At 44.5% G+C, this 54381-nt stretch overlaps 1 protein-coding gene across 2 annotated transcripts; it reads right to left on the bottom strand.

The window, feature by feature from the left end:
• Window positions 1-18960: 18960 nt before the first annotated feature.
• Window positions 18961-44448, bottom strand: UAP1 (UDP-N-acetylglucosamine pyrophosphorylase 1). 2 transcript variants are annotated; one of them, XM_056845689.1, is made up of 10 exons: window positions 44157-44448; window positions 38154-38358; window positions 36022-36197; window positions 32742-32914; window positions 31210-31403; window positions 28447-28590; window positions 27298-27486; window positions 23845-23892; window positions 19780-19846; window positions 18961-19103 (listed from the first exon to the last, which is right to left on the bottom strand). In XM_056845689.1, exons 1-10 carry the CDS (start codon window positions 44446-44448, stop codon window positions 19011-19013), a joined length of 1581 nt encoding a protein of 526 aa, XP_056701667.1. In that variant the 3' UTR covers window positions 18961-19010. The 2 variants fall into 2 exon arrangements, with proteins under 2 accessions (XP_056701667.1, XP_056701669.1); XM_056845691.1 differs by lacking the exon at window positions 23845-23892.
• Between the last annotated feature and the right edge of the window lie 9933 nt (window positions 44449-54381).

Consider the following 54381-nt stretch of genomic DNA (forward strand, 5'->3'; position numbering starts at 1 on the left):
AGGGCCATCAAACTCATGACAGTAAAATGGAGCATCTATATTCAGAGGTAGTGGACCTCTCAATTTCATGTACTGGGGAGAGGAACGCGGGGGATGGCTGGTGATGCCTTCATGCTCTGCCCTTGGGAGAAGAAAGTTGGGAATGTCCAAAGAAAGCGCACATACTCCAAGGCCGCAAGAAGCAGCATCCAGAAAATGCGGGGAGAGAGCAAAGTGACTTCTAAAGGTCGGGAAAGATGCGCATAATGAAAACAAAGCCCTGAAGTAGTCAGGGGGCGCTCCCAATGGAAACAACCCATGCATAAAAGGCTCAAGAAAAGGCACAGGTGGTCTGTACGGCTCATGCTACATGCACAAATGAGAAGTGTACACTTTCTCAATTGTGGCACCAAAACTCATGTATCAGTACCAAACCCTCTATCAGTATCTTCCACCACCCGGTGAAGACTTTTTTGTTTTGCTCGGCATACACCAATAATGGCCATTGGTCCTCCTCTGGTATTGCTATGCGTTTTTATTGAATCATTGTATCGCTTTAAATGTCGTTTTTAATTGTTCAACAGTTTTAATGTACACTGCCTTGGGGACCCTGATCAGGGAGAAAGGAAGCATAAAAGTGAAAATAATTGTAGAATATACCATTCCAAAGAAAAACATCCACCTCAAATTAGAAGTAACATGTGAAGAAATGCAGAATGCCTTTTCTCTGCTGCAGTAGGAGGGAGACCCTGATTTTGCTGATTTGTGTATGTTAATAATCACTTAATATTTTCCATAGCCTTGGCAAGGATGCTGAGACTCAGAAGTACAGGGGAGAAAATGTTCAGAATCAGTTATTTTTACAACAGGATGCTTGTGCATGTAAACATAATCTTGGAAGGATAGCTCATATTGTTTTATACTGTTTTTCTTGCTCCATTTCACAGAGCTCTGAGGAAGGATTACTAATATTCCTACTGTACAGGTAGGAAACTCAGACTGAGAGTTCACTTTAGCGTTTTTGTCTTTTTTTTTAACTTGGGTACCCATCGTGTGGTTTAGTGGTTAGAGTGTCATACTAGGATCTGGGAGACCCAGGTTCAAATCCCCAGTCACTCTCTCTCAGGCTAACCTACCTCACAGGATTGTTGTTAGGAGGATAAAATGGAGATGGGGATAACAATGTTGTAAGCCACTTTGCGTCTCCGGTGGGGAGAAAATAGGGTATAAACATCGAAATAAATAAATTACACAGTGGCATTTTGTACCAAGGTATGCCTGACTGCAAAAACCAGAGTTTCAATTAATCCTGAGAATGAATTGCATGAGGGTCTTAACCCCATATGAGACCATGGAAGGCTCTGAACCCAAATTTCCCAAGTCCAAGGCATATTAGGAGACAGTCCTGTCCTAGTCCATATTAGGACACAACTAAAGATCAGATGGTGAGCAACAAATTCCCTTTGTTTGAATGCTTTCCAATGGTCCTACAGAAAATCAGTGGATTCCTAGTGTAAATTGGAAGGAAATGCATCCCTAATAGTCATTCTCTGATATCCCTTTTTAGCATCACTTCACTACTAGGGTCGCTGCCTGCATAACAGCCAGCATACGTGATGAACTGTAGAAATTCTCTCGATGTATTCCTGGAATTCTGCTGTCCATGTACTTTTTAAAAAAGATACCCTTTGCCAGATCAATACAAAGTACCGTCCACTATTTGTAAGAGTGGGAGCAACAGGTTTCTGGGGAATCCACGAGCAGGGCATGAAGGCAATAGCTCTAGGGGTAGTACATAAACACCTAGCTTCTTTAAATGAAACTAAGGTCATTTTTGCATGGGTTGTTCCTTGGAGTTATGCATGAATTTTCTGTCCATTAAGGTTGACCTCGCTGCCAGCCCTCACAAATCCTGGGACTTCCTGTTCCTCTGTTAACCCGATTCTTCCCTCTCCCCTGAGCTCAGCCCGGGTAAAATCCCCGTGCATAAGGCAAAGCACGGGACATACAAGCTTGGTTTCTCTCACAGCCAATTACAAAGCAGTGTGTAAAGAGGTGGGGATGCAAATGCTTCCTGCTTCCTTGGAGCCCTTTCTGAGCAGAAGAAAGGCCTTTTAAAACCAAGGCTTGGATTTCTTCCCGCGCCCTTTCAGATTGCTCTGTTTTTTGTTCTTAAATGCTTTTTTATGCAGCAATTGGGTTGGGAGGGGGTTTATCTCACAGTAAGCTCTACAATGTAAGCCAATTACAAAGCAGCATTTAAAGGGGCAGGGACTTGATTTGAGCTTGGAGACTGCTGGTCTTTCCAACAGGAAAGTGTGGGTCCAACAAGCAACGAACCTCAGGTAAAACTCCCATGCATAAATGACCTAAGTCCTCAGGGCCAGATGAATTGCATTCAAGGGTACCAGGAACTCACGGATATAATTTCTGACCCCTGGCCATTATGCCTGAGAATTATTGGAAAACAGGTGAGGTGCCAGAAGAACTGGAGGCAGGCAAATGTTGTCCCCATCTTCAAGAAGGGGGAAAAGGAGGATCTGGGTAACTACCGATCCATCAGCCACTCCAAATGCAGAGGTATGTGCCAGTGGCAATGTAGCATCCTCATGGAAGTTTCCTCTGCACTTTCCTCAATTATCCCTTCATGGCCATCATTCCCTCCGCCTCACCACCAGAGAGTGTTGTTTTTTGCCAGTTTTTTTTTAAAAAAGAAATCAGAAGTTGCTATATTGCTACAGCATTGTAGCACTATAGCAATATAGCAATGACTCCCCCCCCTTATGCAAGCAAAAACCCCTCTGGAAGCAGAGAGAAGGAATAACAGCCCTGAGTGGAGTAAAACAGCAGCAATGTAGGTTCAAGCATATACACCTTCCCATGTGTGTACCTGCTTCCATGAAAGATTTCAGAAAGATTATAGCAAAGCAGAATTGGGGAAGATCAGTGACAGCAGGAGAAACTCTGGTAAGTGGACCACTGGTGGACAAGTGGTATGGATGCTCCTAAACCCTGCTCCAGTTTAAGAGCCAAGGTAGAGCAAAACACCTGTGTGGATGCAACTTGAGCCAGTGACCATCACTGAATCTGAAGGCAGCAAAGTTAATGACACACAGTGTGAAGAAGGACCTTCTCTGGTCTCTCAAGTATCTACTGCCAATCAATTCCATTAGCTGACTCCAATTTCTAGAGGAAGAAAAAAACATATCTCCATCGTCTTGCTCCTCAGTTTACATCAGTGGTTCCCAAAGTGGGCAGTACCACCCCCTGGGGGGTGGGATTACCTGGGGGGGCACTAAGAGGCAAGGGGGCACTAGAGGTGGGCCCCTTCAACTGTGGTGTTCACTAATTTACAATAGATCAAGCGATGGCACCATGCTGGCAAATTTTGTAGAAACCATCAGAATTTTTTCCCAGGCTTTGAAGAGCGGGTCCCACTGGATCAAGTTCATCAGTTTTGTTGAATACATTTCAACTAAAAAGTTTTAATTTGATTTTGAATAGATATGCAATTAGTTGTTCCTGTTTTGGAATTGTATTGTTATTATCTTCTTCAGTGAGTCATGCAAACCCCTATTTTGAATAATGCTTTTGATAGGATAGGGTAGGGGGCGCTGGGGTTGAGTTTGTGGAACAAGGGGGGCGGTGGCCCTAAAGGTTTGGGAACCACTGGCTTACATAGTATCTCCAGTTAAAAAAAAGGACCAGGCAGCAGGTGATGAGCAAGACCTCTATCTGAGACCCTGGAGAGCGGCTGCCAGTCTGAGCAGACGATACTGGGCTTGATGGACCAGTGGTCTGATTCAGTATAAGGCAGCTTCACAAGCAAACACAGTTGCCATGAAATATACATGCAGTCGCAGCAAGGCCTGATTCCATAATTCATATACCTGTTTGATTCATATACCTGTTTGAACAGGCAAATGCCTGTTGATCACGTCCAGACCTTTCATTTAGGGAGTGTACTTCATCCTGGATATACATCTCAAAAAGCTTCCTCCACACTTCATACATAGCTACGTGCGCACCGATATATTCTCAGAAACTTACAGGAAAAGTCAACACCAGACTTTGCAACTAGCAGAACTAACATCTGGAGCAGCTCTCTCAACCAGGCCTTTGCAAACTATTATTCTAAAGGACTGCCCTGGGAAAGGGTTTCGGCAGTACTGTGGCAGGACCTCAGGGACCGGGGCCGTTTTGGGGTCAGGTGTCTAGGATCTACAGTCACCAAAATATAAACTATAGGCGCCACCAACAAGAGAAACGGCCATTAAACACAGGATCATCACGAGGCACATGCACGTACCCAGCAAAGGGGGCGGGGGGTAGAGATTTCATAACGTCCCAATAAGAATATCTGCACCCAAATGGCAATCTTTAATTCTTGAATCGACAGCTTTTAAGACCAATCCACCCTAGTGACCAACCCTTTCCGTTGCAGTTTTCCTCTCGTTCCTAAACCACTTTGGACGTACCTCCCAGTTCACAAATCCATCAGCAGAATCTGTAATCCACCACTCTGGCCTGCCATGCAAACATATATTTTTTTTCAAACTACACTTAGCTTTGTACACAGTAGTTTTTACTCCTTACTTTGTACTGTTAAGATTCTCCTCTTAACGCTACTCGAAACTGCTCTAGTCTTTGCAAGGGGCAAAAAAAGCAAACTATTTCCTTCCCATCCTTTTAATTAGACAAAATGAGAAATGAAAGACTTTCTGGTATCTGAGGTTTTTTTTCTTTTTAAAAAGCAGAATAAAGTTCATACCTGGGTGCCAAGACGAAGTTTTAGGGGAGGAAAGGAGAACGTTTTCAGCAGTTTAATCCGCGGCGCGAAAGGAAAAAAAGGACTGATGCTGCTTTCTTTCGCCCTAGATGGAGAAGCCGGGCTGGGAAGAAACTTCTGCAAGCTGATGCAAGATGTCTTTGCGAGCGATTTTGCATTCTGAGGATTCCTGGGTTCCAGCCAGAAATCCCACAATCCAACATATTTCACATTTGGTTTCAATTAGGGAACGAGAAGGGGGAAGCAAGTCACCAGTTGGGGCTGGCTTCTCTTGGAAGGCTCCTTTTCTTCCCCCAAGGGAACTTGTTCCAAACTATAATTTATGACAAAACCCATTCATTGCAAGAGGGAAGGGAAAATATCTATAGCGAACAGTCTCCCAAGTTTTATGTAGTCCTCTTTTATACATTAAAAGGATGCCCTGGCTTTTTATTTTTCATTGGAATAAGATGGCAGGGTTTTACTTTGATGTTACTGTCCTGAAGGGAGTTGATAAAACGGCAAGACGGAACTAAAGGAACAGTTGCCAAACTATGTGTTGTTCTTGATATAAATCCTGGCTGCATCCAGCTGGGTGATTTACATTGCAATCCTAAGAATTCCCTCCGAGGAGTCAGCCCCATTGAGTAGACCTGCTTAGAATTATACTGTTCGAGTAGCATCCTAAACAGATTTAAGCTGTTCTAAACCGACTGTCTTAAACCATGTAACTGCTTAGGTCAGTACTGTTGTTCCCCTTTTGTTTGAGCAAAAAAATAAAAATCCTACTCCTCTTTTTTAAAGTTAGAGCTGCCAACTACACATCGTTTGGTTCATCTGGGTAATCGTCAAAACTATTTCCAGGAATACGGTCTGAAGCTTATGTCTCTTTTGATTCTTGGAGTCCGCTGTGTTGTAAGCAGAGATGGCCTGAATGTTTTAAAATGTGCAACGTTGCCCAAACTTCCAAATTGTGTGTGTGACATTTTGCCTTAGATTTCAACAGTTGAGTACTATAGGTATTGTTGGCAAGTCTTGACTGGATGTTGGTAGATATCAAATCTCATATATCAACTGCCATACACAAAATAACATTGCATTGCCATCTATCAAGTGTCTGAACACTTGCCTGTTGAGTGTCAGTCAAATGCCTTTACTCCAACTACCACACGGTCCACGGTCCGCTGAAATGAACTACTGTTTAACACTCATATCAAAAAAGTAGCAATGGATAATAAATAAAGAAGACTTCGGTTGAGTGTTACATGCATATTCTTTTAGAACAGGGCGGGGGCATAAATTTTAACCTGGTGGTTAGAAATAAAGCAATTCCTACCTGAGGAATTTCTGTTCTTCTGATAGACAGCTGGTTATTCTATGTGTAGATATAGTCACATCTTCTGGGACTGGAAGGCAGAGCTAATATCGTGTGAGGTGGATTCCTCCTAGGGTTGCCAACCTCCAGGTAGTAGCTGGAGATCTGCAATTACAACTGATCTCCAGCTGATAGAGATCGGTTCACCTGGAGAAAATGGCCGCTTTGGCAATTGGACTCTATGGCGTTGAAGTCCCTCCCCAAACCCCACCCTCCTCAGGCTTTGCCCCAAAAACCTCCTGCCGGTGGCAAAGAGGGACCTGGCAACCCTATGGAGATCAGTTGGGATTTTTGAACTCCAGGCCCCATCTGGAGGTTGGCAGCCATAGAGGATACCATGGAGGATTTCAGTCTGCAAAGTGCAAGTTTCTTACCTTTTCACCTCTTACTGGAGCCCAAAACGAGCCCAAATGCTGCTCCTGAGGGACAGGGGGAGTTGGAGATCTACAGCAGGAGCGGGGAATTGGCGAAAATCACCCCTTTCCATCTAGAAATCTTCTGCTGGATTGAACCCACCAGCTTTGACACCGTTCAGAAAAGCTACTTTTAATGGATACAAAACCTACCATCTCATGTTGCCTAGCAAAGCAAATAAAAAGAAGTCCAAAGTATTCTCTTAAGGACACGCAGGGCCTCTTCTTCCCCTGTGGTTGCTATGTGCTCGATCCTTTCTCTTTGTCTTGGGCTTGAAAGAAACTAGGAGTTCTCCCAAATCAAGCTCCAGGCCTTCTTCCTCCTCCTGCTGCTGGCCAGGCTCATTCAGGGTTGTGCTTCTGCAGCTGTAATTCAGGGTAAACTTTGTTAGCTGCTCATGCTCCATTACTTTTGCTCTCTTGGCGCCCACTAATTGGAGCCATTTCTCTGGTCTTTAATTTTTTAAATATTTTATGCTGTTCTCTGCTGTTTTTTAAGGCTTCTCTTGTATTTTGCTGATGTGATTTCCTTTGATGAATGCATTAATTTATTATTTTTATTTATTCACATTATTTATAGTCTGCCATTCTCACTAAGACTCAAGGCGGATTACACAGCACAGGCTAAATACCATCAACCGTGTGGGACAACCAGAAAAAAAGCAATACGGTTTGGATTTCAGAAACCCGAAAATGGAGCTGAAACAACAAACAAGCATTAACAGGACACATTAAGAGATGCAAAAATTACATGGCAAGATCATACTTATACCAACAGACAGGATGCGCTATACATAGGGTTGCCAGCCTCCACGTGGTGGCTGAAATCTGCTATTACAACTGATCTCCAGCCGATAGAGATCAGTTCACCTGGAGAAAATGGCCACTTTGGCAATTGGACTCTATGGCATTGAAGTCCCTCCTCTCCCCAAACCCCACCCTCCTCAGGCTCCACCCCCAAAATCTCCAGGTATTTCCCAACCCGGAGCTGGCAACCCTAACTATAAACAACGGTACAGTCCACAGTCCCTCTCCCTTTACCAAAGCATCCTTCTGAAACATGTTGTTACATTATAGCCCTAATTACCTGTATAAAAAAGCCCTCCTGAATAATTCAGTTTTGCTTAGTTTGCAGAAAGCCAAGTTAAGATTTTTTTTTTTAAGTGATCGGAGAAACTAGACATCTGTCTAATATGGAACATCAAGTGACCCCTCCCCAGACAAGGACTCTTGAAAAGGTAGTGGAGATATTACACTTTTACTCAGGGGTCTGTGTGAAGTAAGAGACCTTAAAGGAAAAATAACACGAATTACATTGTGTGTGTAAAGTGCCATCAAGTCGCAGCAACCCCAGCAAGGGGTTTTCAGGACAAGTGAGAAGCAAAGGTGGTTTGCCATTGCCTTCCTCTGCAGAGTTTTCCTTGGAGATTTCGCTTCCAAGTACTCACATTGAAGAATTGCCAACCTCCAGGAAGTAGCTGGAGATCTGCTGTTACAACTGATCTCCAGCTGTTACAGATCAGTTCACTTATTCTGCCCTCTCTATCATGAGTTAAGATCTAAGACTATCCAAGAAATTTTAAGAAATAATATAGGGCTGCCTGATAAAATTTGTATCCAGCGACTACTGGAAGATAGTAACCCACAAACTTCGAGATGTGGGGCCAAATTTTGTGTTGCTATATATAAGGCCCAAAAGGATGCAATTTACAAATAGGTAAAATTTGATAAATATTTTAGAAGCTAGTTTATTTGCCTCTTTTAGATATGGGATTTTATTGATATGTTTTATTTTGTGGACTCTTTGTCTGACGGATACTGTTTTTGTTACAAATTTATGTTACTTCTGATTAGATGCGTTCTATTTTTTGGTCAAATGACCGTAAAATAAAAACTGACTGAGAGATCAGTTCACCTGGAGAAAATGGCCGCTTTGGCCATTGGACTCTATGGGATTGAAGTCCCTCCCCTCCACCCCCAAAACCTCCCGCCAGTGGCAAAGAGAGACGTGGCAACCCTATCACCTTGCTTAGCTTCCAAGATCAGGCTTTACCATGCTGCTTTCCCACCCCACAAATTACTGTATTTTCTGGCGTATAAGACTACTTTTTAACCCAGGAAAATCTTCTCAAAAGTGGGGGATCGTCTTATACGCCGGATGCTGAATTCCGAGCCGGACTGGAGAATCTGCCTGGGGAGCCGCCTCCGCTCTGTCCATGTCCACCAGAGGAGGGAGGGGAGGCGAGCCCGGCGAGGGCGCTCACTGCCCGGCTCAGAGTCGGAGCCAGGCGCGCCGGGGTGCACGGAGGGAAGTGCTCGGCTGCGCTCCAGCGGCAGCGCAAGGCAGGCATGCGGCCGGCTGGCCAGGGCTGGGGCGGCCACTCTCTTCTCCCGGCACAGGGTGTTTTGGCTGCCGCCTAGCACACCCAACATGCCCCCTTTTCTCCCCGGCCTCCGCTTCAGCTTCTGTCTTTATGGGTTTCCCTCCCCTCCAAACCCTCCTTTAGCCCCGCCCGCTGTGGGCCGTTGGCTCAGTCCTCCCCTCGCCTTTAGCCTCGCCCTTCTTGAGGGCCCTTACTCTCGCCCCCGTCCCCCTCTTCTTCCCTGCTCCCTTCTCCCCTCGCCGACTCCCCCCGAGAGCCACGTCCCGCCGCTCCGGGTCGGCACACACTCTTCCTTGCCGGGAGGTCGGCCCCCGGCCTCCTCCTGTTCCTCCCGCCAGCCCCGCCTCCCGGCGCGCTGCCAGCTCGTCCGGCCGCCCCCGCCCCCTCTTTCTCCCGCCCCGGTAAGTGGTGATGTTTCCCCGGGGGTTGAGCCGCCCCTGGAGGACGGGGTGGCCGCGGGGTTGGGGCGCAGTCCCGAGGGTCGGCCCTAGGCCGCGGACTCGGGACAATCCCAAACTCTATATTTTAACTGTAAAAATGGGGGGTCGTCTTATACGCCCAGTCGTCTTGTACTCCGGAAAATACGGTACATTGGCATACTTTTTTTTAAAGGAGTCCAGTGACACCTTCAAAACAAACACAATTTATTCCAGCATACGTTTTTGTGAGTCTATGCTCATGTCATATTGTCTGTGGCTGATATTGCTCTTCATATGCAGAAACCAACACCTACTGTTCTACGTTTCTTCAATAAATAGGGTTGCCAACCTCCAGGTGCTGGCTGGAGATCTCCTGCTATCACAACTGATCTCCAGCCCATAGAGATCAGTTCACCTGGAGACAATGGCCACTTTGGCAATTGGACTCTATGGCAATGAAGTCCCTCCCCAAACCCTGTCCTCTTCAGGCTTTGCCCCCAAAATCTCCCGCCAATGGTGAAGAGGGACTTGACAACCCTATCAATAAACTCTTCCCAGTTCATCCTGCGGTAGGGTTGCTGACCTCCAGGTAGTGCTTGGCGTTCTCCTGGAATCACAACTGATCTCCAGACCACAGGATCAGTGTCCTAGAGGAAACGGCAGCTTCAGAGGCCCGACTCTGTAGCATCACATCCCTGCTGAAGTCCCTTCTCTCCTCAGACTCCACCCTCTCTAGGCTCTGCCCCACATCTCCAGAAATTTCCCAACCCAGAGATGGCAACCCTGCTCTGTGGAGGCATCTACTGAATGTTAGCGTTCTTTTAGTGGATCAGAACACTTCAGTATATCAGGATCTGTTATAAGTCACTGTTGAACTTCATGGCTCTGGCATCCATACCCATGAGAGGGAGAAGATGTTTCAGATTAGCCAGGCAGCCTTCAAAATTAGGTATGATCAAAACAACAACAGTTAAGCAAACCTAGAACGATGTCTTTGAATTCCTGTGTCTTCTGATCCCGATCTGTTCTCTGTGGTTTGTATCTTTGATTCATCTGGCAAAATTCCTCCCAGGATAATCTTTCATCTAAGTGTGTCATACATGTTGTTTGGAACTAGTATTTTGCTTTGTTTAGCTTTACAGCCTTCACTTTTGCAATTTCCTGTACTCGCTAGTCTGTTTTGCTCTTTGATGCGACTGCCCCAAATTAGGGATGTCATCAATGAAAGCATTTACCCCAGTTGTATATTCAAGCATTGGAATGGTAGTGCGGTGGGAAACCTCAGATCATAGAATAGAATCATAGAGTTGGAAGATACCACCAGGGTCATCAAGTCCAACCCCCTGCACAATGCAGGAAATTCTCAACTACCTCCCCCCACAGCCCCAGTGACCCAGAAGATGGACAAGGTGCCCTCCCTGTCATCATCTGCTTAAGGTCATAGAATCAGCATTGCTGACAGATGGCCATCTAGCCTCTGCTTAAAAACCTCCAGGGAAGGAGAGCTAACCACCTCCCGAGGAAGCTTGTTCTGCTGAGGAACGGCTCTGTTAGAAAATTCTTCCTAATGTAGACAGAAACTCTTTTGATTTAATTTCAACCTGTTTAATTTCAACCACATGGAGGTTGGCAACAGTGGATGGCAGTCCACTGTTCAGCCATCAGTTAACAACTTCCACCCAAGCTCAGCTTTCTGTGCCCCTGCCTTCAGAGGTGAGGCAGATGGCAACTAGAAACAAGGCATTGTCTGGGGTGATATCTCTACTTTCGAATTCTGTCTTTTAGATGCCAGAACAAAACATTACTTGCCATTTTTTTTCAAAACGCCAGAAAATTTAAAATGTGGTTCAAGATTCATTAATTGGACAGAGAGTATCCATTCAAAACAAAATGCAAAGATTTTAATAAATGGAGTATTAACTATTTGATTTCAAATTGAAAAAGGGACATGTCAAGGATGTCCATTATCACCACTTTTATTTAATCTTGTGCTAGAAGTGCTAGCAACCAAGATCAGACAAGACCCTAGAATTAAAGGATTGAAAGTGTGTGGAGAAGAAGTCAAAATGAAAAGTTATGCTGATGATGTGGTGTTGACAATCTCAAACCTCCAATGGTTTATGCAACACATAATAGAGCAAACTGAAGAATTTTGATCTTTCTCGGGATATAAAATCAACAGAAAAAAGATGAAAATAATTTTAATTTTTGTTAGCAAAGCAAGAAGAGGAGGATATCAGAAAGACTACAGGATGTACTGTGACTTCAGATCCAATTAAATATTTGGGAATAAACCTACAAAGTCGCATGGGAGAAGATACAAAAGGACTTGCAAAAATGGTCCAAACTAACAGTGCATTCCTTACCTTTCGGCGTCCAGGGAAAGTGTAGCTGAGGTGCTGCTGCAGCGCCTCCGAAGCCATTTCACGGCTGCTGAAAGGGGGGGGGAGCCTTTTAGAGACTTTTTTTGTAAAAATAAGGCTTTTCACCCCATAGAGAACAGCTAAAAAGCAGGCACAGCAATGCTGTTCTCCCCACCGGTGTACTGGGCTGAACGGGGACAGAAAGCTGCCTACTGGTAGGTCCGCCCCCCAGTACGCTCCCTGGAACGCCGGCTGGGACACCAGCAGAAGCCCCAGCTGTTGTCCCGGGGCAGCGCTGCCATGGCAGCGCCAGCAGACCAGCATCCGGGCCTCCCTGCCAGCGTTGGGGCCATTCACGACAGCATAAGTAGCTGGTGCAGCCCCTTCCTGGCCTCCTGAGGACTTTTGTCCACAGAAATCAGGAATGCACTGTAAGAATTTAATGGCTAGGAAGAATTACTACAATTAAAAATAAATGTATTACCAAAGTTGAATTTTCTATTTCAGATGTTACCAATTTATGTACAGGGGGGGAAATCCCCCTGAAAGAATGGCAGAAACAGAGAAACAAGTTCATATGGAGTGGCAAAAAACACACACCCAAGAATTAGATTCAGATAGCCCAGGGGTCTGCAAACTGCAGCTCTCAAGGCGCATGCGGCTCTTTGGCCCGTTGAGTGCGGCTCTCCAAACTTGGTTCGGAGCCCCTGCTCTCGCGCCCGCTCGCGCCGGCAGCCAGGCTGCGGAGCAGGCGCACGAGAGGGAGCAAGCGCGAGAGAGCAGGTGAGCGGGTGTGCTGTCTCTCCCCCCCCCCCGCCGTGGAGAATGGCCAGGTGCCCCTTTCCCTTGCCCTCAATGGTTGGGAGGCTAAAGCCTCCCCTCCCCTCTAGCCGCGCGATTGCTGGGCGGGCGGCTTGGCGGTTCCTGCCCCCACCGCCCACCTATCAGCTGTTGGGCGGGGCAGGCTTCCTTTGGTAGACCTGGCCTCCAGCTGAGTCCCATTGAGAGGCCATGTCTACCCACTGGCTTTCTTGGCGGTAGACCTGGACTCCGAGGAGGGGAAAAAGTCCCCCTTCAGAGGCCAGGTCTACCAATTGGCTTCTATGGGCCTCCGGAGGCCAGGTCTACTGCCAAGAAAGCCAATGGGTAGACCTGGCCTCCCAATGGGATTCAGCTGGAGGCCAGGTCCACCAATAGGCTTTTATGGCGGTAGACCAGGCCTCCAGACGAGGGCTCCAGACGGGGAGGGGGAAATGGCAGGGACTTACAATTTAATTTTTATCAATAAATAAGATCACTATTAAGTATGATATCAAGTTTTATTCAGTGTACCTATAGTTTAATTAAGACTTAAAACTTTAATTAAAGTTTATTAAGTTAATAAACAGTGTACCTACCTATATAGTTTAAGTTTAAGAAATTTGGCTCTCAAAAGAAATCTCAATCGTACTGTTGATATTTGGCTCTTTTGACTAATGAGTTTGCCAACCCCTGAGGTAACCCATTCATTCCTGAAGGGGGGGTGGATGTGCGGTGGCTAGGGGCCGTGCCGCTGTGGAGAAAATAAAGCCAATTAAAATGTAAAATGGGGGAAATGCCCCCATAGAAAACAGCAAGGCTATGTCACCAAAAAAGGTGGCGAAGCAACGCTGCAACTCGAGGGGGTGTTTCCGGAGTGAAAGGGGTTAGAAAGCTGCCTAAAGGCAGCGCTGCTCCTGGCACACACACACACACGCCATGCCGGTGCGGGTTCCCACTTCCAGGATTTTGCTCCCAGCATGGCTGTGCCAGCGGCCGAGCCCAGCACAGTGGTGGGGCTTACCGGCTCTGGTGTGAACGCCTCCCCCCATGCCAGCATTAAGTGCCCCTTGTCCTGTGATAAATGGGCACTTATGTCGGCACGGCATCACACTGGCTCCTATGCTGATTCCTCCCTCCCTTTCAGGATTGCGCTCAAAGTCTTACAAGATGAGAAGAAAAGAGGGGGACTAGCAGTACCGAATACCAAAGTATATTACCAAGCAACTAGCCTCATTTGGATTGTGGACTGGATCAAAAATCCAGAGCAAAGTGCAATAAAATTAGAAAAGGCTGATTTGGAAGAAGGTTTACACAATTATTTATGGATTAAAAAAATCTGTGGGGGGAAAGCAATACAAAATGGGAGCCACATAATTAGAGGTGGTCTATTTAGAATTTGGGGGATCTACCCATAAAAGACTCAGCTCTTCGATATCACCTTTAATGTCTCCCATAGATGCATATTGTGATAAATATTTGAGGAAAAACAGTGACTATATAACATATCAACATATGATCAATTCTCAAGGAGAAATTAAATCATGGCTAAAGATGAAGGATAAAAATATACAATGGTTATTGAATTTTCAACTAGTCTCAAGATTTTAAAAAATACATTCACCCGACAGGAGGGGGAAGAAGAGAACTGACTGAATTTGAAAGGGTGCTAGCGCTACAAAAAGAAGAATGTATAAGCTGTCACTTCAATTTGACACAGAAACAGAACAAGTTAAGACATGTATGGTTAGATGGATGCAGAGGTTTGAAGAAGAAATATCTTTCCAACAATGGGAGATTTTATGGACAAAAGACGCGCCAGCATCGGTGAGCCGCAGAGCTGCGCCAGTCTCCACCACCAGTGCAGCCACACAGGCAAGGAATTCCTGGAAAGGGAAAGCCCGAGCTGGTATGAGGGGCATTCCTGGGGGCAGAGCTGCCTATAGGCAACTTCCTATCCCCTTCCACCCTGGTAACGTCCCCTCTCGCAGCAGGCGTAGCTGTGCCACCTTTTTTGGTGGCATAGCCCCATTGATTTAATGGGGGATTTTCCTCTTTTTTAATTTTAATAATTTACATTACTTTTCGGCAGCTGGGAAGCCTTTGAGGAGGCGGTGCAACTGTGCTGCTCCCAGCCGCTGTGGATCTACCCCCCACTTCAGGAATTGGCTGAAAAACTAAAGAACTTTTCAAATATATGATTACAGCAGCCAGAGCAGCATTTGCAATAAAATAGAAACCAGAAGAGTGCCCAGATGGAGAGGATTGGAAGAGCAAATAAGCTAAATATGCAGGAATGGCGAAACTGACAAGTTATGTGTATAAAAGATGAATCAAAGAGTTCCAAGACAAATGGAAAGCAAGTTATTTATACTGTCTTAAAAAGAGAGAGGTGGGAATAGAAAAGGAGTATATTGATATGACGCAAAATTTTGAAAAATCTCATTGATATACTTACTATCTTAAATATAGAACATGGTGGGGAAAACCCAATTTTTTTATATTGGGAATAATTATTAGAAATATAAAACAACTAACTTTTAGCAGAAATATAACAATTAACATAATGTCTTCTTAGCTATATGATGTTATAATTCATTTTAATACACTGGTAAATATAAATATTGTGGTTAAAGAAATTTTACAATTTAGGATAAAAATATTAGGATAATCATTAATGCTCTATATTATCTTATTACTTGTATATTTAACATTATATATCTTTCTTTTTCTTTGGTATAATTGTGTTAACTGTCTTATTTTAAAGGACATCATAGTTTGATTCCTTCTTTTGTAGTAATCTCAGCTTTTCATAGATTTTGTTTATGATCTGTTTCTATTCTTATAAAATAAAAAAATAAAAAAGTTCATAGTGCAAGGAAAACCAAGTAACATCCTGTCCAAGTTCCAAAATAGGGCAAGAAGCTAGTGGTGTGATAAAAGATCTATTTCATTCAATACATATTAATACTCTTACACTTGAGAAAAGTACCAAACCCACCCCCCAAACGAAACATTTCTTTTTACACCAGCTTTTAATTAAGGTGTTTTATTTGTTTCCTAATCGGCTTCTGGCCTGAGCATGTTTTATGGATATCTTCATGTTGTCTTTTTTTTTTTTTTTTTTTTAATTGGTATTTGTGAATTGGGGATGCTTCTCCTTGTCAGCCGCACCAATCAGGACTCTGGAGAGGTGTCATAATAATGTCCTAAATTAAATAAATACTTCCTTACTGGCTTCTATCAAAGTGTTAAATGTATTAGACCTCTTTTTTCTTCCTCTCTCAGCAGCGAACATTTCCTTCAGAAGGCAAACCCTGCACCAGAATGGAGACCGAAGATTATTTGCTGACCTCTGGATCCTGCCACATTCTCCTCGAACTGTTTCCTCGCTGTATGTCAGAGCTAGTGTTAATTTCCCCCAAACTGGAATTATTCCTTCATTAAAGTTTTGATTTGTGACTCTAAAACGTTACCTTATCCCTTTCAACGCTGCATTTCGGTTACTGTGATTACATTTGCCAGTGCTCCCTTAGGTATGCATGTGTGGTTACTGGTTATCCAGTCTTTTGTGTCTGTAGGTGCCTCCCCGATGAAGATCAAAAGCAGCTCTTCTTCGCCCGCAAAGTCTCTTTCTGGACTCGGCTTATGGAAAATGTCTGCTAACAGAAGGGATTTCCATCAGTGAGGCAGGATTTGCTTACCCGCCCCCCGTGTTCCAACCCCAAATGCCTCCTGAAATGCTATTCTTGGAGGACAGGAACAAGCATCTCCCTCCAGCGGGAGTAGAGATGGCAAAAATTGTGCACACACCCTTCATCAGCAGAAATGTTCTTGTCGCTCCAACTCAATATGCATATTTTCCTATCTTCTCAGTATGTTTTGGCATAACACAGTTTCGTCTGGGCACCTCTCATATACACACTAGTTGCCATATCTGCAGCAATGATTCTGTAACCAATTACATCTTTTTATTGAAAATATGTATATACCCGCCTTTCTGCTGAGCATCTTGAGACCCAAGGCGGGTAACGCCTACATTAAAACAATCTGTTGTTGTTGTTTGAAATCATTAAAATACCAGATATAAAATACATTAAAACCAAATTAAAGACCAATCTAATACTATTCATGCCCCTCGAGCAGGATATTCCCGCTTGTCCAGGCTACGCAAAAAATTATCTGAAATAACTCTGTATTGCAGCCTCACTGGAATGCAGGGTTTCCAGGTCCTATGGAAGAATTTAAAGAAACATGGGCGAAGGCCATCACATATTGGGATAAACTGGCAAAAATGGATTTTACTATTTTAGTTAATGAGTTATAGAAAGAAGTTTAATTTTTTTTTGTATTCTATGATCAATAGTATAATTTTTAAACTGTTCAGACACTTCTCCAGAAGTCCGGTGATGGGTCACTTTTTTGGTGGGTGGTGGGTCAAAAGGATATTTTGAATTTTGAAATTTTTCAATTTTGAATGTATTGAGTAGATTATATAATTGATATTCTTTTGTATTTTCTTTTTATTATTGTATTTGTTTGTTTTGTTTTATATGTTTATGTTATCAAAATAAAAAAAATATTTAAAAAAATGCCATAGAGTCCAACTGCCAAAGCAGCCATTTTCTCCAGGTGATCTGATCTCCATCGGCTGGAGAGCAGTTGTAATAGTGGGTGATCTCCAGCTAGTACCTGGAGGTTGAAATGAGTAACAGCAGAAAATTGCCCAGGGTTTTTTTTAAATAACCAATAAGATAGGTACATTACCAACCAATACATATAAGCAGTCCTATAACATCATATATATGTCTAAATCAATCCAGCTAATAGAGTCCACATTGGAGTATTATTATCAGCCACTCAACTTCCTTTTTGCAAAGTATTGTGTTTTCCAAGCCTCAGGTAAGTTGAAAAAGGAAATTCTTCATATGGTGCATACGTGTAGTATCCTGACAGATGCACAATTCTTCATGGACAGACCACAGGTCTCACAAACCAGCTAAGTCAGTGCTGCAAAGCTACAGGGTCCGGGTATCGCCCTGTTTCAAGGTATCGCCCGCGTCTTATTCAGGAATCAACCATGGCAGCTACTATATCTGCTCCCGCATTGATAGGAACGCTCCATGAGTCTATCCAATCTCCTTTTAAAGCTGTCTATGCCTCAGGCCATCACCACATCCTCTGGCAGCAAATTCCACATTTTAGTCACTCGCTGTGTAAAGAAGTATTTCCTTTTGTCCATCCTGAATCCACTGCCCATCAGCTTCATTGACTGTGTTTGTTCAAAAGCAACAGGGACACAAAGAAGGAGGGCAAAGAGCTCTCTTTGGGCCAGCAAAGGCAGAACAAGGAGGGGTTAACCACACAGAACAGCTTCATGATGTTTACATTCCCAATTCAGTGCATATCCTTTTCTGATTAAAGTTTTGTAAAAATAAAAATCCCGTTCAAAAGGAGAGGACAAGAAAAGAAAGATCATAAAGAAAAATTGTTTTAGTTAAGAAACCTTGCTTCCACATAGATCCTAATATAAGTTTCTCTTCCAGGCAGGAGGATTTGTGCTTTGGTAGCATAACCTACAGGCATCTACCTTACTTTCTAGAATAAAGAGTTTGAATCTATTTTCTTTATTTGGGTAGTGGGCTCCCCTCATTGGGGTTTAAATTTCCCCCATCAAAGTGAATTCTCTACTACGTTTCCATCTTATTGGAATACTGACGGCTTGAGCTTGCAAGAACTCTTTGTTTTAGGAGAGCCCCACCCTTCACTTGCTCCTCCCCCTTCCAGCATTCTTGCCCATGGAATGACTCTCATCATGCCTCTGAGTTCATTAAAGTCTGTCTTCCTAACCTCTAACTCACATGTCTGGCTATGAACTCCCTCGGCTCCTGACAACAAAAGGCATCCTAGAAGGAATTCATAGATAATAGATGGATAAGATGTAAAAGTGTAATTATTCATTAACAATTCATAGAGGTCAACACAATTTATTCTGTTGTTTAAAAGAGTTGTTGATTATATAAATATATTATACACACACACACACACACACACACATAAACAAAAAATGTATATAATATATGGGGGTGTAATTTTATACTTTTGTCCCCCTTCAAAAAAAAATGTAGATCCGGCCCTGACAATATAAAAAAACTTACAGCAGTGTTGAGGACAGCATCCCAAGGCATTGTGGTTTACATTCTGCAACAGGCTGCATGCACCCACCTCCACCTGTAGAAATCACTGCTGGCAGTGGATTGGAATGGGAGTGGGCGCAGATAAGAACACCACGTTTGAACTTGTTTTAAATTAATATATATTTATTTATAGAGACCCCCAAGAAAAGAGGGATTTCCCCCTTCCCCTCTTATTGCAATCAAGTCCTGCAGTTTGAGAGAATTCAGCGTGGAAAAAAAAGGGGGGGAATCTCACAGGGTGAGAGGGAAAACTCTGTTTGAATGTTTACAGTCCAACAAGCCAGATCATAACTTTCTGGATCTTCAAGGAAATATCACACTCCGTTCTTCACCAACTCATGGACCCCACTCCAGTCGACAACCAAAGGCGCATGGAACTCTTTGTCCTTCACAAATTCCTCCAGGCCCTAGTGAAACGCAGAAGCAGCAAGAAGTTAAGAACAGCCCTGCTGGGTCAGACCAGTGGCCTATCTAGTCTGTCATCCTGTTTCACACAGTGGCTAACCAGCTGCCCTAGAGGGCCAAGCAAGTCATAAGAACATAAGAAAAGCCCTGCTGGGTCAGACCGAGGCCCATCCAGTCCAGCAGTCAGTTCACGCAGTGGACAACCAGCTGCCTCTTAGGAAGCCCACAAACAAGAGCATTTATCCTGCCTGTGTTCCACAGCACCTAATATAAGTCATGCTCCTCTGATACTAGAGAATAGATATGCATCATGACTAGTATTAATTTTGACTAGTAGCCATTGATAGCCCTCTCCTCCATGAACATGTTCACTCCCCTCTTAAAGCCTTCCAAGTTGGCAGGTTCTTTATGGGGCCCAGACCTTACTGAATTTAAGGGGAGGAGGAGGAAAACTTATTTTCTGGAGAAGTACTCTGAATCCCGAAGACCCTCTCACAATGGATATTCAAAATGCTGTTTCTATCTGCGTCCTCTCTGCCGGCTCCATTTCCACAGGGCTTGTGTAAAAGAGATTCCCGTGTCTTGTGCCCAACATTTATTTTAACCTGTCCCAAGCATGGCAATAAGAGAAACACCAATTTGAACAGGAACAAAAATAATGCACCCATAACAACTTACTTCACCCCCATAGGAGACGAGAGGAGAAATCTCACACTGAATTGGCAAGTCATTGGCATCCTTCAGACTGAAGAAGAAGGGGGGGGAGAAGAGAGGAGAAAGACAAACACAACAGTTTAGGCAAAAGACATATTTATGTTGGTCTGAAATGTCACCCCTTTGGCACTGGTGACATGAAAGCTGCTTGTGGCTTTGCTGATTTAGCATTCATGCCAAGGAAGCCGCCCAGCGCTAGAGAAAAGGCTTAGAAAGTGTCCACGTAAAAGTGCCCCAGCATCTGGATTCATAGGCGCAGAATACAATTTCATCCACTTGTTAAACACACAAAAAAGAGGAAGACACCAGAAGAAATGGTTAAAAGGCAAAGGTTTTAAGCACAGCCCCCCCTTCCACATGCACACATCGGTCTCTCTCACGCAAGCAGCACCAGTCATTAACCAGAGCAGATGAGTGGCTAAAAGCCACCCAAAATGCCTCTTCAAGTATTCAGCTCACTACATCAGGACCATTTCAAAACATTTATGAATTTCCAGGATTGCTAAACTCTGGGGGGGAAATCAGCAGGTCAGCCAAAAGTAAAGCAAAGCTGAGAATCAAGAATGCATTTCGATATATGTTGAGACTGTTCTGATTCCAGCTTGGTGGTTACTGTGATAGAGAATGAACAAGAAAATATCACAGCCACCCTTTCTCCTCTCTTACTTTTTCAATTATGATCTTTTGCACCTCCAAAAAAAAGCTATCATGCTAATTTATTTGAATGTGATTGAACAAATCGGTTATCTGCTAAAAGGTGGATTAACCAGTTGATAGGCCAATGGATTTTTTTCATAGAAAAGCATTTAAATGCAGATAAAATTCAGACAACCAGTCTTGTTGAGGACATTCACAAATGTGGCTTTTTCCTCCACTGAAGGGCTTTCTCAGTATGAAGTTACAGGAAAAGTGTCTGAAGTAATGCATGCTCATACTGGTTCCTTCACAAGAGACTCACAGCCACTTTGTTCAAGTCAAGAGCTAATTCCTTTAACTTAATAGCCTGTTATCCCAACTGCAAAATGAGTATGACATGGTCTGACTTGGTAGAAGCCAAAACAGTCCAGCTTGCTCATACTGGCAGTCTTCAAGATTAAGAGAGATCTTTAAAAAATCAACTGGAGATCCTCAGGAATGTATCTGGGGCCTTGTGCATGCTAAATGTATATTCTACCACAGGTCTTCCCACTACAAGGATGCTTAACACCTTGGACAGAAGAACCACGAGGAAGATTTAGATAGTGGACATTCAAGCACACGCAACAAGACAGATGTCTTGACCAGCACAACAAGCCAAGAGCACCATCACTGTGAAATGTACTGCCCTAGCTTGCTTCTTACAGGATTTCCAGAAAGAACGCCAAGCATTTGGTCAACATTATACAGGATCAATACAGGAGGCTGTGCACTAAGTGATAACTTATGGTGTGCGTAAAACCACTTGGTAAGCCTTCTATACAGCCTGCCAAGGGGCAGTCTCTCTTCCTGCATAACCTGCACTTGACTGGAGGTATGAGGAAGCAGAAGTCATAGTAAAACTCACACCACTGCTTTATAGGATGCTACAATTGGCTTGCCAGGTGTGGTTTGTGCAGTTCCATGGCAAGTCATCATTGGGTAAATGAAAGGCTTCATGCACCCCAATGCTCTCTCCAAATGGGCTCGAAGCTCAGACGCCACTCAATGTTGCTTGGAACCAAACCATAGTTGAAGCTCTGCACGGTACTCAGAAGCTGAGACATATGGTCATCAGAACCGGTCCAGCATTCCCATCTTAAATGAAGCAAATAAAAATCCACTTTGCTTCTTGAGACTAGATCTAAGTTTTTCAGATTCATCACATCAATCACTTGCTTACGCATATATCTGCATATGTGCATGTATATCTTGTGAGAATGAGTAATGTGTGTGTTAGGCTCCCTGATAGGCTACTAGACAGATGCAATGAAACTTCAAGCCTTCTTCCAGAACGGTAGATGTACAGATTGGGCAGGAAACTTTGACTATATTACTCATTCTAGTAGGATCCATCTGGTAACAGCTAAAAAAGAGCATTGCACAATACTGAAGCCCTGTAACCTGCTGCTTCCAGAACTGTGTAAGTCAGACGTCAGTTGGCAAGACAGATGTATTAGTCACAAAGTCTTCTGCAACTCTAATACTACAATGGTCTGTATCAAGTAACCCCAAGGACCTCTCTTAAATGAAAGAATGTGTTAGAGAAGTCTGCATAGAAGCCCCAGCTTCTCTGGCTGTGTTTAGACTGCAGAATTACTCGATAACAACTTGCAAACATTGGGCTCGCCTTGTTTAGTACACTTTCCAATACTTCCTATATCTATTATGTGCTCTCTTTCTATTAGCCTGCTTGCCTTTGTTCATGCCAGGCGATGGAGGGTCTCCTCTCTGGAAGGTCTTTTGCTTATTTTGAATTTTTCAGGTATCACCTTCCTCACCTTTGAACAAGTGTGACCCTTGCACTAGTGTGCAACTCACACAGTAACACCAGGCAAAAGAATACGTCTTGACAGCAAATTTGCACAAAAACCCAGCACTGTCATTGGGCATTCACACCAGTCTTTCAACTGAGGCAGGAGGAAGAGACAGGAAGGAAGCTGTGAAGGACTGCCCCCTCCCCAGGACCTCCAAATCTTCTAAATCCCTGGAAGCAAAGATCCATTCCATTTATTGTTACAGCCAGCATACAGAAAGAGTCCCACCTCCATTAGTGAAACTCACAGGCAGGCCACCAGCAAGGACAAAAGCCCTGTAGAATGGGGGCAATAGTAAGGCGGGGAATTAGGTGGGATGGAGTGGATCCAACCCAGCCAGTTTTTTTTTTTTTTTAAGAGGACAGAATACCCGTTAAGCCATTCACCAAAAAAACAAAAGTAGATCCCTGTGTTGCAGATCTAGGGCTTGATCCAATGGAAAATTCTGCGGTCAGAAGGGATTTCCATCAACAGCAAAAAGAAGGGGGGCCGCACCAAAACAAAACGGAGTCTAATAGCAACAATTGGTGCAAGGGAATAAAATTTAATAAAGTACCCCTACACATTTCACACCAGCTTCCTCTGGGGGGATCTATTCTCTGCTCATGCATCCCATGCAAGCAATCAAACCATTACAATTAATAATGGTTATTACCACTATTAATTGTTTATTATTATTATTAATGGTTATTATTATTATTGGTTAATTATTATTATTGGTTAATTACTGTTACTAATAATGGTAATTACTGTTACTAATAATGGTTTTATTGTTTGCATGGGACACATGAGCAGAGAATAGATCCCCCCTGACGAAACCTGTGCGAAACAGGTAGGAGTATTTTATTAAATGTTATTCCCTTGCACAAATTGTTGCTTTTTGTCTCCATTTCCATTACCAGGATGCATCTTAAGGATGCATGAAGACGGTATCTGCCACACTGCTTTCAACTGGTAATGAAATATACTCATCTTCACTGCATTTCTCATGTCCAAGGACCTTTTCCTCCCCTCCAAACAAGGTTCTTCCCCTTCCCCACTTGGGGATGTAGCTGTACCCTTACAATGGATATCTTGCTCACATTGAATAATGAATCAGGGTGTATGTGTGTTTGTGTGTCTCAGATCTATCTATCTCAGATACACAGTAAAAGCACCAAAGTATAGAGTGTTGCAGGGACCTTCACAACTTCCTGAAAGAGGAGCTTGAGCTTTTTGGCCCAGTAGAGAACAAAATCCAAAAGAATTCAGACCTAACAATATACTTTTCTATCTTTTTGTACAGCTCCTGGAAGTTGAGTTAAGGCCTGCAGAGAGTCAGATTTCACCAAAGGAATGTGGTCCTGCTACACTCTCATCTCAAAACGTGGGCAGCAGCAGCTACAGGACCCTTCAGTCAGAGACACACCCAAGGTTACCGTTCAAGGGGCAAATACCAAAAGGCCAATCTATCACGGCTGCAGAAAGATGTTAGTCTGATCGCAAAGCACAGCCCCGTTACCATGCATCCCCAGACAGTCCAGGAGGGCATATTTACTTGTGATTGACATCAGCTTGGATCACATCTGACCTTCCGTTTGTGCAGCTGTCACACGGGAAGAAAAAGGATTAATGGGATTAGAGGACACGTCAATTTAACTAGCATGCTTCCCCCAACCCAGTGCTCAATAGGGGGCTTGGGAATGAGATCAAATATACCTGGAGGGGAGCCGGCAAGTGCTGTTGGCTGAATCAGCTGTGTTTCAACCCCAGACTTTACTCATCAAATAGACAGTCTTCCACACACACACACACACACACACAAACAAACACATACCCCAGAAGTTTGCTTGACCTTTGCACTCAATTCCACTGCCAGACATATGGTCCACCTTTCTGAAAAACCATGTGATTCTTAGCTATGATAATCCGTCTCAGACCATTCCTTGTTCATGTGAATGCGGTTTTACCTCCCCAGACCTCCCCAGCCCCCAAACAATCAAGGTAATACCCCCACTTGATCATTTTATTCCCATGATCAATTATTTTGGATCACTTAAGGTAAGTACAGACAGGTGAAGATGACTGACAGGTCTCTTTCCCAGCATCTGCTACCTGAGACTACTCAGGTATCATGACGAGCTGCAACTAAACTTCAGCTGGGCACAAACGCAGCTTGTTGGTGTGCTCATGCATGCCCCTCTCTCCTCCCTCTGTGTGCAGAGCTTGTTACCAGAGTTTTTGATTTGATCAAGATCCAGTTCACCACAACAGCTGAATGTAGGCAGTCTGATGAATCAGCGTCAACAAGTCATACAACCCAAGATGCAAAACCTCGGTTTAGAACATAAGAACGGCCCATCAAGTCCAGCAGTCTGTTCACACAGTGGCCAACCAGATGCCTTTAGGAAGCCACAAACAAGATGAGTGCAGCAGCACCATCCTGCCTGTGTTCCACCGCACCCAAAATAATAGGCATGCTCCTCTGATACTAGAGAGAACAGGTATGCAGCATGACCAGTATCCATTCTAACTAATAACCATGAATACCCCTCTCCTCCATGAATATGTCCACTCCCCTCTTAAAGCCCTCCAAGCTGGCAGCTATCACACATCCTGGGGCAGGGAGTTCCACAATTTAACTATGCGTTGTGTGAAAAAATATTTCCTTTTATCTGTTTTGAATCTCTCGCTCTCCAGCTTTAGCAGATGACCCCGTGTTCTAGTATTATGGGAGAGGGAGAAAAACTTCTCCCTGTCCACTCTCTCCAAACCATGCATAATTTTATAGACCTCTATCATGTCTCCCCTCAGCCGCCTTCTTTCTAAGCTAAACAGCCCTAAGCGTCCTAACCGCTCCCCATAGGTCAGTTGCTCTAGTCCCTTAATCATTTTGGTTGCTCTTTTCTGCACCTTCTCAAGCTCTGTAATATCCTTTTTTAGGCGTGGTGACCAGAACTGTACACAGTATTCCAAGTGTGGTCTCACCATAGATTTGTACAAGGGCAGTATGATATCAGCAGTTTTATTCTCTATTCCTCGTCTAATTATGGCCAGCATGGAATTTGCCTTTTTTACAGCAGCCACACACTGGGTTGACATCTTCATTGAGCTATCCACTACCACTCCAAGATCCCTTCCTTGGTCTGTCGCTGCCAGCACAGATCCCATCATTGTATATGTGAAGTAGGGATTTTTTTGCCCCAATATGCAACACTTTACACTTGCTCACATTGAATCTCATTTGCCATTTTAATGCCCATTCTTCCAGTACGCAGAGATCCTTCTGGAGCTCATCACAGTCCGATTTTAACCACCCTAAATAATTTGGTGTCATCTGCAAACTTTAATCACAGTTTCGATTCCCAGTTCAGCTTGGAGTAAGCACAAACTCCAGTTCACCGAGATTTGTACTTCATGGTCAATTGGACTTTGATCACAATGGGTAGCTCTGCATCAAGCTATATGCTTTAAGGAGAAGGGAGGAATGTGCATCTGAGTACAAAAACCAGCTGCATTCGTGCCCAATCAGAGTTTAAGTGCAGTTTGCTGCCACCCCTGAATGCAGCCTGGAATTCTCTCCAGTGGAGACTGAGCTGGGGGCTGTCTGCAAGCTTAGCCGTTTAACTCAGTAGTGGAGCTGACAGCATCTGATCTTGGAGAATCTCCTGGGTACAGCAAGGAGGAATTTCAGCAACTGCAACGTCTCCCAACACTGCCTCACTGTAACTGAAGCAGCTACGTCGGGCAACCTTCTCCCGCCACTCTGCTATTCAGGGAAGAGAAGCATCCTTCAGTGCCAGAGTGCCAACTGGTTGGTAGAATATGCTGACAAGCCGGAGGGCAGCGATTCAGTGCAGTGCACTCTGCCACCTATCCTGCTTTCTTTGCCAAGTCCCTTTAAAGTTTTCAGGAGCTAAGAATATTGTAACAAGGATGTTATCCCAAGTCAAATTAGCCCAATGTATGTTATGGAAACCAGAAAGTACAAGCTTCAGAGGCAGCTACAGAAGACAGATACCGTCCTGGGTTGGTTTCCCCACTCCTACACATGAAGCCAGCTGGGTGACCTTGAGCTAGTCACAGTTCTCTTCGAGCTATCTCAGCCTCACCTACCTCATAGGGTGTCTGTTGTGGGGAAGGGAAGGTGGTTGTAAGCTGGTTTGATTCTTCCTTAAGTGGCAGAGAAAGTCGGCATGCAAAAACCAACCTCCTCTTCTTCTTCCCCACCTCTAGATTGCCCAATTTGCCTTCAGAATCTCCAAGGGCAAAAGAGACCCTTTCAGACTCACTCACTTCACACTTTGGGGCTCATAGATTGGCTTTGCTTCCAATTACGGAGCAGTGATCCTTGCTGTTCTCCTGCCTGTAACACAACACCAAGTCTACTTACCAGCCTTGGTATTTCAACCCAGAGGAGAATCTGTTTGCTGCTGGTACCATCCTCAGAGCAGGGTGGCTGGTATGTGCAAGGAAGATGAGGTCTATGGGGTTGATTTTCCTGTGCTTTTGATAACCTGAGGCCCAAGTCTGAACCAGGGAGCACAGGAGCTTTGCTCTCAAACGAGTGGGTTCCATTTCTCCACCACCCTTAGGCCCAGGGACCTTCAAGATGCTCAGCACAGCTACAATTGTGAATCCCACACACAGTACAATGACCTCAGCCATGCAAATGAAGTCAGGGGTGGAGGGAGATCACTTGCCATGGAAGCCTGGAGCACAGTATGCTTAGGAACTCCATCATGTGAAACACAGACAAAGAGTAACTGAATCCCACCTTACTGGGAGTCACACCGAGTCAAAGTCCATATTATCTTCTCTCCGGGGGTCTCAGATAGAGGTCTTTCAGATCCATCTGTAACCTGAGCCCTTTAAGCGGAAATGCCGGGATCTGCAACTGGAGCGTTGTGCATACAAAGGAAGTGCCCTATGGCTGAGCCACATCCCCTCCCCTTGCTCAGATCACAAAGAATTAGAGGCGAGGGAAGGAGGAAGGTCAAGAACATCTTACCAGGGAATGGCAGGGAGGCGGGTTCCATTTTCATCCACAAAGTGGCCGCCGGCGTTGAGGACCCAGCGATGGTGCAGTGACATCAGGGCGTGGCGCGCGGTGGTGGGGTTGTCCTTGCCGTTTTGGCTGTCTGCGTTCTTCAATGGGGAGAACTCGTCTTCCCGCAGCACCTCGTATACCACAAACTTCCTGAACGGGACAGAAAGTAGGTCTGGCGTGTGTCGACTTACAGCTGGACATCAGCAGTACGCTCAGATGCCACATGGAGTGGCAAGGGCTCAGACAAGGCAAGGAAAGGCCTGCAATGAAAATCCCATCTAAAGCATCCTTGGAGTTCGAAGCCTTCCAACAGAGGCTGCAAATTTCCCCTCTCTGTGGCAACAGCCCATAGATGGAGCAACATAATGAGGTTGGAAACAGCACAGTCCCTTGGACAGATTTCCAAGGTACCGTAACTTGCTCCCACTGCCGACTCCCAAGACAGTCTCGAGGTAAATCAATGAATGATCCTTGTAAATCGCATGCATGTCACCCAGCCCCACCATCCCCACGGGAAGATGGCTGGGAACGTCTCTTTGCCAGCTGAATGAGATCTGGGCTAAGCTTCCATTCCTCCTCCTTTGCAGCTGTTTGGCTCATGCCTCTGGTCACTGCCTAGCTCACAGACTCCTAGCCCACAGGCAGCTGCTTGTGGTTTCAATGAGCTGGGCCAGCGGAACCAAGACTAGCCTAGGATATCATGCATTGCACTGTTTGGTTTTCTCCCCCATTTATTTAAATTGTATTTTGTAAGCTGCTTTAGGTCCCTGCTGGAGAGTAGAGTGGAGTAGAAGAGCAGAGTAAAAAAACTTAAAAGCAGATAAATACTTCTATTGTCAGAGGCTTGTGCAAAATGCTTCTTTCTGTTCTGAGTAGTAAGATCTTCCTGCCCCTCTCCTCACCGTCTGTACCTGAAGTTTCCAGGCAGGTCAGTTTCCCAGCCTGCCTCAGAGTAGGCCCACTCCACCACGCCATATAGCTCTATGAGCATTTCTGACCACCGGACCACACTGGTGGAATGGTACAAAATGCAAACGGCAATGTGCCGGGCACAAAATCCTTGACCACTGACAGATGAGCGTGCAGCTGGAAAGGCTGGAAAGAACCTACTTGGCAAACTGAAAGATGTCAAATACGAACTTCTCCATCTTAATCCCATTTGGTTTGTCTGGATTCAAAGGCTTCCCAGTGGCCACATTCATGTATGGGATCTTCTTCTGGGCTACATGGTGTTGCAACTGCGGCTCATAAATCCTGGAACAACAAGTGGATAAAATAATCTGACTCAAATATGCTCAAAGCGGGCAGATCAGCTGCTTAGAGCGCAACACAAATGTCTGAGCCGATAGTCTGTCACAAGAACCCAAAAGTATCTAGGGTAATTTACACAACCCTGCAGGTTCTGTTCAAAACATGCATTGTTTGATCAGTAGTTGGATCACACATGGAAGGTCGGGTCTATAAAGGGTCAAATGTAGTTTCCACGTACCAGATACTGGGCGCTAGAACCAACCTAAGGAAACCCACTTCGTGTAATGTTTGCTAATCAACTGGCCAGCTGCTGCTGCAAACAGAATACTGGACTAGGCTTTTCTTTGACAGACAATCAAAACTTATCACTGCACCAAGGAAGAAGGAGGGAAGGTGGACAAATGTAAAACGAGGGTGGGAGAAGCTGCATCTAGGGGAATTCTGAAATGTTCTGCAGGCAGAACACAGACAGCTTAGGTTAAAACACCCTTCACTTTGGCCTCTGCTTTTACTAAATAATGGGAATTATTTGCGGAAGCTCTTCGCAAATCATGTGAAGGCAGAAAACTGTGGGATGAATGTTCATATGTAGATTTACTGTTCTGGTTACTGCTAAACCATCCCAAGCTTGGCATTTAATAGACTGGTAGTGGGACCAGCAATCAAACAACAACTTTAAAAGGTCACACGTCATCTTAAAAATCTAAAATATCTACTGCAGCATAAGCTTTTAGGATGGATTATATGACTGGACTTCCAAGAGATATTTACCACATAAACTTTGAAGCTATGTGCAAAAGGCGTATTAGACAGTAGTTACATGGGTCCTACTCAAAGCCCTTCCTGAATACTGGGGAAACGCTTTGTTTCCAACTTGGCCAATATTCAGAGCCTGCCAGTCAGAAAATGGTTGAAGTAACTCTAGAGCAGTGATGGCGAACCTTTTAGAGACCGAGTGCCCAAACTGCAACCCAAAACCCACTTATTTATCGCAAAGTGCCAACACGGCAATTTAACCTGAATACTGAGGTTTTAGTTTAGAAAAAACAATACATACATTATTAACATCTTTTGCCTTAAAAGAAAAACACAATAACAGAGCTTTCAATGATACAAACAACTTTTTATTGAAAGGTAAAAGTTTGCATTTGGCATGCTTTTGAACAATTAATGTTTGTTCAAAGCCCCTAAGCTGGGCGGCGGGGAGTCCAGGGAAGGGGGGCGCTTTGAACTGCTCCGCGCTGCCTGCAGGCAGGGCGGAGCAGTTCAACGCCGGGTGGTGGGGAGTCCAGGGAAGGCAGACGCGACAGCTGCTTAACTTACCCGCACGTGCCCACAGAGAGGGCTTGGAGTGCCAAGTCCGGCACTCGTGCCATAGGTTCACCAACACGGCTCTAGAGTATCCATATCTTTCCCTAGGTGCCTTGCCTGATAAAAGAGGGGAGTCAAGATCCTTCTTTATTTCATATGCACTGAGTGAGGCACCCATGGGAATAAGTTTGTATGTTTTTTCTTCTTCCATTTGGTAACATTTGGCCAAAAAGTAATAGACTTCCTGAAGCATAACCCTTCATAAACTGAGCAAGTCAGGTGCATAAAGTGGAATCCACAATCAGCAGACACACACCTACCGAGGACAACGATTTCCACACCCAACAAAATGAACTACAACCTATAACGCTAAAGTGGTAGCATTCTGCCTTACTTCTGCGGCAAATGATTGACTTGTTGTCCTGCTGTGTGTGTGTGTGTGTGTGTGTGTAAAGTGCTGTCAAGTCACAGCCGACTTATGGCGACGCCTTTTGGGGTTTTCATGGCAAGAGACTCACAGAGGTGGTTTGCCAGTGCCTTCCTCTGCACAGCAACCCTGGTATTCCTTGGTGGTCTCCCATCCAAATACTAAGCAGGGCTGACCCTGCTTAGCTTCTGAGATCTGACAAGATCAGGCTAGCCTGGGCCATCCAGGTCAGGGCGTTGTCCTGCTAGAAGAAGAAATGTGTTTGACAGCAAAGGCTACTGAGCTTCAGAAGTCCCCTGATTAGGGCTAACTGATGCCCCAATCCACATTCATTTCATCTTTTAGGCTTCAAATGAAGACAGGGGGATTATAAGGACTGTTTTAGAAATGCAGCACAATCAGAAGATAACACTTTTCCTGGAGTGTACCAACTCCAGCTGCAAGGGAGAATGCTGCACATTTCAAAAACTCCCTAATCTATGGAGGGGGAAGAGGAGTGAGACGACTACCTGGTATAGGGGGAAAATACAGCATCCTCTGGGGGATGAAAAAAAAGGTAAGTGTCATCAAACATGGGAGGCTAATTCAAACATGCCATCTCCCTCCCCCACTTAGAAGTGGTACAGTCCAGGGAAAAACTATCCCAATTGACTATGTGGCATGTACAAACTGGCTCTGCATCCTCCACAATAAGTGGGGAGACAGCAGCAGAAGACCCAGGACGGGGGGAAAGGTATAAATGAGAAAAAGACACAACACCCCAAGAATGTTTGAAAGGAAAGAACATTAACTAAATTTAGATTTCGACCTGTAACAGAAGGATGAAAAGTATCATTTAGAATTAAGTTGCGTAAGAAGTCCATGACCAATGAGAATGCCCATACCTGACAACATCTTTCAGGAAATCCATCGCGAAGTAGTGGTTGGCAATGTTTCCAGCATTAAATAGAAGCCGGCCGTCATGACTCCTCTTCTGTGCCGTGGCCAAAGAGATCTCGCTGTACTCCACCACCTGGTAGACACCACCCACTCGGCACACCACGCCAACTGGCTCGGTGGGGTTGGTTTTCTCCACCACCTAAGAGGACAGGCACCACATGCTGTTGAAAGGGCAGCCAGAAATGGTAAGGAACGTGTATCGCCAGAACAGGAGGAGGACAGCTATATTTGCAAAGCCAAGGCTAGGCTTGGATAAGCTTTGAAGGCATTTTACGGGGTTCTCCCCGGAAGGTATCACATCAAGGGCAAAAACGCACTGTCACTTTAGCCTCCTTTATTCGCTGTTTCAGCCAGGATCAAATGCATGCGTTTCGCTGAATGTGCATTCGATCCTGGCTGAATCCTGGCTGAAACAGGGAATAAAGGAGGCTAAAGCAACCATGCATCTTCGCCCCAAAACAAAGGACATGTTATTCTGTGCCTGGGGGAAGTTAGTGATTTCATACCATTACTGTAAAAAACAGATACAAATTCAACAAAAGGAAAACAAAACAGAGTCCTTGAGGCAAATGTAGGCTCACTATGGAATCTCTGTAGGTATCGGCAAGAGGGATGAGGAAGTGACCAAACCCCATAGTTGTGATCTACACCTCATGGCTGTTTGTTCATTCATTTCTGGTGGCAGCCAACTACACAGCCAACTCTGCCATCCCTCTCCTTCAGCAAAAGGCATAAGAAGTTGGGGGTAAGAACGGTTCCATCAGCTAGAAGAGAGAGTCACCTTGCTCACTACTTAACTAAAAACACAGAACTGGGAGCCTGAGCCACTCGGAGAAAAATCCCTGGAGCCTATCAGTCGCCGTTTATTCTTTAAAAAACAAAACAAACAAAAAACCCACACGATACACCGCAGGAAATTAAATAAAACTGTCAAAATCCTTCCATCACACGAGGAAGGTCTTTAAGAACAGGGGAATGCAAAATTGCAAAGAACTCACTGCAATTAACTGACCCTGCAAATTTTTTGTTGTGATTTCATCTGCACTCTGTTCTATTCTTCAGAGCTGCATTCAATGCAAAAGGCTGCATACTCCCAAAATAACAGTGAAGCTAATATGCCAGCTATTTAAATAGCCATGTGACAAAGCTCACCATTTACACAGTGTACACTAAGTACTTAGATAAAGATCAAAGCTGCTACCTCAGCAAGCCTGACATCATCATGATCCGGGGGGGGGGGCAGTCTGAAGTTGAGAGAGTACTGGCTTGCCTGGAGCCACCCAGTGAGGTTATGGTTGAAACTAGAGCAACTCTTACCAACTCTTGGTTTTTAATCTGTTATTTTCCATCGCCAACAGCACGGCAGCTGTCTGTACCTGATCCCCAAGACTGCATGCAGTCACTGTACCAAACAGACTGAAAAGGAGGGCCAGGGTGGGGCAACCATTCCAGGCAGCCTTCTGCAAATACCATGTACCTTTGCTCCACAGTCAGCTCCCTTCTGTACACAGAACCCAATGAACCGGGGGTCGGCCACTTTCACCAAAATGTTGTCGACGCAGTAGACGTGGATGCAGCCAATGCCCCGCCGTTCCATGTCCTCCACGATACCATGGGCGCCTAAAGCTCGGTACAGGCCACCGTTGCCATCTTAAGAAGGGTGTTGGAAGAGAGAACACTTCAGAATGCCGGACAGCTGCAAATCAAAGTCACTTTCTATCCCACCATTCTCGGGCTTCGCCAGACCCCTAAGGAACCGGCTGTAGGCAGCAATTTATAAATCTTTCACATTCTCAATTAAAAAATAATAGAAACATCAGCAGCACCACTGCAAACATTAATTGTTCCCTTAAACAAAGGAGGAAGCCTGCCAGGGCTCTCAAGAAGCTCTTTCGGGGGGAAGGGGGTCTGGATCTATGGAGGCCCTTCTCCGGCCTACCAACATTACCTCAGAAAGTGGCACCAGGACTAAAGCCTCCTCCAAAGGATCCTCCCCCCAAAGGATCCTCCCCCCAAAGGATCAGGGAGGTTCTTATGGAAGGACACATTTGCTCTTTGAAAGGCAACCCGCGCTCAACTGAGAACCATACAAAACAAGCATTTGAACTGGAAATGATGAACTGAACAACACAGCTGTGACCGCTACTGAAAAAAGCATGCTCCCACGCTGGCTGGCACCTACAGCTTCTCTGTGTCCTATTTGTGTTTTGTGTGTGTGTGTGTGTGTGTGTCCAACAAAAGGGGTGACAGGAGCACGGCAGTTCTTTATCTGGGGCCATACCACAGTGAGCAAGGCAACAGGCTTGCACACAGTGGCGAGACGCCAAAGACAGTGAGAGCAGGAAAGGGACCTGGGCTCGGGCTACCAGCTTCAGTGCCCCCCTTTCTGTCACTTAGTAAGCCTATTTTGCTTTGATATCGTAGAGAAATTTGCCTCTCCAGAAAAAGGAAGAAAGTGACATGCCTTCTCAGAACCCTGGAGCCCCTGAAAGTTTACACGTCCGTGCCCCTCCACAAAGGGCAAGAGATGCTGCAGACCGTGGCAAGGGAACGGAAAGCTGCCATCTCCCCCTCCCCAAGTCAAGGAAATGTTCCCAGCAAGGAACCAGGGGTCACGAATAGGCTACATTCCAAAAGCCCGGTTTCATAGCCTCTGGCGAGACAAGCTCTCTTATTACAGTGCCTCTCCTGATTAATGTGGAGATTTGTGGGACAGATCTGGGAAGACCTGTACTCAAAGACAAATGGTTCTCGGTAAATTTCCCTTCATCTTCCAAACAAAAACATTAACCAGCATTTGGCAGTTATGGGATGCTTAAGGGCATAATGAGGCAGAATACGCTTCACTGTGTGTGTAAAGTGCCTTCAAGTCGCAGCCAACTTATGGCGACCCCTTTTGGGGTTTTCATGGCAAGAGACTCACAGAGGTGGTTTGCCAGTGCCTTCCTCTGCATAGCAACCTTAATATTCCTTGGTGGTCTCCCATCCAAATACTAACCAGGGCTGACCCTGCTTAGCTTCTGAGATCTGACGAGATCAGGCTAGCCTGGGCCATCCAGGTCAGGGCATGCTTCACTATACAAGGGCAATCAGAACCAAGGCCAACTTCTCACTGAGGTGGTAAAATCTGCATCCACTATATATCACTTCAGACTGTAGATGTGGGACTAAGTGTTCCTCCATAGGAATAGGGCCCTGTACATAGGAATCTAGAACGTCAGGGTAAAGGCTAAATTAGATCCCCAACATGCTAGCTTTCCATGGGCAGGGTTTTTTGTTTATATATGGAGAATTCAAAGCCTCCGTATGCAATCAGAAGTGGTACAGCCTAGAAACGGGTATAGCAAGGATATTTTTTTTAGCCTTTCTCTGATTAAGGATCCCGAGTGGGTGTAGCTCCCTTGATGAGGCCTAAGAAATAGCCAAGAAAAAGAGAGAGGGGGAGAGGGAGAGAGGGGGAGATTTGAACAGGATGATTCTTTTCTCCTACAAAATCTCCAGTGCCTAGACTCCTCACATTAATGCCTTCTTGTTCATATAAGCAAAAGTCACTCTTTGTAAAGTGCTGGATTAATGAAACCATTCCAAGGAACTATGGAATGTTTTTAAGAATGTCATGGATGAAATGGTTCTGAAGCATTCAGACTGGGATACAGTAAAAACCGATGCATTTCTCTAAAGCTGTACAGTCAGTTTTGTTTTCTGACAATTGCATTAAATCAAACCACTTGATCTTTTTTTAAAGGGAGCAGTCCTAATCACAGGGTGAGTTTTAATTTGCATGGCAAATTGAGAGTATATATGTTTATTTTTACAAGTGGTTTTGAGATGTTACTTTGACTCCAAGGTACTACTGTAATAAAAGAATTAAAAAAGAGCCATTGAAAACAAGTATTCACAATTCGACCCTTCAGAGATACACAGGGAGAGCTTAAGAGTTGGTATTAAATATATTTGAACTTATGGGGTTGAAGAACTGAAACACTTTTGATGTATTTTGACACTGTTACATCGAATAAAAGGAAATAGTTATCAATAGTACCATATGATATAAGCTTGTTGTAATTTATGATCAGCCCTGGCTAGCCCAATCTCATCAGATTTTAGAAACTAAGCAGGATAGGCCCTGGTAGTATTTGGATGGGAGACCACCAAGGAATACCAGGGTTGCTAAGTAGAGACAGGTAACGGCAACCCCCCTGATCTCACCAGACCTCAGAAGATCAGAAGGGTCGGCCCTCATTAGTGCCATGAAGTCCAGGGTTGCTACATGGAGGCAGGCAATGGGAAACCATCTATGAACATCTCTTGCCTTAAAAATCCTATGGGGTCACCATAATTTGACTGTGACTTGATGGCACAAAAAATTTTATGATCTATAATTGTAACTAAATTGGTATGACTATTTATTGTCAGATCACACACACTATAAACCAATGCAGTCAAAGAGCATGAAACATCCAGTAAACAATGCAATAAGACCAGAATGGCAAAATTTAGTTGTATGAATTATTCCAGCTTTGTAATTTTGTATAAATATTTTAAAAAGTAAAAAAGCCTACATATATAAAGCTGATTAAATAAATTTGCCTATTAAGACAGTAGGTGAGAGCAACTAAAATCTCTTCCATCTATTGCCAGCTTTAGTTTCATGAATGTCTTTCTGTCCCTGTCTAGTTGAAACTCACTGTAAAGTCTATTCCAATAAAACCAATTTGTCTCCTTGCTTACTACAAAAGCACTTCAAAACCACATACCTGGTGCCATAGAAATTTTACCCTTCTCTTCCAGGAGAATTTTCCCATCAAAGTCCATAGCAGGCAGCATACCCTGCTGGAAGAAGATCACATTTTCCTTCTTCAAGCCAAAGTATTTGTGTTTTAAAAAGAATTCTCTGGTCGATTCCATGGTCCTGCCACTTGTCATGATGTACCTGTCTCAGCACAAGAAGATAATTCCTAGTTCACTTAAGACAGCAATCCTAGGCAGGTGTATTCAGAAGTAAACCCTGTTTTATTCAATGGTACTTACTCTCAGGGATGTGTCCCTAGGATTGCAATCCTGAGAGCCAGGGTGGTGTAAGGAGGACACTAATCTGGAGAACTGGGTTTGATGCCCCGCTCCTCCCCATGCAGCCTGCTGGGTGACCTTGGACTAGTTACAGTTCTCTCACAACTCTCTCAGCCCCACCTACCTCTCAAGGTGCTTTGTTGTGGGGTTTGAGACTCCTTAAAGGTAGAGAAAATCGGGGTATAAAAACCAACTCTACTCCTCTTCTTCAGTCTGGGACATCTAAGCCATAATTCCTCTCCCACCCCATCACACACACACACAATATCCCACTCCAAACTTTTTTGGGTAGGATTTGAAAGAGATTGTAACCAAAAACTCCAAAGAGGTCACAAGCCCAATTCAGACCGGGTCTTAGGTTATCAAGGGTTCAGAGACTTATCTCCCACTAGCAGTAAGAAGGGGAATACCCTCCAGGAAACTGCTAACAATTGCAAGAGTTGGCAAAGTATGCAAGCACTTCCAAGCAGTGATTCTCTGGGTACATATTTGTTTTAGAGTAGCAGTGCAGGGGACCATGAAATTTCTCTGCCTTTCACCTCCAAGTCACACCAGAAGCAGACATTTCCTAAATCCAAGAATTCATTCCAGGGGATGCCAGAGTATTGTTATCAAGCAGTGTGCCATTAAAAAAAAAAGACTCCTGTGAGCCCAAAGTATAAAGGCAGCAGGCATCCAGCTATGTACCTATATGATTTACAGCACTCCTTTCTATCAGCTTACATTGAGGGCAGCCTGCTTTGTGGCATCTCTATCAGATGCAATATAATACTCGACTGCTGCAAAAGAATTACTGCACTCCCCACCCCCAAGAAAGATGCACACAATCTCTGAATCAAGAGGCATGCCCAGAAATGCAGGGAAAGAACTCCTCTGCAAACATACAAATATTACTCTTAAATATTCAGGGGAAAAAGCATCCTAGAAGTTTGTAAAATACTGGGCTAAAACCTACACCACAGATGTTGAGGATGCCATTTCCCATAGGCTCTTTTTCTGGCTGAAAGATTAAAGAGCAGAATACCTTCAGCTCCTGCTTCTCTCTTCCTAGAGTGACTGTAGGTACAAGCGGAAATGTTTATAAACAGGACTGTGCGTTTCCCATGCTAGAAATTGTGGCAAACCAAATTAAGTTACAAAATAAGGCAGAAATCTGTAACTTGTACAGAACACGCAAGTTGAGTATGATTTCTGTGAATTTATTCTTTATCTTTTATTCTCTGTGCACAACGGATTTTGGTTTCTGTGAGAAATGGGAGGGGTAGTAAGTTAAATAGAGCAGAAGGAAATCTTGCTTAGCCATCTCTCCAGCTACTAAGATTCCAGGAAACACTGCCCACACACTCTCAAATGTTATCTTAACAGCAAACACAGTAAAGTTGTTACACTGTCTGACTAGGATCCAGGAGACCCAAGTTCAGATCCCCAACTCTGCCAGGAAAGCTGATCAAATGAACCAAATCTACCTCACAGGATTGTTGTGACTGTGAAGAGGAGGGGAGAATAACATACAATGCTCTGAGCTCCTTAAGGAAAGGGTAGGATAAAGATGTACAAAATTATCTTTACAACCTTCCAAGTTACAGACCTGCTTTAAAAAGCAACAGTAAAATGCAAGAGAAAGATTATTTATTGTGTGCTTTTTCAGGATTCCAGCAGAAGCCTAATTTACCTAGCCCCTAATTGTAAGGCTAGCAAAACTTACCTTTGAAAGGACAACAAAGCCAGGAGTACTACCTAGTATTTCAGATCACTACCTACAATCCACTCCTAAATAATTCTAACAGAATAACAGAAGTATCCAAGAGGCATGCTTTACCAGGGGATAACACATTTCAGGCCGTGTTGTTCTTCAGCCAGTCGCTGCAGCTTCAAGATGCGCTCTGCTTGGATCTGGAACAGGGTTTTGTGGGATGGCAAACCTACATCATACATTCCCTTTGGGTAGGAGACACCCAATCTCGTCCCCTGTCCACCGGCTAGGAGGAGAACAGCTACATTGCTCTGAGAAATCTGGCGGAGACCTAAACCAAGGAAAGGGGGAGGGGGGAAGAGAGGGAAAAGAAAGTGAATAATCTGCCCCCCTCTGAAGCCAAAACAGTTCTGATGGTCTCTGTTACTGGTATTATGGAAGTAGGATAGCAAGCTCATCCTGTGGCATGCATAGATCAGGCTGCAGTCCCACAAATATGAACTCGATCCCAATTAAGTGGACATGGGTACAGTCTTTATATCTTGCAAATCGGGAATAACATGGGGACAGGAGCTCCATGCCAACATTTGCTCTTACAGCAGTGTAAAAAGAAGTTGCACCACCAGATCTTGCTTGTATTATGACCCAGAAGCATGTGTGCACATTACACAGTCTTAAAACAAAACCTCCCCAAAAGGTTAAGGCCACATAGCAAGGAAAAAACCTCAAGATTTGCAGACGCATGCTCACGGTTATTGCAAACAGCATTCAATATCCTAAGAATCTATATCTCTGTAAACAGTCATGTTTATCTTTCTCATGGTTGCAGCACACAGCTTAGGAGCTCTGTGGGAAGTGCCTGACAAAATTCAGACAAGTGGCCCCCACAGGATTTCTAGTGTGTAAAGGATGGGACTTTTAAAGTCACACATGAAAATCTCTTTTCCACCTCTACTACTGCACCCTTGCCATTCCCAACTATTACTTTATCTTCCTCAGTTCCCTCCCCAGTTTTTGCCAAAAGGAAATCCCAAACCCAGCTAAGATTTTTGATTACTTGAACTGTGGACTCAATAAGACTGCATGGATTTTACATAGCATATGTTGAGCAAATTGTGGGTATGTCAGCTAAGAATCCCAGGTGGGTAGCCATGTTAATCTGTAAAAGCAAAATGAAAAATGAGGAGCGTAGTGGCACTTTAGAGACTAACAGAATCTATTCCAGCTTAAACTAGGTGAATTGATTACTCTCTTGATTAGATTTTGTTTTAAACAAAGGATGGGACTTTTTATAACATCGCACCCACAACCTTTCTGTTGCTAACAAATGCACCAGCCTACTGAATGAAGTGAGCTCTGACTCACAAACGCTTATGCTGGAATATATTCTGATAATTGTTATAGTGCTACCAGGATCCCATTTTATTTAGTTCAGAATGTGTGCATACACTTATACACATCTCCTTTGCACCTCTCTACTGGCGTCTAGATGATATTTTTATTTCAAAAATCTAAATTCATTTAAGAAGTGAAACGTCTGTCCTTTCTTCATCCCGCCTGTCATTTTGCAGATCGTATTTTATTGCTGATATCGGTCATTTGGGAGTCCTGACTGCATCTTCAGGCCACTAAGGCCCTATACATTTATGATGAGCGCCACTTGCTTTAAATTAATAAACCAATTAGCATTGGGAATTGTTTTTTTAATTTTAATTTTATATTGATGGTTTTATTATTGTATGTGTGTTGATGTTACAAAGAGACTTTTAGGCAGCCTACACTATTCTCAGATATCCAGGCTTAAGGAAAGGCACTCTAGATTCCTCCAAGCTGACCCCTTCATGTGCCTCAGGAATCAGGTTTGCGAGAAGATGAAGACACCCAGCACAAAATGTGACGGAAGATCCACATCCCAAATGTAAACAAGCCTACCACTTTCTTACAGGAGCTCCAATACAGGCATTTAACTGGATAACATTTGTCTAGCACATAGCTAAAGCTTTGGCCTCTGCATCCTGAATGACTTCCTGCTTGGAAACAAGCCTGAATTTATTTAAGCATTTGGTAAACTGATCTTCAGGTGTATGAGGAACTTGTAAGAAAAAATAAACTCACCCAGTAGGGTGACAAAATTAACCTCTGAGAGTTATTTTTCAGTAGCACCTTACAACACACTGAATTTTCTCGGCCTGAAGAATGCCATACAACTCAAAGCCTTTCGTCGCCTTGCTGTGTCCTTTCACTGCACCCAGCATAGCTATTGGGCACACTGTTAAGTTTTAATGCTTTTGATTGTCCAGAGAAAATGGGCAACATTTTCACAGGACAAGAACTTCTGTCTATGGATTGCAACTTTTTCGGCTCCTCCTGCTGCCTCAAATGCTCCCAGAAGTCTTATTACTGGGAGAGAGGAGACCCCCAGGAACAAGACTGGGGGGCATTTCAGGCTGCCAGAGGAAGAGGTAGCCGTGAAAGTCTTGGTCTGTGGGCACAAGTCCTGGCACCTCTGAAACACTGTACTGGAACCAATATTATTTCTACTTTGTCCTCAAAAATTTAGGTTTCATCTTTGCTGTAACCTTGCTGTGCTTCCAATTCACTAAGCATGTGATAAGTTGGCACCTTTAAGACTACGTAGAGTATTGCATGATTCAACCTTCATTCTACTTGGTAACAACAGCCTAACAGGATTTTACAGACATTGTTTGAGTGCAAGGAACTAACTGAAAAACATAAGAGGCACCAAAAAGATTGTGTGGAATAAAGCTACTCTTTCAGAGGTTTTACATAAGGCTGTGACATATATGCGAGATCCAAAGGCCCACGCCCATCAAATGCAGCCAAGGAGTTGCAGACAGACAGCGTGATGTAGCGGTTAAGAGTGCTGGACTAATATCTGGGAGACCCAGGCTCAGATCCCCACTCAGGCCATGGAAGCTCACTGGGTAACCTTCGGCCAGTCATACTCTCAGCCAACCCACCTCACGAGGCTGCGGTGAGGATAAAATGGAGGAGAGGAGAATGGTATAAGTCGCTTTGGGTCCCCACTGGGGGGTAAAGGTCCCCTGTGCAAGCACTGGGTCATTCCTGTCCCACGGGGTGACACTGTGGAATCCACACAGCTTACATCCAGATTTGAGTATTACATTGTGCTATACATGGGAGCTGCTTTTGAAAAATGTTCAGAAACGTCAATTGGTCCAAAATACCACTGCCTATTTTCTGATGGATGTGGACAGGAAGGAACATGTTTTACTAATATTTTAAGAACTGTGCCTTCCTTTCCTTTATCCCTTAGAAGCTCCTTGATCAATTGATCTTGAGCAGCATAAATCTAATGTTTGAGGGATATAAGGACTGAAATCAATCTTGCCACTGACCATGTAGCCTTGGGATCCGTCACTTAATAAAAAAGGCATTATGACGGAGGTAGAGGCATTAGATATATATGTTAAATGGGAGAGATATAACATGATCAGAGTTCCTCATAAAAGCGGCATTACAAGTGGGCATGAGCTAATGAATAAATAGAGCCAGAAGAGCAAGGACAGATCCTGTCTGGGTATGGTATATTCAAAATCCTGCCCTGCATAACCATAGAGGGGTTAGCATTCAGTCTAGCTAAACAGAAGGCTCTAGAAAGATGAGGAGTTGAAGATAGTAAGTATAAGCGGGCAAACAGCGTGATGGTGGTATTCCGAAAAACAGATGAACAAATGCGGTGAGCACAAAAAGTAGTGCAAACTGTGCCTTCACTTTAAAAATGTATACTTGCCTTTCCGATACTAAAAACTTTCATTCACCTGTTTCCAAGTGTTTAAAGCCCCAAGAGCCAGTGTGGTGTAGTGGTTAAGTGTCTAGGATCTGAGAGACTCAGGCTCAAATCCCCGCTCTGCTGTGGAAGCTTGCTGGGTGACTTCAGGCCAGTCGCACACTCTCACCCTCACCTACCTCATGGTATTGTGAGGATAAAATGGAAGAGAGAAGAACAATATAATCCACTTTAGGTCCCCACTGAGGAGAAAGGTAGGGTATAAATGAAGTAAGTAAATAAAAAGTATGGGGCCAGAGCACCCAAGGGAACATTTGCTCCTACCCATACTTTCTCATTCCTTGCCAGTAAGGCTCCTCTCTGGACTCCAGCAAAGGTTGTGCGGGGCTTCCTTTGTAATTGCCCCAGCACTGTAGACCTCGCTCCTTTTGGAGGGCCAGATAATTATATCATTTCTGTCGTACAGGAGACAGGTAAAGATGTTGCCCTGCTGCCAGGCTTTTAATGACATTTTTTCCTGATGGCTTTTATGCAACAGGATGCTGTGATTTGTCAATGGGGATTTTGAACACATGAAGCTGTCTTGTATTGCATTAAACCCTTGATCTGTCAAGGTCACTCTTGTCTACTCTGACTAGCAATGGCTCTCTCCAGGGTCTCAGCAGAAGATCTTTTACATCACCTACTACTCTATCCTTTTAACTGGAGATACCGGAGACTGAACCTGAGACCTTCTGCATGCAAAGAATATGCTCTGCCTCTGTGCCACAGCCCCTTGTTTTTCTTTAAGAGTTTTTAATATAAAAAGTGGTTTAGAAATCCAGGCATCCCCATTCTAAGACACTGATTTCAAAACTTACCTTTGGCTACCACTTAAGACCACACATTTATAGACTGAAAGGTTAGAAATCCTACCGTTCACAAGTGCAAACAGTAACAGTGGGGTTACCACACTTTGTATTCCCAGCGATGTATTAAGAGTTTGAAAATAATTCACAGTGGGTAGCCGTGTTAGTCTGTCTGTAATAGTAGAAAAGGGCAAGAGTCCAGTAGCACCTTAAAGACTAACAAAAATATTTTCTGGTAGGGTATCAGCTTTCGTGAGCCACAGCTCACTTCTTCAAATACAGCTAGAATGTGAATCCATCTGTCTTTAAGTAGAGGAGAGTGAATCCAGACAAGCATTAGTATGTAAATGTTAACAGTATGTAAGTGTGAATAGCAGGCGTGATGGGATTAGGTGGGGTATGCAGAAGAGTCTGTGATGTCCAGGGGAGAGATGGGTGTGAAGAAATCAGCATCGGTAATGAGCCATGAACGCAAGGTCTTTATTCAGCCCAGGTAAATGCATTGACTTTAGTTTGAAAATGTTATAAAAAAACATTGCTTAAAAAGGGTTTTTGGATACCACGGCTTATAAATGGTTGGAAAACGTCTTCACAGCTAAAGGGGCCAAACAAAGTGTGAACAGTATTTTTGTATAACATTTTCAAACTCTTAATACATCGGTGGGAATACACAGAAAGTGCGAACAGTATTTTTTATAACATTTTCAAACTCTTAATACATTGCTGGGAATACAAGTGCAGTAATCCCCCGTGGCGCAGAGTGGTAAGCTGCAGTACTACAGTCAAAAGCTCTGCTCATGATCTGAGTTCGATCCCGACGGAGTCAGCTTCAGGTAGCCGGCTCAAGGTTGACTCAGCCTTCCATCCTTCCGAGGTCGGTAAAATGAGTACCCAGCTTGTGGGATAAAGTGTAGACAACTGGGGAAGGCACTGGCAAGCCACCCTGAAAACATAGTCTGCCTAGTTTAAGGTTCAAGTTCTTTATTATTACAGTCCACAACCAGTTTAGTCTGCCTAGTAAACGTCGGGATGTGATGTCACCCCATGGGTCAGGAATGGCCTGGTGCTTGCACAGGGGACTACCTTTACCTTTGCCTATACGTGCAAGCAGTCATGAGATTAAGTTTCCGCCTCAAGCAGCCAATGCTACGCCAGGCTGACAGTAGCAGTTGGTAAGCGAGACCAAACATTAGGTGGGAAATCAGTATGCTTATTGAAAATAAATTATTCTACCTAGGACACAGCTACTAGATGCATACAATGAGATGCAAGTGATAAGGGTGTATCAGGAGCCCCTTAAGTTGCTCAAGAGAACATCAGACCTACCTGTCAATCACTCTCTCCTTCAAGACACATGCAAGAAGGGATCCAGGAATAGCATCAATCTAGACCTCCCAAAGGAGACTACTGCACAAGTTGAAGCCTACTGATCTAATACAATACAAATGAATAGGAGGGGGGAAGCCCCTGAGAGCTATTTTGCGCAGCAAGCAGGGTCCCTCTTGGTACCTTCTTCCTCCCAGAGTGGCAGCTGAAGTCGGTCTCGGGTTGTACTCCCCAACACATCCCATGGCACAGGCGCCATCCTGGCATCCACATTCTCCTTCCCTGGTAGACGGTCCGGGTTCCTCATGGCCTTCTGGAAGGCCTGGCCCAGCTCCTCCAAGTTCATATTCTGCAACTCCATGCATAACTCTTGCTGTTCCTCTGCAGGCAGCTCCTCCCAAAAATGGAGCAGGTGGCTCTGCCCAGCCTCAGCTAAACGGCGTCGGAGCACACAGAGATCGTTGTCCCCATCCATGACCTGCAGAAGGAAATTAAGACAATTTAAGGAAAACTAAGAGTCACTGGAGAGAGACTTTGCACACAGCTGCTTTTCTAGCACTGACCCAGAAGCAATCCATGACACATCCGCATGGAGCTTTTGGAAAGTATGCTGGATGCCGAACCACTGCAACTTCTGTTAGAAGTCCTCCCCTTGTTCCCAGCAGACCAGCCCTCTCAAAGAATAAGCACCAAAGCCCTGTTTGCATGTTACACACACATCCCACATGCACACAAGTCCACCTCTTCATAAGAAAGAGCTAATGCACATTCACTTCATAAGAAAGAGCTAATGCACATTCGCTAATGCACATTCAGCTGGCTGAAAAATAGGAAGTAGAGAGTAGGAATCAATGGTCAGTTCTCACAATGGCGGGATGTGAGCAGTGGGGTGCCTCAGGGATCTGTGTTAGGACCGGTGCTTTTCAACCTGTTCATCAATGACCTGGAGTTGGGGTTAAACAGTGAAGTAGCCAAGTTTGCAGATGACATCAAATTATTTAGGGTGGTTAAAACAAAATTGGACTGTGAAGAGCTCCAGAAGGATCTCTGTGTACTGGAAGAATGGGCATTAAAATGGCAAATGAGATTCAATGTAAGTGTAAAGTGATGCATATTGGGGCAAAAAATCCCAACTTCACATATACACTGATGGGATCTGTGCCGGCAGGGACAGATCAAGAAAGGGATCTTGGGGTGGTAGTGGATAGCTCAATGAAGATGTCAACCCAGTGTGCAGCTGCTGTAAAAAAGGCAAATTCCATGCTGACCATAATTAGACGAGGAATAGAGAATAAAACTGCTGTTATCATACTGCCCTTGTACACATCTATGGTGAGACCACACTTGGAATACTGTGTACAGTTCTGGTCACCGCACCTAAAAAAGAATATTACAGAGCTTGAGAAGGTGCAGAAAAGAGCAACCAAAATGATTAGGGGACTAGAGCAACTGTCCTATGGGGAGCGGTTAAAACGCTTAGGGCTGTTTAGCTTGGAAAGAAGGCGGCTAAGGGGTGACATGATAGAGGTCTATAACATTATGCATGGTTTGGAGAGAGTGGACAGGGAGACGTTTTTCTCCCTCTCCCATAATACTAGAACGCGAGGTCATCCGTTGAAGCTAGAGGGTGACAGATTCAAAATAGATATTTTTTCACACAACACAGAGATATTTTTTCACACAACGCATAGTTAAATTGTGGAACTCCCTGCCCCAGGATGTGGTGATGGCTGCCAACTTGGAAGGCTTTAAGAGGGGAGTGGACATATTCATGGAGGAAAGGGGTATTCATGGCTATTAGTTAAAATGGATACTAGTCATGCTGCATACCTATTCTCTCTAGTATCAGAAGAGCATGCCTATTATATTAAGTGCTGTGAAACACAGGCAGGATGGTGCTGCTGCAGTCATCTTGTTGTGGCTTCCTAGGGGCACCTGGTTGGCCACTGTGTGAGCAGACTGCTGGACTTGATGGGCCTTGGTCTGATCCAGTAGGGCCTTTCTTATGTTCAAATGAAATACAAGACCAGTAACGGGATAAAAGTGTGGTCTAAAACCACACATTCAGTTGTGCATGCGTTGAATAAAACATCAGAATTACTCAATGTACATATAAAGAAAAATCCAGTGTACACTGCATATAGATTGTGTGTGCATTCACTTTAACTTGTAAACAGTGGATGGATATCCAGTGGGGCTAGGGTAACTAGCTTCAGCAACCATATAAATAAGATGGGTCATGTTCCCTTCCCCCAATAGATAATTACATATATATTGACAATACTTAAAATACAGTCCCATTACTCTCTCAGAAGCACAAAGGAGTAAACACAACAGCCCTGATGCTGAAGGGAGACTGCAGGCTATGCGTCTGCAGCAGTGACATACACTTTACTCAACTCATAGACAATCTGAGAGTGCTAATTACCTTCTAGGGAACAAGAGAACAAGAAAAAGAAGAGTTGGTTTTTATATGCCGACTTTCTCTACCACTTAAGAATCAAACTGACTTGCAATCACCTTCCCTTCCCCTCCCCACAACAGACACCCTGTGAGGTAGGTGGGGCTGAGAGACCTCTAAGAGAGCTGTGACTAGACCAAGGTCACCCAGCTGGCTTCATGTGGAGGAGTGGGGAAACCAACCCGGTTCACCAGATTAGCATTCGCTGATCATGTGGAGGATTAGAGTCCACCGCTCCAAACCACTGCTCTTAACCACTACACCATGCTGGCTCTCCCCCTTCCCCTTCAATAGTGGACCAATGCTAACTATACTGACCACACTAATTTGGCCGGGTGAATGGGGTGGGAGGCTAAACAGGATTCTACTTTTCCACTGAGAGCAATTTTGGGGGGATAGACTTGCATGCTGAAGCAGATTTCCATTGTACAGACAAGATGTGTACAAGAGTCCCCCCACCCCAGAACTGTCAACCCAACACATGAGCACAGCCGATCTGTGACATCTCACCAGGATGAGTAAGGACACATTCGACCCTCAGCAAAGTTGGTCTAACTCCTTATGGCCAGCTTCCTTGGCTGTTTAGGATTCACTCCTCCCCACCCCTTGATTAATTTTCCGCTTTAAATGCCAGTTATATACAGCACTGGACCCATTTTAACACACATTTTAATTTTTGAAAAGAGACCGTTCATCTAGCTTTAAAGGTCGGATTTCACATGATGTGCAACAAGGAAAGCTGGCGAATGTTCAGGGCAGATGCTTCGCAACAGACTTCAGCCAGATCCCTATCAATTTTCTGGCATGTTTACATGGGGCGTGGAGACACTACATTGGTAAATACAGACTACAGTTATTCCTGATAACTCCAGAGATTTGTATACGGCAATGAAGAGGTTATCTTCGTATGTGCCCGCAGGAGCCACTCCAGAGAGATTCCAACATGCCAGCTTTTAAAACTGGCACACGCACACCCACAGAGATGTGCCAGGACCACCTCACAGCCCAGCCCTAAGCATGATATCCTGAAGCACACTTAGGATTGCAGTCTCTTAGTACAATCCCAGACTTGCCAACTCAAGAAGCAAAACCTAATTTACTGGCTCTTAAGCACGTGAATCTAGGACCAAGCCACAGCCAGCGACCATAGGAACCTCCTTCTAACCTGGGCATATCAGATGCAACACATGGAATAGCGACAGCGCATGTTGTAAGCACATGTGCACACACAGAATTCACACGACAAACGCCTTTCCTTCATCCTGCTCCGAGAAGTGCCATTTCGCCAATAGCGCTACATAAATGGCAAGCCACCCTCCGAACGTCTCTTGCCTTGAAAACCCTATGGGGTCGCCAAAAACCAGGTGTGACTTTTTTTTTTAATATATATTTTTATTATTTTTCAGTAATTACTATACATCTCATTTGACAATACATCCTATATACCAATCTTTAAATCGATAAAAAATTAAAGAATTATTAGGTGTATGTCTTCAGTATTAAATATGATTAATTATAATTGACTTCCCCGACTTCCTCCCTCCCTACAAATATCTAGTGTCTCCTTTGTATTAACATTTTCTAATCCTTATACGTCATTATTTTAATGTTAGACTTTCCCCTTATTTAATACCTTTCAATAAGCAATAATAATATAATATTAATAATAAAGAGGGGGGGGAAATAAGAAGAAAACCATTAAAAAAATGAGAACAGAGGCATATCAAAACTCATTAACATAATTTTCTCCAGTCAGTCATCATAAAAAATGGGATAGATCTTTTAAAACTTTTAAGTTATGTGTGACTTGACAGCAAGGGGGCGGGGAGAAGCCCATTTTAAAATATTCAGTAATTTTTGGCTAACCTGTGCTAAAACGGGACAGCCCAAATTAAGTGCATTTCAGATGCCACCTACGAGTTCAACGTTTTGGGGGGCCTAGGAGCGGTTGCAACACGCAAGTATTACATGCGCTCTGGCGCTCTTCCTCGCAAACCTGACCACCTAGTGTAAAAAGGCAACTGAAACCTAACTCTGCTCGTTTTTCTTGTCCTTCCCCCATAATGAAAAGCGAAATTCCCCTCTGGTGCCTTGCATGCTGGCCAGGAGGAGGAGGCAAAGCCCCACTCACCGCTTCCCGCCCGCAGGGTCCAGGGCGGACGGCGCTTCTCCCCTCGCCGGCTGCAAAGCGCCTCTGCTCTCTCTGCTTCTTCCCACCCTGAAACCCATCTGCAGCCCCCTGGGCAAGACCCGCCTCCCGCAGCCCAATCCGACCAATGGCGCCGCGGCGGGCGGGGCCCGCGCGCCCGGCCCGTTTGCTCCCAGGGGGAGGGCGCGAGCGAGCGCCGGAGGGCGGCGGCGCGTGACGCGGACGGGCCCCGCAACGCGATTGGCTCGACGCCAGGAGGAGAGGCGGGACGAAAAGGTCGCCGCCCCCGCGCGAGGAGAGGCGCGTGGCAAAAGGGGAGGAGCCGGGCGAGGAACCGGAAGCGACGCGGAGGTCGGGACGGGGTGGGTGTTGCTGCTGCTGTTGTCGGGGCGACGGTGCTTGCGTCGTTGCTACGATTTGCCTGCCTTAACTGTTGCAACATACTCTGAAGAAGTGAGCTGTGGCTCACGAAAGCTCACACCCTGCCAGAAAAATATTCTTGTTAGTCTTTAAGATGCTATTGGAGTCTTGCCCTTTTCTACTATCTGAAGAAGTGAGCTGTGGCTCACGAAAGCTCATACCCTGCCAGAAATAGTCTTTACCTTTCCTTTTATCCCTTCGAAGCTCCTTGATCAACTGATCTTGAGCAGCATATATCTAGTGTTCGAGGGATAGAAGGACTGGAACAAATCTGGCCACTGACAATGTAGCCTTGGGGTCCCTATCACTTGTTAGTCTTTAAGGTGCTACTGGACTCTTGCCCTTTTCTACTATAACATAAACTCTGTTAGAGCCCACCGAAATGTAATAAAGTAGTGAGCAACTGGCACTTGCGGAGTGGGACGGAAAGGCCTGCTGTCCAGAAGCAGCAGAAAGCGGCGGGGTAGTTTATAGCACTGCGTGGGGGAAGGAAACACGGGCCACAATCTTAACATTCACTTTCTAAAAACTTCCTGCAGAAAAAGGAGGGGGGGAGTATATCAAAGGGCAAGCCTAACTCTTGCAAGCAATGCCAGCTTTCCCCTCCTTTGGGAATGAGGGGCAGTGGCTCAGTGATAGAGCATCTGCTTGGCATGCAGAAGGTCCCAGGTTCAATACCTGGCATCTCCAGTTAAAGGGACTAGGCGAGTAGGTGATGGGAAAGACCTCTGCCTGAGACCCTGGAGAGCCGCTGCCAGTCTGAGTAGACAATACTAACTTCGATGGACCACGGGTCTGATTCAGTATAAGGCAGCTTCATGTGTTCCATTTACAAGGGAAAACGCAGTTCCAGCTCTGCAGCCCAAAGTCTATTCTACCACCTGACCCAGCTGCATGTGTAGGCCAGGCTCACAGTTAGAACAAAATATGGAGAAACAGAATGGTTTCCAATTGGCAAAAGTGTTAGATAAAATACATCCCTATCTCCCTATCTCTTCAATCTATATGCAGAACATATAATTAGGAAAGCTGGATTAGATTTAGATGAAGGTGGAGTGAAAATTGGAGGGAGGAACATTAATGATTTGAGATATGCCGACGATACTACACTACTGTCAGAAAATAGTGAAGACTTGAAACGATTACTGCTGAAGGTTAAAAGAGAAAGTGCCAAAGCAGGACTACAGTTGAACATCAAGAACACAAAAGTAATGACTACAGGAGAATTACTCAGCTTTAAGGTTAACAATAAGGAAATTGAAAATTTTGAAGACTTTCTATTCCTTGGCTCCATCATCAACCAAAAGGGAGACCTGCAGCCAAGAAATCAGAAGGAGACTGGGAAGGACAGCTATGAAGGAGCTGGAAAAGATTCTTAAGCATAAGGATGTGTCACTGGCCATCAAGATCAAGTTAATTCATGCCATCGTATTCCCTATTACTATGTATGGGTGTGAAAGCTGGACATTGAAGAAAGAAGATTCTTTACAAATGTGGTGTTGGAGGAAAGTGTTACGGATACAGTCGGCTGCCAAAAAAACCCAATCAAGCCTGAACTGTCCCTATAAGCAAAATATGACTAAACTGAGGCTATCGTATTTTGGTCACATCATGAGAAGACAAGAGTCACTGGAAAAGACAATCATACTAGGAAAAGTGGAGGGCAGCAGGAAAAGAGAAAGACCCAGCAAGAGATGGATTGACTCTATAAAGGAAGCCACAGCCCTCAGTTTGCAAGATTTGAGCAAGGCTGTTAAAGATAGGACATTTGGGGGGACACTGATTCATAGGGTCGCCATGAGTCAGAAGCAACTTGACGGCACAACACACACTCACTTCCTTCAGAGACGACAGAAGCCAAACCGGCAATTGTTACTCAGTGCCTACAGAATGCAGTTTCTCTTTTCACCACTCCATCAGAAAAGGCAGATGGCCAAGCAGTAATTGAAGGAATATAGTCTTCCTCCCATTCGAAGATCCCTTTTTGGCTTCCTAAATTCAGTGCTCTCCAAAGCAGATAAAAAAGGCAACTGTTGTTGGCCTATTAGGAAACAAAATCAGTACACGTTGCCAGGGCCTTCCCCATCCTTTTATCACCTTCCCCACCCCCCACCCCAGGATTTGCTTTTGGATTTTTCCCCTATTTCACGAACCTTCCAGGCTACCTGAAATAGTGCCTCAGTAGACTGTAGTGCAATTCGATTTCAGTTCAATTTCCTCAGGCCTCTTTATCTTCACTGATGTGGCAAACCTGGACCTTGCGTGTACTACTTCAGATGTGTGTATGGGTTCACATGCTAGAATGCACCTTCATTCAAAAAATGCACCTTCATACAAAAAGATCCCCTCTACAAAGAAAATAGTAATAACACTAACCTAAAACCTTTTGCTCCAACATGCTAATTTTCCACAGACAGGATTCCCCAACATTTCACAGTCCTTTGTAGGTGAGAGACTCTGATGAGGTTAGGCTGCAGTTGCCACTGAAGGATGGAGAAACATTGCCAAAGCGTAGAAGCACAACAGATCTACATATTTTAGCCCTAGGCTAGAGGGATTTTAAATTTAGCACCTTGAAATGATGGCATAGATTTCACTTAGCAAAAGCTGAAGCCAACTGAAGTGGCTCATCCTCCAACAGAAGAGCCACTTAAGATGGTGGTTGGCTTCCAAGCCTGGATCCACAACAATACCATTAACCTCAAAGGTTGACAAGAAAAAAAATAAAAACCCACACAGCCAAGAGAGGTTGTTAAAAAAAAGTTAAACCAAAGTGCAGTACTTGAAAGAAATGTACTGTGGCAAACCTTCTATACAGCCTACTTTATTGCAGATACAATGCTACAATAAAAAAAATTAGCCGTGTTAAGTCTGCTGCAGCAAAAGCAAACAGGACCAAAGGCTGAGGCTAAATCCACAAAGCAAGAAACAGGAACTATGTTAATTGAATCACAAGCCATTTGGCATTGCTGATGGGATCAGGTCTCTCACCTTTTGTACTTCACACACTGCACAAGATATAAGACTCAGGCAAAAAGGGGCCAACAAGAAATATTAAAAAAAAAAACTAACATGCAGCTTGGGTATGCCACACAACTAATATTGTGTCGCAAAAGCTTCTATGGAACATTTCAGACCCCATGCCACTTCCAGATTCCAGTGCAACATTCTGATACAACAAAGCCATTAAAGTCAATAAGGTGTCACCAGACTCCTTTTTGGTCCATTCTCCCATCCCTCACAAGTGACTAATATGGCCTCTAGAAGAAAGTTGCCACATTCAATAACATGAAGCAACCCTCACAGAGACATGAAGTAGGAAACAACTAATAGAAAATCATGCAATTAGCAGAGCTGTAAAACAAAATTTAGAGAGCCCAGAAAATAAACCATATTTGGTATCACCTTGTAATCAAGGGATCTGGTAGTTCAGTCCTTTCATAATGAAGTTCCATTTCCCAAATTTGAGCAGCAGGGCCTTACAGATCTCAGCTGAAGTTATATGGTATGGAAAAAATTATTCCTTTGCAAAATGGTTGGTGGAACAGTCTCTGGGAAACCTGGAGATTTGCAAAAGCAAGCAACTGTGCTGCAGGGCTTCATATGCGGCTTTGCTGCCAAAATGTCTGTTGCACATTCCTTGGGGTACCACCTGTCTAGCTGGCCTGTGAAATGCCATGGAATTGTATTGGGGAGGAGGCAAGTTATGATTTCAAAAAGAAATATGTGTGTGTGTGTATGTATGACACCAGGCAATTAATGATAAAGAAACATTAAGTGCTTACTGTGTTTAAATTGTTTGATTCTATGTCAATACACAGGTTATCATGGGGTTTTATCCAATTAGCGATTTGCATGCCAGTTGCAGAGAGTCTTTTCTACCTCCCCTCTCCCCGTCCTGTCCTGGATGGCCCAGCCTAGCCTGTTCTTGTCAGATCTCAGAAACTGATCAGGGTTGGCCCAGAGGCAGGCAATGGCAAACCACATCCGAACGTCTCTTGCCATGAAAACCCTACGGGGTCACCATAAATCAGCTGTGACTTGTCGGCACACACACACACACACACACACAAATAGGGATTTTACAAAGCAACTGCAGTAATAGTCAGGGAACCAATAGAAGGAACTAAATCAAAAAGTTAAAACAAAATTGTGAGCCTCTCCTCACCCAGTGAAATGTTTGGGAGCTACTGTCTTGTGCATTTTGCTAGTAAGAATCTACAGCACAAACTTATGGTCAGTTATTCATCTTTAAGGGAAATCTGTCTGTCATGAATCTCACTAGCAGTTATAGGCAAGTTTGTTGTGGATACCAGAGAGTGATTAACATCAGCTTTGCACCACACCTTTTTGTTTGCTTGGATAGTGGCTTTCTCCACTTGGAAGAGGAACGGATTGCACCACTGATTCTGGCAGGTTTTCCAGACGAAAAGGATTTGGGTAAACACATGAGGTTTCCCACAAGTTTCTGAACCGCAGGCCTCATCCCCTGAGCCCATCAGAAGGAAAACTGATGGGACCTCCACAGGAGGGTACTTTTCCCCCCCTGGGAGAGAAGGCAGGGAGTGATCCCTAGCACCTCTCTCAGAAACAGGCCCGAGTTCAGTGGGACTTAATCCCAAGTGTTCAGTGTGTGTGTGTGTGTGTCCCTCCCTCCCTCCCCAGTGCAGTATTTCAGGTGGCACTCTGGACTGCAGTGGGAAGGGGAAAGCGATAAAGCCACACTCTGTGGGTGGAAGCCTTGTGTCCATGAAAATGCTCGGGAGCTTCCAAGCCCTACTCTGACCGGAACACCTGAAGGGCACAGTTGGCACTGTGAGGTCACGAAAGTGTGGGGCAAATCACAGAGGGCACAGTACGCCTGAAAGAAATGGGGAGAGTAACAAGGACCCATGCAGGGAACAGATGCTCCGACCCTTGAGCTAGGCGATATTTTATAATAAGGGCTGGAATGTTTCCAATAACCACCCATGAAGACAATTTTTTTTCTTTATCTAAAAGCTGAAGTTCTCAGGAATGCAGAATTCTGCATCCAATACCAGATTCCTCATGCACAGAAGTTCAACTGCCCTGGCCACAGCACGAAGAAGAGGAAGAAGATTCTCCACCTTTCAAGGAGTATCAAACCAGTTTATAATCTCCTTCCTCCCCCTACAACAGACAGTGCAGTTGCAAGCCGAACGCCCACACCCGTCTCCAAGATTACAACACTGAAAAAACAAAAACACACAGCACGCCACATTACAGTTTGTGGGCGTTACACATTACACACAGCAAGAACTCTGCTTCACCCAAGAGTGACCTCAAGCAGTGATCTCACAGCACCGGGTGGAGCGGCACCACACCCAGTCTTGGAAGGAGGGGGAGTTGGGGGAGGA

This window comes from Euleptes europaea, chromosome 2 (genome assembly GCF_029931775.1).
Source record: "Euleptes europaea isolate rEulEur1 chromosome 2, rEulEur1.hap1, whole genome shotgun sequence".
Taxonomy (NCBI): domain Eukaryota; kingdom Metazoa; phylum Chordata; class Lepidosauria; order Squamata; family Sphaerodactylidae; genus Euleptes; species Euleptes europaea.

Coding starts and splice junctions, on each gene's coding strand:
- UAP1 (XM_056845689.1), bottom strand. CDS start 44,448: ATGGATGGGGACAACGATCTCTGTGTGCTCCGACGCCGTTTAGCTGAG. Junction 28,591..31,209: donor TTCCTGAAAGATGTTGTCAG/GTATGGGCATTC, acceptor TTGTTGTTCCAG/GATTTATGAGCCGCAGTTGC. Junction 19,104..19,779: donor TCGTCTCCTATGGGGGTGAA/GTAAGTTGTTAT, acceptor GCGTTTCACTAG/GGCCTGGAGGAATTTGTGAA.